General features: G+C 39.6%; 1 protein-coding gene across 2 annotated transcripts; it reads right to left on the bottom strand.

Annotated features, from left to right (window-relative positions):
- Positions 1-19,820: 19,820 nt before the first annotated feature.
- Positions 19,821-60,241, bottom strand: PPP4R3A (protein phosphatase 4 regulatory subunit 3A). Of its 2 annotated transcripts, none has more exons than XM_041758629.1 (15): positions 59,265-60,241; positions 46,494-46,549; positions 43,090-43,188; positions 38,648-39,265; positions 34,863-34,940; positions 34,663-34,779; positions 33,897-34,052; positions 31,993-32,124; positions 31,790-31,892; positions 29,986-30,144; positions 24,720-24,889; positions 23,760-23,902; positions 22,838-23,028; positions 22,188-22,414; positions 19,821-21,068 (listed from the first exon to the last, which is right to left on the bottom strand). In XM_041758629.1, the coding sequence occupies exons 1-15, from the start codon at positions 59,404-59,406 to the stop codon at positions 20,958-20,960; spliced, it is 2,502 nt and encodes an 833-aa protein (XP_041614563.1). In that variant the 5' UTR covers positions 59,407-60,241; the 3' UTR covers positions 19,821-20,957. The 2 variants fall into 2 exon arrangements, with proteins under 2 accessions (XP_041614563.1, XP_041614564.1); XM_041758630.1 differs by having other exon boundaries at positions 33,936-34,052; positions 59,265-60,240.
- Positions 60,242-72,089: the final 11,848 nt, after the last annotated feature.

The following is a 72,089-nucleotide window of genomic DNA, read 5'->3' as shown; positions in this document are numbered from 1 at the left end:
TGCGCGCACATGTGCATATATATTTCTTTCTTTTTCGTTCATCTGTCAATGGACATCTGAGACGTTGCTGCTATAAACATTGGATTGCAGATGCTCCTTTGGATCTTTGAGGTAAATTTATATCTTTTGTGTATTTATATCTTTGGGGTAAATATCCAGTAGTCCACTTGTTGAGTCATAGGGCAGCTCTATTTTCAATTTTTTGAGGAACCTCCATACTGTCTTCCAAAGTGGCTGTACCACCTTGCATTCTTACCAGCAATGTACGAGGGTTCCCCTTTCCCCACATCCTCACCAACATCTGTCACTTCTTGACTTGTTAATTTTAGCCATTCTGACTGGTGTGAGGCAGTATCTCATTGTGGTTCTGATTTGTATTTCCCTGATGCCGAGTGATGTTGAGCATTTTTTCATGTCTGTTGGCCATTTGCGTGTCATCTTTGGGGAATGTCTGTTCATGTCTTCTGCCCATTTCTTGACTGGATTATTTGTTCTTTAGGTGTTGAGTTTGAAAAGTTCTTTATAGGTTTTTTAATACTAGCCCTTTATCTGCTAAGACATTTGCAAATATCTTTTCCCATTTTGTCTCTATTGTCTTTAGGTTTTGTCAAATGTTTCCTTTGTGGTGCAAAAGCTTTTTATCTTGATGAAATCCCAATAGTTCTATTTTGCCTTTGTTTCATTTGCCTTTGGAGATGTGTCTGTTAAGAAGCTGCAGTGGCCAAGGCCACAAAGGCGCTGCCTGGGTTCTTCTCTAGGATTTTGAAGGATTCCTATCTTACATTTAGGTCTTTCATCCATTTTGAGTCTATTTTCGTGTATGGTGTGAGGAAATTGTCCAGTTTCATTCATCTGCATGTGGCTAAGTTTCCCAACACCATTTGTTGAAGAGTCGATCTTTTTTCCATTGGATAGTCTTTCCTGTTTTGTTAAAGATTAGTTGACCGTAGAGTTGAGGATCCATTTCTGGGTTCTCTGTTCTGTTCCATTGATCCTGTGTGTGTTTTTGTCCCAGGACCGTACCGTCTTGATAACTACAGCTTTGTAATACAGCTTGAAGTCAGACATTGTGATGCCACCAGCTTTGGTTTTCTTTTTCAACCTTCCTTTGACTATTTGGAGTCTTTTCTGGTTCTACTCACATAAATTTTAGTATTTGTTCTAGCTCTGTGAAATTTACTCTCGGTATTTTTGTAGAAATTGCATTAAATCTATAGATTATGCACATTTTGAAAGTATTCTTCAAATCCACAAGCATGGTAAATCTTTACATTTGTCCTCTTCAGTTTTTTTTTATCAATGTTTTATAGTTTTGAGAGTACAGGTCTTTTACTTCCTTATTAAGTTTATTCCTAGGTATTTATTTCTTTTTAGTATGATTATAAATAGAATTGTCATCTTAATTTTTTCCTCCTACATCATTAGTGTGTGAAAATGCAACTGATTTTGTATCCTGTAATTTTACTGAATTTATTAGTTTCAGTAGTTTTTTTGATGGAGTCTTTAGGGTTTTCTATATATAGTATAATTGCCAATAGTGACAGTTTTACATTCTCCTTACCTATTTAGTTGCCTTTTATTCCTTGTCTGACTTCTAGGACTTCAAGTACTATATTGAATAAAAGTGGTTAGAGTTGGCATCCTTAGGGTGCCTGGGTGGCTCAGTTGGTTAAGTATCCAATTCTTGATTTCGGCTCAAGTCATGATCTCAGGGTTCTGAGATTGAGCCCCAAGTCGGGCTTGGCACTCAGTGTGGAGTCTCCTTGTGCCTCTCTCTCTGCTCCTCCTGTGCTTACTTCCTCTCTCTTTCACTCCCTTGAATAAAGAAATAAAATCTTAAAAAAAAAAAATAGAGTTGGCATCCTTGTCTTGTTCCTGATCTTAGATTGAGTATGGTGTTAGCTGTGGGGTTGTCATATTTGGCCTTTATTATATTGAGGTATTCCCTCTAAATCCACTTTATTAAGAGTTTATATTATGAAGAGATGTTGAATTTTGTCAAGTGCTTTTTCTGCATTTATTGAGGTGATCATACTGTTTTTATCCTTCATTTTGTTAGTATGATGTATTGCATTAATTGATCCCAGGACCCCAGGGCCACAACCTGAGCTAAAGGCAGACATTTAACTGACTCAGCCACCCAGGTGCCCCCTTTCTCTTTTTTTTTCTTGATGAGTCTGGCTAAAAGTTTGTCAATGTTTATCTTTTTAAAGAACCACCTCTTGAGCAGCCTGAGTGGCTCAGCAGTTTAGCACTGCCTTCAGCCCAGGGCGTGATCCTGGAGTCCCGGAATCGAGTCCCATGTCAGGCACCCTGCATGGAGCCTGCTTCTCCCTCTGCCTGTGTCTCTGCCTCTCTCTCTGTTTCTCACGAATAAATAAATAAAATTTAAAAAATAAATAAATAACCATCTCGATTTCATTGATCTTCTCTTTTGTTTTTTAGTCTTTATTTCACTCATTTCCTTTCTGGTCTTATTTCCTTCCTTCCACTAACTGTGGGTTTTGCTTGTTCTTCTTTTTCTGGTTCTTTTAGGTGTAAGCTTAGATTATTTATTTGAAATTTTTCTTGCTTTTTGTGTTAGACCTGTAATGCTATAAACTTCTCCCTTAAAACTGCTTTTCTTACATCCTAGAAATTTTGGACCATTGTGTTTTCGTTTTTACTAGTCTTCGTGTGTTTTTTTCTCTTTTCATCTTTATTTTGTTGGCCCATTGTCCTCATTTGTATTCTTTTCAGGACTTTTTCCTTGTAATTGATTTCTAATTTAAAACCATTGTGGTCAGAAAACAGGATATTATTTCAGTCTCCTTAAATTTGAGACTTATTTTGTGGCCTAACGTGATTTATCCAGAGAATGTTCCATGTGCACTTGAAACAATGCATATTCTGTTTTTGAATGAAATGTTTTATGTGTATCTGCTAAGTCTGTCTGACCCTAGTGTGTGTTTCAGACACTCTTTCCTTACTGGTTTTCTATCTATATGATCTATCTCTTGATGTCAAAGAGTGTTAACTCCCCTGCTGTTCTTACATTACTATCAATTTCTTCCTGTATTAATACTTCATTTATATGTTCAAGTTCTCACTTATTAGGTGCATAAGTGTTTATAATTGTTATGTTCTCCTGTTGGATTGATCCTTTATCATTATTTAATAATCTTGACTCTAGTTATAGCTTTTGTTTTAAAGTTTATTTTATCTGATGTATTGCTACCCTGGCTTTTTTTCTTCTATTTCCATTAGCGTGGAATATCTTTCCATCCCTTCACTTTCAGTCTTCACTTTTCAGTCTGTATTTGTCTTTAGGTCTGAAGTGAGTCTCTTTGAGGCAGCATATAGATGTGTCTTGTTTTGTTTTTATTCATTCAGTTAGCCTATATCTTTTCATTGGAGCTTTTTAGACCATTACATTTAAGGTAATTACTGATGGGTTTGCATGGCCAGTTTATTTTAATGTTCTGTGGTTGTTTTTGTAGTACTTTTCTGTTTCTTTCTTCTCTTGCTCACTTTCTTGAGTGCTGTGCTTGGATTCTGTTTTCTTTTCTTTTTCTTTTTTTCTTTTGAATGCATGTATTACAGATTTTTGGTTTGTGATTACCATGATGTTTATATATAACATCCTACATATCTAGCAGTACATATTAAGTTGATGGTCACATAAGTTCCAGTGCATTTGAAAAGAACTTACCCCTCCCTACATTTTATGTATATATTGTCATATTTTACATCTTTTATTTTGTGAGTCCCTTTAACTAAGATTGAACTCTATTACCTTTATGTCTTTCACTCATGAATTTTTTTCCTTTCATAATTTTCTTTTAATCATGACCTTTTCTTTTTCACTTAAATCTCTTTAATATTTATTTTTTCTTTTGTTTTTCTTTTCTTTCTTTAGGGTAGACTCCACACCCAATATGGGGCTTGAACTCATGGCCCTGATATCCAGAGTCTCATGCTTTACCGACTGAGTCAGCCAGGCACCCCCCCTTTACTCATTTCTTATAAGGTTGGTTTAGTGATGATAAAAACCTCTTTAACTTTTCTTTGGGAAACTCTATTTCCCCTTCAATTCTGAATTATAACCTTGCCAGGAACCTTATTCTTGGTTATAGGTTTCTTGCTTTTAGCACTTTGAATATATCATGCTACTCCTTCTGGCCCAAAAGTTTCTTCTAAAAAATCAGCTCATAGCCTTATGGGGTTTTCCTGACATATAACTAGTTGCTTTTGTCCTGATGATTTTAATATTCTGTCTTTATCTTTAATCTTTCACATTTTAATTGTTATGTGCCTTGGTATGGACCTCTTGGGTTCATCTTAATTTGTGGCTCCCTGCATCTTGGACTTGATATCTCTTTTCTTCCTCAGGTTAGGGACATTTATAGCTATGATTTCTTCAAGTAATTTTTTTGGTCTTCATTCTTTCTGGGATCCCTTACAGTGCAAATGTCAATATATCTGATATCCCAGAGTTCCCTTAACACCCTAATTTTTTTAAAGTTCTTTTTTCTTATTACTGTTCAACTTGGGTGCTTTCCATTATCTTGTCCTCCAGATTGCTGATCAATTCTTCTGTAACTTCTAATGTGCTCTTGATTTCCTCTAGTATATTCTTCATTTCCATTACTACATTCTTTAATTCTAATTCCTTTTTATGTTTTCTGTCTTTTCGTTGAAGTTTTCACGGAATTCATCCATTCTTTTCTCCAGTCCAGTCAGCATCTTTATAGCCATTACTGTGAATCAGGTAGATTGCTCAATTGTTTCATTTAGCTCTTTTTCTCATATTTCATCTCATCCTTTCATTGGAGCATATTCTTCTGTATCCTCATTTTGACTTTCTGTGTTTATTTCTGTGACTCAGGCAGAAGAGCTACTTCACTTGAAGTAATGGCCTCGCATAGGGACATCCCCTGTGTAGACTGTGTGTGCCTTGTGGCGCTGGCTGGCTGGCACTGTAGCAGGTGTGGGGTAGGGGTCCCAGGACTCTGAGCTGGGGCAGCCTTGTTGGGATGGCTGTTGCTGAGGAGGGTGTGGGCCAGGGGTCTTGGGGGCACTCTGTGTAGCATGGGTCTTGGCAGGAAAGCTGGAACTTGAAGCAGGTATAGGCTGGAAGATTCTGGGCTGCTCCATGAGGCAGGTGCCCTGGTGAGTGATCTGGAGTGAAGTATGAGTCTGAGGTATCCCAAGCTGTTTTGTGCCTTGGTGAGATGACTGGAGCTGTAGAGAATACTGTTGTGAGGTGTGGTGTGGTGTGCACTGTGCTAGAGCCTCCCTGATGGAAAGACCAAGGCTGGTGTGGGCTAGGGACCTAGAGCTTGCTCAGGTGGCAAACTAGCTAGGGTGCCCAGACCTTGCTCCTGCTGCACCATCCAGGTAAAGGGGGATTGTAAACAGTGGTGCTCTCATTAACCCCTCTGACCTAGAGAAAATTCCAGCAGGTTCCCCACCATTTGGTAGAAGGCTAGTTCCTTTGTATTCTAGTTGTCCTTTTATACCATAACTTTTTTCTGTGCCCCAAGACAGATTATTCGGCTTCAAGTCCCTCATTATCCTTCCCCACTGTAGTTCAGAGCTTGGGATGGTGGGGTTCCATGTCATTACTGTGTCTGTCTCTCTATCTTTTGTTGTGCAGAAGCTGTTCAGTTAGTCCTCAGTTCTCCTTTAGGAGGAATTGCTCTGCATGTACATACAGATGTGGTGTGTCCATGGATGAGGTGAGCTTGGGGTCTCCCTATGTTGCCATCTTGGACCAGCCATCACTTCCTTATGCCCCCTGCCCCCTAAGCAGCCATTAATCTACTATCTGTCTAGATTTGCCTATTCTGGACATTTCATATCAACAGGACTATATAGTACATAGTTTTTTGTTACAGGCCTGTTTCACTTAGCATAATGTTTTCAAAGTACTTTATTCCTTATTCTGGTTGAATATTTTATTGTGTGGTCTTACCACTTTTTATTTGTGCACTCATCAGTTATTGGACATTGGGTTGTTTCCACCCATTGGCTTTTATGAATAATGTTCTTATAAACACTCATGTACAAGTTTTTGTACGGGCATATGTTTTCATTTCTCTAAGATATATGCCTAGGAATGGAATTGCCAGGTGATATGGTAACTATGCCTTTAATTTTAGGAGCTGCCAGACGGTTTTCCAAAGTGCATTATTTTATATTCCCGCCAGTTATATTTAAAGGTTATGATTTCTCTACATCCTTGCCAACACTTATTATCAGACATTTTGATTCCAGCCATCTTAATGGGTATGAAGTATCATCTTGTTCTGGTTTTGATTTGCATTTCCCTGATGGCAGTGATGTACATAGCGTGTTTTCATGTGCTTATTGACCATTTGTGTATATCTTTTGGGTAAATGTCTATTCAGATCTTTTGCCATTTTATAGTTGGCTTATTTGTCATTTGTCTTTTCACTTTTGAGTAGCAAATGTTCTTTATATTTTTTAGATATAAATCTCTTATCAGGTGTATAATTTGAAAATATTTCTTCCCATTCCGTGGGCTATCTTTTCACCCTCTCGACATTTTTGAAGTTCAAAACATGGGACACTTGTGGCTCAGGTGGTTAAGAGTCTGTCTTCAGCTCAGGTCATGATCTCCAGGTCCTGGGATTGAGCCCCCTTTGGGCTCCCTCCTCATCAGGGAGCCTGCCTCTCTCTCTACCCCTCCCTCTGCTTGTGTGCTCACATGCTCACTCGCTGTCTCTTTCAAATGAATTAAAAAATCTTTTTTTTAAAAAATGAAGTCCAAAATTTTAAAATTTTGGTCAAGTCCAATTTACCTAATTTTCTCTTTTGCTCATGTTCTTGGTTCATTGCCAAATCTAAGATCCAAAAAGACATACCCCTATATTTTCTTCTAAGAATTGAATAGTTTTAGCTCTTACACTTAAGGCTTTGCCAATATGAGCTGATTTTTGTATGAGGTAAGGATGCAATTTCATTCTTTTGCATGTGGCTGTCTGTTGTTTCAGCACCATTTGTTGAAGACTATTTTTCCACTGTTGAGTGATCTTAGCTTGGCATCTGTCTGTATTACTCAGTTCTCCCGTGCAACAGAACCAGTTAGATGTGTGAATCTATAATCATATGCATGTGTACATTTTATATATATATATATGTGTTCATATATACACACACATATATTGATGTATCAAGAAAGGGAGAGGATGTGGGAGGAGCACTTAGTTTAAAGAATTGGCTCACAAAATTGTGGGGGCTGGCAAGTCCAGGTCTGCAGGGTTAGGCCAGCAGGCTCCAGAGCCAGGGATGAGGTGATGTTGCAGCTCTTGTCCAGAGATGGCAGAATTTCCTATTCCTCCAGGGACCAGTTATTTTCTCTATGTCTTCAACTGATTGGATGAGGCTCACCCACCTTCTGGAAGGCAATCTGCCTTACTCCAAGTCCAGTGATTTAAATGTTCATCACATTTAAAACTGCTTTTACAGATATTGGGATGTTTGAAATCTCTGGGTCCCGTGGCCTAGCTAAGTTGGCACATAAAATTAACCTTCATAAGTCTACCACTTACCAACTCGATACCCAAACACATCTCCATAAAGTGTACCCTATCTCCGAAAAAAAGACAATAACAAGGTTACGGTTCCACCTAACAAGATAACAGTTATCCTGCATACAATTGAAAATGCACCGAACTCCCCCCAACCCCCCCACCCCCCGCGAAGACAATGTGAGGCCCTTGTGTTATGTGACCTGTTGTACTTGAAATCCTACAACTGAAATACTCTGATGTAGTTAATAGCGCTTAAGTATATAAAGTCAGGACATCTTACCTTATATAATAAGGGGTGACAGAGAGGAAACAAAGGTATTCGAGACACATTCATGACAAAATAAAGACGATACACTCATAATTACAGTCCTCACTTTTGTAACTGATGACCAGGTCGTAGCTGCTATTTCTAATGACCTCCCTCCACTGGCCTTCGGCATTCCCTTTGCTCTCAGCAAGCACCTCAGGTGGTCATGGCTCTTTACCTTCCTCAGTTGGGTGGTGTGGTTCAAACCTCCACTCCTGGAGGCTCTGGGCCATTGGAAGTCCTGCACGAGCTGGGTTATAGTTTTCCATCGACTTTCATCCTAGGGCATGGTGACACTGAGACGCCCCAAGGGACCTCCTGTATGCCCTCTCCTCCATACGCTCTGCTTCTGTCCCTTGTGGACAGTGGTGCAATGTCCAATTTCCCCTGGGTCGTCGGGCTCAGTCACCCCCGCCAGCACAGGACTCCTTTTATGTCCGTCTGTTCGGGGGTGTGAGGAGTCCGGGGCGAACTGGGCAGCAGCCTTAACTTCCAGGTTAGTAAAGTCATCTTTGTGTCTCCAGGTAGAAGCATCTCTCCCTTGGGAACTAGGATGGGCAGAGGCTGGCGGAGCACCAGGTCATGGGGACTACGGGGGTGGTCGTGAGGGGGCCCCGCTCCCGTTTCCAGCCCCGTGTGTGGAGCCGCGACGGTGGCTGTTGGAGAAGTCGGTGGCGGACACGCGGGCAGACACACCTCGTACCTCAGTATCCGGTGCCTGTAGGGACCCGAGTCTGGTTGTGCAGACGCAGAAGCTGAGGGGCGGAGGGGAGGCCCTGAGGCCCTGAGGTGAGGGCCGCGGCTAGGGAGACTGCTGCTGCCTCCAGGGAGGCCCCTGCGCTCCCTCCCGCAGAGCGGCCTGGGCCTGCGCCGGATGTGAGGCGGCTGCTTCCGCTCCGGCCTGAGGGGCTCGGGGGCGCCTGGGAGGCCCCGTCAGTGTCCGACTCTTGGGCCCAGCCCGGGTCTCGACCCGGAGCTCGACCCGCCAGCTCGCGCCCTGGGCCCCCCCGGGACCCTCACGGACGTCCCGAGCCGCTCTCCAGGATCCTCTTCCTTCCCGGTGGTCGGTGCCTGCCAGGCGCCAGCTCAGGCGTCCACAGGCCACGGCGTCCACACGCCAGAGATCGCAGGCCAAGACCTCGGCGGCGCAGGTGGGCGTCCTCCTGTGTCTTCACTTGTGCTTCTCTGTCCTGGTTGCTTGCTTTCTTTCTTTTTTTCTTTAATTTTCTTTTTTTTCTTTTTTTTTTTTTTCTCGGTTCAGGTTTTTATTTAACTTCCAGCTGATCTAATTTCCTCTTCTTATGAGAACACTAGTTGGGGGCGTCTGGGGGGCTCAGTGGGTTAAACATCAGCCTCCGGCTCAGGTCATGATTCTGGGGTTTTGGGGTCGAGCCCCGCATCCCTCTGCCTCTGCCCTCCCCGACCTTGTCCGTGTGCGCACGTGCACACACACACACACACACACTCTGTCTCTCTCTCTCAGATAAATAAATACAATCTTTTTTTTTTTTTTTTAAGATTTTATTTATTTATTCATGAGAGACAGAGAGAGAGAGAGGCAGAGGGAGAAGCAGGCTCCATGCAGGGAGTCCCATGTGGGACTCCATCCCGGGTCCCCAGGATCACACCCTGGGCCAAAGGCAGGCGCCAAACCACTGAGCCACCCAGGGATCCCTAAATAAATGCAATCTTAAAAAAAGAACACTAAGGGGTACGGTGTTTTAGATACTCAGAAATGAAAGTATTAGATCATATGATAGTTCTATTTGTAATTTTTTTTTAAGATTTTATTTATTTATTCATAGAGATGCAGAGAGAGAGGGAGAGAGGCAGAGACACAGGCAGAGGGAGAAGCAGGCTCCATGCAGGGAGCCTGACGTGGGACTCGATCCAGGGTCTCCAGGATCATGCCCTGGGTTGCAGGCAGCGCTAAACCGCTGCGCCACTGGGGCTGCCCTCTATTTGTAATTTTTTGAGGAAACTCCATACTTTTTTCGATGGTGACCTAAATTCACACCATCAGTGTACAAAGATTCCCTTTTCTCTACATCCTCATCAACACTAATTATCTCTTTTGATAATGTCTCTTCTAACAGGCAGGAGGTAAGAATCTCCTTTTGGTTTTTATTTGCATTTCCAGGTGGTTAGTGATGTTGAGCACTTTTTCAAGGGCTTGTGGCAATCAGTACGTCTTTTTTGAAAAAGTGTCTATTCAGATCCTTGGTCTGCTTTTTAATTGGATTGTTTGGGGCTTTGTTTGGTATCATGTTGTAGGAGTTCTTTGTATATTTTGCATATGAATCCTCGGTTGGATGGGATTTGCAAATATTTTCTCCCGCTTGGTGTAGGTTGCCTTTTCATCAATGGTTTCCTTTGCTGTGCAGAAGCATGTTAGTGTGATATAGTCCCACTTGTTTATTTTTGCTTTTGTTGTCTTTCCTTTTGGTGTCAGACCCAAAAAGTCATCAAACTCATCTCAAGGAGCATACTGCCTATGTTTTCTTCTAACATGGTTTCAGGTATTTTGTTCAAGTCTTTAAGCCATTTGAGTTAATTTTTGTATAATACTGTAAGTTAGTGGTCCAGTTTCATTCTTTTGCATATGACTGTCCCAAATTTTCCAGCACCATGTATTGAAGAGACTCTCCTTTCCCATTGCATATTCTTGACCTCTGTTGTAAATTAATTGAGCTTGTATGTGTGGGTTTATTTATGGGCTCTCTGTTCTGTTGATCTGTGTTTCTGTTGTTAGGTCAATATCCTTCTGTTCTGATTATCATAGCTCTGTAATACAGTTTGAAACAGGAAATGTGATACCTTCGACTCTGTATTTCTTTCCCAGGATAGCTTTGGGTATTCAGGGTCTTTTGTATTTCCATACAAATTTTAGCATTGTTTTTTTCTGTTTCTGCAAAAAAGTGCCATTGGCATTTTGATAGGGATTGCGTTGAATCTGTGGATTGGTAGTATGGACATTTTAATAATTATTTCTTCCAATTTATGAGTACAGAGGACTTTCCTTTTTCTGTGTGTCTTCAATTTCTTTTTCACCAATGTCTTACAGCTTTTAGTGTACAGGTTTTTCACCTTCTTGGTTAAATTTATTTCTAGGTATTTTGGTACAGGTGGGAATGAGATGGTTTTCTTCATTTCCTTTTTTTTATTCTAGTTGACACAGAATATTATGTTAGCTGTAGGTATACAAATATTAGCTGTAGGTATACAAATATTAGGTATACAAATAGAATATTATGTTAGCTGTAGGTGTGTGTGTGTGTGTGTGTGTGTGTGTGTGTGTGTGTATATATAACAAAGTGATCACCGTGATAAATCTTGCTACCATCTGTCACCATAGGAAGTTGTTATATACCGCTCACTTGATTTTCAGTGCCAGACATTGTATCTTAGTTATTTTATAACTGGAAGTTTGTACCTTGTAATCCCTGTTTCACAGGTTTGGACTTTGTTTATTCTTCTTTTGGTAGCTTTCATTTGTCTCAAGGTATTTTTTTTTTCCTCTTTGATTTCTTCATTGACTCATTAACGTGCTCTTTAGCCTCACAAGTTTGTGTTTTCCAGTTTTTTTCCTTGAATTGGTATCTGTTTTCATTCCATCATGTTCAGAAATTATGCTTAATATAACTTCAGTCTTCTCACATTTATTGAGAATTGTTGGCCTACCACGTGACCTCTCCTGGAGAGTTTCATGTGTGTTTGAAAAGGTATTCAAGTCTATTTGGTCTAAGGGCTCCTTCAAAGCCACTGTTTCCTTATTGATTTTTCTGTTGAATGTTCTATTCATTGATGTAAGTGGGATATAAAGTCCCTACTCTTCTTGCATTACTGTCCGGTTCCCTTATTCTGTTTGTTAACGTTTGCTATATCTATTTAGGCGTTCCTGTGTTGGGTGCATGAATCTTTACTATATTGTTGGATTGATTCCTTTATCATTACAGAATGACTCTGTTGTCTTTCGAGATGGTCTTTATTTTTTACAGTCTATTTTTTCCTTTTCTCTCTCTCTCTCTTTTTTTTTTTTTTTTCTAGTTAAAGATTTTATTTGACAGAGAGTGAGCACAAGCAGGAGGAGCAGCAGAGGAAGGGGGAGAAGCAGGCTCCCCACGGAGCAAGCTGCCCAATGCAGGACTCAGTCCCAGGACCCTGGGATCATGACCTGAGCTGAAGGCAGATGCTTAACCAGCTCAGCCCCCCAGGAGCCCCTGAGTCTATTTTTTCTGATGTAAGTACTGCTAACCTGGCTTTTTTTTTTTTTTTCACTTCCATTTGCGTGGATATTTTTCCATTCCTTCACTTTCATCTGCATTGGTCTTTAGGCCTGAAGTGAATCTCTAGTAGGCAGCACGTAGATGGGTACAGTTTTTGTGTTTGTTTTATCCATTCAGTCACCTTTAAAGTAACAATGACTAAAGTAACAATGTCTATTATTGGTTGACATTGTGTTGTTTTCTAGCTGTTTTTGTCATACTGCTTTGTTCCTTCTCTCATTCTCTTCTTTTATTATGATTTAATGACTTTCTTAGCATTATGCTTGGGTTCCTTTATCTGTTTTTTTTGTGTACATGAGGTTTTGGATGTGTGGTTACCAGAAGGTTCATACAGAACATCCTGCCTATGGAGCCGTCTGTTTTCAGCTGATGGTCACTTACATTTCAACACATTCTGAAAGCATTACACTTTTCCTCCTCTCCACGCCCTGTTTTATGTGTATGATGTCATATTGTCTGTTTTTTTATTGTGTAGATCCTTATCTGATTTTTATAGATTTAATTGATTTACTACTTTTGTCTTTTTAACCTTTATACTAGCCTTATAACTGATTGATCTACTACCTTTGCTTCATGTTTGCTTTTTATGAGATCTTTTTTTTTCTTTTATAAATTTCTTCCACTGTGGCCTTTTCTTTTCCATTTAAAGAAGTCCCTTTAACATTACTTGTAAGGCTGGCTTAGTCATGATGAATTTCTTTACCTTTTGTTTGTCTGAGGAAATCTTATTTCTCCAATTCTGTCTGATAACCTTGCCAGGTTGAATGTGCTTGGTTCTTGGTTTTCCCTTTGTCCTCTTGGAGTATATCATACTGCTCCCTTCTGGCATAGTTTCTGCTGAAAAATCAGTTGATAGCTTTATGGGGTTCCCTTTACATATAACTGGTTGCTTTTTCTCTTAACTATTCTTAAGCTTCTTTTATCTTCAATTTTTAACATTTTGATTATTTGTTTTATGTAGACCTCTGTGGGCTCGCCTTGTTTGGGTCTCTGTTTCCTGGGCCTGATGTCCTTTCTTCCCCCGGTTAGGGAAGTTTCCAGCCATTATTTCTTCAAATAAGTTTTCTGCCCCTTTCTCTCTCCTTTTTCTCGAACCCCTGTAATGTGAATGTTAGTATGCTTGATGTATTCTTAGAGATTCTTTAACCTATCCTCATTTTTTTAACATTCTTCTTTTTTCTTTTTGTTGTTCAACTGGGATGGTTTTCACTACCTTGTCTTCTAGATCACTGATCGGTTCTATATCCTCTTATCTGCTGTTGATTCTATTTTACATTTTCTGTCGAAGTTTTCACTGTGTTCACCTGTTGTTCACTGAAGTTCCTTGAGTATCCTTTTGATTTATTATCACTATTAACTTATGATTGTGTATCCTTATGATTATTACTTTTAATTCTTTATGAGGTGGATTGCTTATCTGTTTCATTTTTTTCCTGAGGTTTTGTCTTGTTTGTTCACTTTGTTTTTTTTTTTTTTTTTTCACTTTGAACATATTCCTTTGTCTCTTCATTATGTATGTTCTCTTACTATTATGTATTAGGTAGGTCATTTACTTCCCCGGGTATTGAAGGACTAACTTTATGCAAGTGTCCTGTGGGACCCAGTAGCACTCCCTGGTGGTCCAAGCCAGGTGCCCTCAAAGTGTCCACCGTGTGGGCTGTGAGTACCCTCCAGTTATGGGTGGGTCACAGTTGGTGCAGACTCACTGGTGTGTGGGGCTGTCCCCCAGAGCGATCACTGTGAGGTCCTGTGCAGCTGGTACAGCATGGGTGCACTGGGGGGCAAGCATGGCCTTGGCTTATCTGGCAGAGAGGCCCAGCCACCACTGTTGCAGGCGTGTTGCCCTGTGGGTAAGGGCACTTTGAAGGGCTCCAGGGCTGGCTGAGCCTGCCCACCACCTGGCAGGGAGCCCGAAGCCACATTGGGAGGGGCTCCAGGCCCGTAGGGTGGGTTGGCAGACGACATCCTCAGGGGAACACCAGGGAGGCGGGAGCAGTGCTAGCCCAGTAGATGGAGACATGGAGAAATGTGGGCTTCTAGGAGGAAGGTCAGTGCCCCCACCACCATCCCTAGAAAATGACGCCCACTGGTTCGTGCCTTAGCAGGGAACACTCCCACGGATGGATCCCCGCCCCTCTGCCAACGCCCCAAATTACTGAATGGATTTCCTTCACATGTAACCCGGGGCACTTTGCCAGCTGCTGCCTCTGTGCTGGGACCAGAGGGTGTGGCACGTGGGTTGGCCTTTGAGAGCAGAGTCTCCCTTCCCACTGCTCTTCCTGAACAGGCCACCCCCTCTGTTCTCAAGCTAGGTGCCTTGGGGGCTCACCATCCTGGTGCAGGTCCCCAAGCAGTGGGGCCCAGACCACCTCCTGGTTCTTCAGGAGGAACCTCTGTGTCTGTACCTCTGCATCCGTCATGTGACTTTCTTGAATCTCGTTAGTTGGGTGTGATCTGTTCTGTGACCCTGGTCCCCCCCCACCCCACGCCTGAGCTGCTGAAGGAGCTGAGCTCTTTATGCTCTGCCCTGCCTTGATCCTGAGCTCTAGTTCCTGATAGTTTGTCATTAGTGTGTAGAAATGCCAGTTTTTTTTCCCAGAGTTTTTGTATATTGATTATATATTGATTTTTGTGTCCTGCATCTTTACTGAATTTGTTTATTACTTCTAACAGATTTTGGATAGAGCCTTTAGTTTTCTCTATGTAATATCCTGTCATCTGCAAATACTGAATTTTACTTAAGTGGATGCTTTTTTTTTTTTAATTTTTTTTTTTTAATTTTTATTTATTTATGATAGTCACAGAGAGAGAGGCAGAGACACAGGCGGAGGGAGAAGCAGGCTCCATGCACCGGGAGCCCGATGTGGGACTCGATCCCGGGTCTCCAGGATCACGCCCTGGGCCAAAGGCAGGCACCAAACCACTGCGCCACCCAGGGATCCCAAGTGGATGCTTTTTAATTTCTTTTTGCCTAATTTTTTGGCCAGGACTCCCATACTACACTGAACAATAGTGGGAAGAGGCCATCCTTGTCCCTGATTTTATTTTATTTTTTTTATTTTTTAATTTTTTTAATTTTTATTTATTTATGATAGTCAGAGAGAAAGAGAGAGAGAGAGAGGCAGAGACATAGGCAGAGGGAGAAGCAGGCTCCATGCACCGGGAGCCCGACGTGGGATTCGATCCCGGGTCTCCAGGATCGCGCCCTGGGTCAAAGGCAGGCGCTAAACCGCTGCGCCACCCAGGGATCCCTGTCCCTGATTTTAGAGGAAAAACTTTGAGCATTTCACCATTGACCATGATGTTAGCTATGGGCTCAGGGAACTTGCCTAAGGCCTTAGTAGCAGAATGAGAATTCAGACCCTGGCCTTTCTGACCATGCTGTTGCTATAATACTGTGTCTATGTCCTCAACTTTTTACCAATTTCTACCAGGAAATCTACTCTCAGAATCCATTATCAATCAACACACATGGAGCAGATTGTGAAATTTCCTTTAGCCACTTTGGTTTATTTTACCCACCCCACCCCACATCTACCATCCTTCTAGAATAGGTTCTCAAGAGGCTTCACCTGGGGCAAGGTGGATTTGGGTGAAAGGTTTTCATAAATAGCAATCCTTGGGCAGCCCGGTGGCTCAGTGGTTTAGCGCCGCCTTCAGTCCAGGGTGTGATCCCGGAGACCAGGGATAGAGTCCCGCGTTGGGCTCCCTGCATGGAGCCTGCTTCTCCCTCTACCTGTCTCTGCCTCTCTCTCTCTGAATAAATAAATAAAATCTAGATAGATGATAGATAGATAGATAGATAGATAGAAAGCAAGCAATCCTTTACATTTTCTACCTAAACGTTTTGAAAGCCACCCTGGCATTCTAAGAGCTGCATTTTTCTGGGCTCTGACTTTTGACAGGACTCCCACCTCCTAGTGCAAACCCCAGAACCATCTCGGAGGTTGGTTAACGAACTGTGTTCTTATTTCTTTATCTTCCTCTTGACTAATGCTTTACTTTTTTTTTTTTTTTTTTTTAAGATTTGTTTATTTACTCACTAGAGACACACAGAGAGAGGCAGAGACACAGGAAGAGGGAGAAGCAGGCTCCACGCAGGGAGCCTGATGTGGGACTTGATCCTGGGACTTCAGGATCACGCCCTGGGCTGAAGGCGGCGCTAAACCGCTGAGCCATCGGGGCTGCCCGACTAATGCCTTACAATTTAGATGAGAAAACCTGATGTAGCAATTTATGAATTATGGTAAGATTAAAATAAATCTCTTTTCTATAAGGCAACAAACATATTCCTATAGAAAGATTTTTAATACTAAAATGAAGTGCTATAATTTCCAACTAATTACATTTTTCAGGCTCTTCTCCTTATCATTCCTGAGTAAAGTATCAATTGATTCTATATAGGAAATCTCTCTGCCCGACCTGTTTACTATCTACCTACGTTATCTACCTCTCGTCTGTGCTGTTATACTAAGAGCTACACAAGGAGAATCACGTAAATCTGGACCTGCCTCCTAAGACCTCACATTCCAGGAGATATACTGAGATGTAAAAGTCTAATAAGAGAATGAGATTTAATAAACGTCTGAGCCCAAAAGATGAGTGTTCTGTGGAATCTGTAGCTCATGGCTAGGTGCAATGATGAAAGGCAGGCATCTGTGTGAACTTACAGGTGAAGATCTAGGATCTAAAGACCCAGTAAGAGACATGGTTAATGAGTTAAAGGTAGTAGAGCCAGAGAAGAGACCAGGAAAGCATAAATAGAATTTTAGGAGTTGCTGAAATGACTCAATTATAGGATAATTCTGTGAACTTAGAATTGCCCCTTGTTGGTGCTAGTAACCTAAGGTACAAGACAGGACAGAGTCTCAGACCCTCCCTTCACATCCACAAAGAGGGAATCTTGTGGTCAAGAATGAGTCAAACTCTTGAGTCTGGCCAGGGCACCAGCAAGAAGCCATTCCCAGTCTGTGTATCTTGTGCACATTACTCAGTCTCTTCCTGTGTTCACCCAGCAGATACCTTGGAGCCGTCTGTGAGCTTGGTGTCATGCGAAATTCTGTGGAAACAAGTTTTTAAAGGACATAACCTTCCTTGAGGAAGGAAGAGCGTCAGGGGCACACATCTGAATGCTGGATGATGAATAGAGGTTATGAGCAGGCCAGGTGGGAGGGGACAGGACACCCAAAGGGCCACGTAACAGGTGAAGGCAGTCTTTTAGGGCACAGCACCATAGGTCCAGACGTCATAGGGTGCCTGGGGTGGAGCTGAGGACACCCGCACCCAAGTGAGGCAGTGAAGAATCCCAGTGTAAATGATAAAGAAGGGAGCCACTGAAGGCTACAGAGACACAATTTGTGGGTGGGTAACACTCACTATCCTCTCACACTTTGGCCTGAGACACTATGTGCTTGAAGATTTCTTATCCAAGTGTCAAGAAATAGGAGGATGGAAGAAGATTCACCAGTATGTAGAATGTGATAGACCAGAACAGTCTCTTTACAGCAGTGGGAGTGGAAGTTAAACCAAAACCCATTTAGCATCATGTTGAGAAATCTGTACTCCCTGGAGTCCACAGGAGACTTCACCCAGTACACTGAAAAGGTCAAGGAAATGTGTCTCTCCAACCAGAGCTATTTTAAGGACCAAGACATCTGACTCCAGTAGACAATTCTCTCTCAAGAGAGCCGTTCTATGTGTAGCTTCCTTTTGGAATTACCATTCTCAAGAACCAAGATGAAGAATTAAAACCAGAGGGAGGAATCAAACTGATTTACACTGGGTATCACAGGATACTATCACCCCACTTCCTCATGTTCTACCCATGTCCCTTCCCATAAAAGGTTTTTATAATTTTCTTATTCAAAATGTTAACAGGGCAGCCCTGGTGGCGCAGCAGTTTAGTGCTGCCTGCAGCCAGGTGTGATCCTGGAAACCTGGGATGGAATCCCACATCGGGCTTCCTGTATGGAGCCTGCTTCTCCCTCTGCCTGTGTCTCTGCCCCTCTCTCCCTCTGTCTCTATGAATAAATAAAATCTTAAAAAAAAAAAAAAAGGATGTTAACAGCCAAAAAACATAATCTTGGATATTGAGAATTTTGAAGGTCCTGAATTTTCCTCCCAAAGTGATTTTTAACAGTGCAGTTTCAACAGTTATTTATAGTAAATACTAGAACTCTGTTGAGAAACTGAAGTTTCCCACTTAAAAATATCTTCTAGTTTAAACTGCTTACTGTTCTAATCTTGTAAACTTTACAAAGACTACTGCTTTATATCAATTAAGAAAATAGGAATGTTCCATCCCATACCTCTCCTTCATTTCCAAATTCACAAAAATTAACTTCCAGAGAAAATTATATGCAGCATTTGAGTGCAGTCAGGGGGAAAAAAAAACCCGGCTTCAATTCTATCAAAAACACACCAGGGTAGCATTTCTGGACAAGACAGGACATCAAGGTGTTTCCTGCAGTTAACTGTAAGTCTGTCTTTTTCATAAGTTGTTGGGTAATCACATGAGAAATTTTTTTTTCATTTCCAACATTGCAAAATAAGCAAAAGAACCAATAGGTATCATTAATGGAAAATAACAATTGCTAACTATTCACATCATGGTATTCATATTCGCTATCAAGACAGGATCTGTTCAACAGCACAGACTGAGTCAGGAGGACCTGTCAATTCCAATGTTGTCATCTTCCTAGCAGTTTACTGCTAAGTTCTCTCTCTGAAATGACAAGCTGTTTTAGACCTAGTTTCTGTTATAGCAAACTTGTGTCAATTTTCTGCTTCAGTAACTGTAATCACTATGAAAATGCAACTGTCCATCAGTGAAGGGTCATCTCTTACATGTCGAGGGCCAATAATTTTTTTTTTTTTTTTAAATACTGGACCAGGATTTACAAAAGTACAGAATGCTTCTCCCCTGTACTTAAGAACCCTCAGGATACCAAGGCAAGTAGTCTAAGAACCTAGCCAGAAAAACCAAACTGTATGGTTTAAGGCACAAAGGAAGACGTAATATAATTAAACTTAAGATCTTTCTTCTCTTTATTTGCAAGATAACTTGATTAACCTCAATTATTAATAGCCAGAATTTGGGACTCACAAGTAGCTCTATACTGTAGTGAAATACACTTAAACTCTCATAGTTAATTATGCACCTTAAATTTCTGTTAAAAAAATAATTAGCCAACAATAAAACTTGTTTCATGACTATAGCAAGTTTTCACTTTCTGGTTTTCTATCCAGCTATTCAATATAACCTTGTTTTTGGTACCACACGTTAGAATTTATGGAGGACTAAGCAAGAGAGAAGCAGGCACATAGTGCTTGTTAGACACTCAGTTAAAGTAGATGATACTTAAAATAGTATCCTTTCCTGGGGATGGATTTTTAAATTCACATTTGCAAACACATTCTTCAGTTAAGTTCCAAAAGCTTATTTAAAAAAAAAAGTGAGGGTGTGTGACATTAAAGTATTTGTTTTCATTTCCCTAAAAGAATTTTAGCACACCTAAGACAATAAAAAGAACCTATTTAAAAGTACTGTTGTAACAAGGGAATAGCTGATGGTCCTTTGGCCAAGTATTTATTTAGGAACCACCACTTACAACTCCAGCTGGTATTCCAAAGGGAATAGTTAAAAAAAAAAAAAAAAAAAAAGGAAACATACAACTAATACAATTTCTCTTACTCTTCACTTTTCTTTTTATTATTCAAAAGTCAAATGTTATTTTTAAATCATCCAGCCTCAATTTTGATTTAATGTACCGTCATTTTCCCAAGATATGAAATTTCAGAATCTCTTTGGAATACTAATTTCACGTTTCTAGTTTTAACAAAACTGTTGAAATTTTAAATTCCACTCTATTTCCCTGAATTCTCGAGACAGTTGCTGATGTAAATTTTAATATAAAATATTTAGTCACAAAATAGTATTGCTTTTGTATGCACATAGTTGTAAGATTACTTTGTTTTTGTCAATAAAAACTATACCATCTTTCATAAAACTCTAAACAAATTAAGAACTGTGATGTAGAACAAAAATTACACATGGTAAAACAGGTACCAGCACAACGTTAGGTTATATTACATCAAAAAAAGTTTTAATGGTCCCAAATATATATACTCAACAACTAAGCATACACTCAGGGGAGAAAAAAAATCAAAAACAAAATGAAACAAAAAAAATTATGACACAAATGACCACATCTAGAATTCCACTCAATCTTTAATCAAGTAGGGACAGATCCCCACTTTAAAAAAAAAATCTGCAGTTTGAAGGGCAAAGGGAACAGATAAAAAAGAGGAAACTTTATATTCGCCCCTCCCCCAAAGAGGTTTTCCAAACCTGTTGTAGCTTGACTAAAATGTTCAGAATGTATGATTTTAAAGGCAGGTCTCTTTATACAAAGAAACTGCTGGCATTCTTAACTAGTGAAGAATTATGGCACAAAAGCCTATTCTTCTGAGTCTCAAACATGGTCCGAGAAAGCATATTCTGATTGTAGCAACTGACCAGTCAATCCAGAGTTCCACTTACAAAACCCCTGCCCTGTTGGCTTTTTGTTTCCATTTCCTTCCCTGAGAAAAGGGCAATGTGTGGTCCAGGCTGGAGAGCTCAAAGGCTTAAGTCTTTCCCCTAAATGTATAGTATCCCCTCCTCCTGCTCCTTTGAATTGGCACTTGATGAGCAGAAGTCAAGTGTGCGAGGCTGATCTGGATCAGTCCTTCACAAGAGACCACTGCTTTGTTGTGGATTTTGTAGGGGGGAGGGGTGGAGAACCAGTTTTCTCAACAGGTACTGATCACAGGCCGTTGCCACTATTAGGACTCAAACTTTGCTTTCTTTGACAATGGTAGCGTGTCTTCCTTGTCTTCATCCTCGTCATCATCTTCGTCATCATCGGGATAATCTACCAGACCCACGAGGCCTCCCTGTTCAGAAAGAAGGTTAATTTCTCAAAAACTGTATTTTTAACACATATTTAAAATCTAGATAAAGGATACAGATCCCCCAACCCTGATATACTAAGTGTGGTTATTTCCGGATGGTGAGATTATATGCAAGTGAGAGTCCCTGTATTTTTCTTGTATATTCCATAATAAAATTTAAAAAAATAAAATTTTAAGTTTATAAATTTAGCAAATGAGCCAGGAGATAAAACTTTATCAATTTAGTTAATTACTGTTTGTAAGACTTCATGCATTAGCAAAATCTTGAAAACTACAGCAGATAAGCAGGCCACTAGAAATGAGGACCGATTAGCTGTTAGAAGTTAGGAAGGTGATTCGGCCTTCCCTCCTGGCACCCTTGCAGACCTCTGCCTTCGCCAGAAACCACTGCAGCTCTTCTGTGCGTGTGGCTCTGCAAAAACTCACCACCCCTCTCTGCCCTCAGCCTGCCCCTTCATTGTAGCATTTCTTATATTCACTTATTGGCCTTCAGAGGTTTCGTGCTCATGTCAAAGTAAAAGGAACTGTGTGTGCAGCAGTATATTCCTGGTCTAGAGCAACCAATCCCAAATGCCAGCCTGTTAACTGCTAGTCCAAAGGCAGCAGGACATGGCCAAAATAATTGGTTTTTATTCCGAAATTGTCTTATCCACATTTTTGGTGTTAAAACTATCATCCTTTCTTATATGAAATGGTAATGATAGAGGATGGTTAATTCTGTTTTATAACTCTTCCTTGGCAAAACAGTGTTAGGAGTGTCCAGATATTGAGGTTTTCCCCTACACAAGTCTTTAGATGGGCTTTAATTAGGAAAGTTGGTAAGAAGTAACTTTAAAATTTCTGTAAATGTTCTGACACAAATCTGAACCTGAGTTCTAAAATGCAAATAACCAAAATCATTCATTCAGCTTTTTGTGTTGGTCATAAAAACCTTTCAAAAATTGCTTTGGTTTTCCAGACATTCAGGTAAGTAGGGGGAGAATTATTCTCTCTCATTCACAAAGGTTAGATCAGTTCCAAGAGACCGTACCAAAGGAAATCTCATTCACAATTACTGTTGAGACCTGGTTAAATATGATAGGCCCAGAAGTCAGACTGTACCTTGGTAGTAATAGCTGCCGTCTGAGATGTACTTTTAGGGACAGAGCCAGGAGAGCCTGGAGATCCTGGGGATCCCGGGGAGCCTGGCGAACCAGGCAGATTGGTTGAAGGTGACTGGCTGGTGAGAGAAGTCTTGGTTCCACTAGAGAGGGAAAGCTTGAAACTTGGGCTCTGCCGACCAGAAAGATTCGTTTTCAGAAGCACCTCTTTTTCCTCACTTTCTTTTACTAAAACGAAGAATAGTGTCAATAGTTATAACCCATCCTCCTCTTTTGTAAATCCCCCACCCCCAAACCCCCACCATGAAGTGGCACTAAAACACAACGGACTAGCTTACTCCTTTGCTGGGGAAAAGCACAAGCTCAGTACAGAACTGAGAAGGAACAAAAACCTTCAGTATTCAGTGTCCTTCCCCTTCCTGAAATAATGTATTTCTCCTGAGTCAAGTCAGGTTAAGAAAATTTGGTCCATATTTTCACCCACAGCTATTTTTTTTTTAACCCACAGCTATTAATTCACATTCTAGAAAGCAGCAAAGTCTCTAAAATCTATGTCATGCCAAAGTAGATACTCCTCATTTTGTCAAGAAACACAGAATAAGCCTAGAGTGAGAAAGCCGCCATTTTTTCCTTGCCCAGCTTTCAACATACATTTCTTCCTTTCCATGAATTTACTTATTGGATCCATAATATCATCATCATTTTTAGTTTTGTCAGATGGAGACACGACAGCTTCTCCATCTTCCATGTCATCTTCATCTGTGTTAAACCACATCTCCTCTTCATCTTCTAGTGTTCTGGCATCTCTTCGATATCTATGATTCCTCAAAATGGAACGCATACTAGGAATAAAGAGAAGAAAGTAAATAGACCTGGGGCACCCAGGTGGCTCAGTCAGTTAAGCATCTGCCTTCAGCTCAGGCCATGATCTCAGAGTCGTAGGCTTGAGCCCTGCATGGCTCTCTGCTCAGCAGGAAGTCTGCTTCTCTCTCTCAAAAAAAATCTTAAATAGATTTCGTCCAAAGATGGTCTTCAAGTGGTGCTCCAAATTAAATAGATCAAGGATATTACAGATTTATATACAGAGAGGAGAATGAAAAAACAGACTTTTCACAGAATTAAAAAAAAACACTCCATCATATTTAATGTTAACTAGTAGAATCAAACTATTATGGAAACAGTACTGTTATGGAGCAGTTATTCAACTTGTTAACATTAGAAACAAGTCCTAATTCGTGAACTTTAAAATATCCCCTAAGAAAAAAAAATACATATATCCCCTAAGTATATGAAGTCACATGATTCAAAGCAAATGCTATTTTTATTTTACTTTGAATATATGAAGCCCTGCTGCCACATACCTGTTGGGTTTTGCTTTTATCTAGCTTGATATATGCCTGAGGAGGAATCTAAAGATCCTACTAATACCACATGCACCTTCAGGAAAACATTCACATTGCCTCAGAGAGAAAGCTACAACCACCCCCTCCCCCGGCCAAGCCAAATAATAGGAAACAAGCAAAAAGAGGCACCACCATACAACTTGAATAGGTTAAAAAATGTGGTAATTTACCTGTCAAGTTTGGGATTATCTTGCCTTTCTCTTTGTTGTTCAAATCTCAGTTTCAATCCTTTAAATGTCTGCACATAATCTACATCTTCCAGTGCTTTCCAGTAATTTTCGATTACATGAGCAGTTAATGATTTTATATCTTCCTATAAAAAAGAATTATAATGAAAAATACAATATGAAAAATGTTATTTTAACAAGATGGGAGGCTTAATTGTAGGGAATTCATAAACCTGCCCAAAGTAGTTTAACTTTGTATTATTAACCTATCTTAGAGATAACAAAACAATGAAAACAGGCATAACTAGCTACTCAGCAGTCTCCAATTTTTGATGTATCCCAGAGTTAACCATGGGCCTTCCTAAAATAAATGCCCAGGTCCCACCCCAGATAATTCTTACTCAGGTGAGGGTGAATGTGGGGGTGGGACCAGCACACCACAGTAAGTGCTAGATGGACAGTGGTGAGAGTTGCACAACAGTGTGCATGTCCTTAATGCCAATGAATTGTACACTTAAAAAGGCAAATTTACAGGATAAATATTTTACCATAATTTAAGAAAAGCGTGCCACAAGTAATTCTGATACACACTTGTGGGAGAACCACAAGCCTACTACTATTAGTAAAGAATTGAGTCTGTTATGTGATTGTTCTTTAAAAATAAAGAGGGCAAAGTCCAAAGTCAGAAAACCTCAAAGTTAAAATAATACTCTGTCAGCTGTCATTCTACTTTCTTATAATGAATTAAAGTACCATGACAGGATTAGATCAGTTTTCTTTCAAGCCATCCTACGAGTGATTCACAGCTGCCAAGAGAAGACTGTTTTGGTTTTCATTACTTTGAACTTAATTTCCCACAAGCTGCTTTAAAAATTTTTTTCAAATGTAATCAAGCCAAAAAATACCAATAACACATTCAGTATTCTCAGTTAAAACCGACACTCTAACAAATACAGAACCTACCACTCTAATAAATTCAAACATCTCTATAATGGCAGAGTTCATCAGATTGTAGCGGGATCCATTGTTGAGAAATGCTTTGACTACCGGTTCAAACAAAAAACTTTTCATTATGTAGCGGTTGTAAAACTCATCTTTTAATCCAATAATCTTTCTCTTAAAACGAAGAGCACCTGAAACACAGAGGCATTTATTGTTCAAATTACACACCACACTTCCATATTTCAGACTTATTAAAAAAATAAACCTGCTTAATAAATACAATTCTTCGTGCAGTGATATGTTACTGCTTCCAGAAGTATGAACCTAAAGATAAGGATTGCAAAGCATTGTCAGAAAAATGTATCCAAGAAGTAGCGTATGTCATTATAGAACACAAGTCTTGGAGAGCCAGAAAAATTCTGGAATTTACTAATGACCAAAATGTACTTTACATCTAAAATAAGAGCTAAACTAGGGCTAACCAATGAATTTAACTTCATACTACTGAAGATGAGGAAAGTCTAAATAGATCCTTTTACACACACCTTAAAAACAATAGAAAAACCACTGTTTATTAGGGCAATCCACTGTATAATTTGATCGTTATTTTTGGACACTCTTAACTATTTTGCATTAGAGTTCTGGGTTTATGCCAGTTGGTTTGAGGATGTGTTGGGAGAACACTATAAAAACCCACAAAACTGCATGACCCAAAACTTGCCTTCCCATAGTTTAGAAATAAATTTAGAGGATGTTGCGTTTAAAATGTGGTCCTCTATGCTTATTGCAGCGAGTATGCTTTTTAATTTTTTTTCCTGGTTTTCCTTTTTACAATTAATTAGGCTTTAACTTACAGATTAAAAAGGTATATTTACATCTTGAGGTATGGGGAGTTACTTAAGTCACCATTCGTCAAGATCCAAATATACTCAAACAGCTAGACAAAGCCCTCTTTACCTACATGGAGTTTGTCAGTAAGTTAATGCCCCACTTATTGTAAACAGTTCAAAAAAGCATACTCACTTCATGCAGTCACATCGTCTTCGGTTGGCAAGATTAAATATTGTGTTTGTATTTTGGTTTCTTTGGAGATCATGGAAGTGGCTCGTTAAATTGCCAATTGGTTATTAATCAAGTCCTTCATGAGCAGGTAGCCAGGCAACCATGCTGACACGGTTTCTGGGTGGGAAGGCAGAGGAGTAAAGCAGCTCAATGTTTCTTTAGTTGGCAGAAAAGAGGTCCACAAGTGAATGCCCAATCAGGTACAGTTGGCTATAAACTGCCTTAACAATGCAACTTATTTAAGAGTGTCTCTTTCTAAAATGACACTCTGGGCAGGGAATTTCAAAATAATTTATAGAATAGTAATTGCATTTTTTTAGAAATTGAAACTACTGAATTATTTTCAAATACAGAAGCATGGTGAAATAAGACATTTTAAACAGTAAGAGGCACCTGTGTGTTAAGTCAAAGCCTAACAAGGGTTTATCGTCCCAAAACAATGATTTCAGTGTTTGTTTCTTTTGTGATGGCACTTGACAAAGGAACTAGGGAGGCAGTTCCATTTGTAAGAATAAAAATCAATAGTTTAGAGCTCAGGCCACCTGTTAAATTTTTAGTAATTGAGGCAAGAGCTATTATTTTAAGAGGTGGTATTCCTAACTATGCAGGCTTCGTAGAGACTTGTGTCCTACCATAACACACACTAGCTGAACCCTGTGGGCTGCATGCAGTTCCTGGATAGTGAAGAGACTCCCTTCCTAGAATTCACTAAGGTATGCAGTGGCACCACTATCTCCTTAACAGCAGTTCTGTCCAGAAACTTCTGGTGTCAGACAGAAGGTGGTTCTAATGGTCTTTGTTTCAATCCTCATTTCCATTTGCCCTCACTTATTTATACCCAGAACTGGGTTATTTCCACTCAAACCCTCCCCGCAAAAGAAACCTGCATCAGAAATAGCCAACCACTACTTGCTGTTGAATGAAAGTTGCTTTCAAAAATTTACCAGCGAGTTCTAGGAAGTCAAGTTGCTCAAAGGAAATTAGAGAAAGCTTTTGGAATAGGTCACATTAGCAGAACCTTAGGACTTCCAATGTAAAGTGCACTCTGCTTCCCTTCTTATCTCTAACCTTAACATGCCAGGAATCTTTGGTGCTTCATTTCAACCATCTCTAAAACAAAGTAATTCATCTTTACCTCACACAACATGAGATTTCATGTCACAAGTTGAGACTTTTTGCCTCATATGTAACTTACAATAGCTGAATAAAATTATCTACAATAAAAAAATTTTAATTTCATTCCTGTTGTAGATTTCTGTATTTTTAACAAAAGACCAGACAACATGAATCCTAAAAGGCCAAGGAAGTTAAGACTGTTAAAACTGGTATATGTATATATCTAACCTTAAATAGACCTAAATTTTGAAAGGATCGCTGGTCTCCCCTACAGATCTGATTGTCGTTAAATAGCATAAAAGCATTCTGAGATGCTAAGTCCCCAAACTGTTTACATTTAACCATTCATCATCTGTCGTTCTTATAATAGGGCATCTAAATTAACTTATAAAACTCTCTAATATTCTCAGTGTATAATCTTAGAAGACTGAAAATATCCTAAATCTCCCACTTAGCTCTTTTAGAAATCATTGATCAAAACCTCCTACTGTATGCTCTACAGCCAGTCCTAGAGTATTTGTTCCTAATGACTGGCATCTTCTTCCAGAAACTACTCATGTTCTCAATCTGGGAAGACAGCCACACTGTGAATCATTTGAGAAAGAGTCAGCATTTTCCAAACTAAGTTATCATTAAAACTAACAATAATAAAACATAACTAAAATTTTGCTAGCATGCATAGTTTCCTATAATATATCCTTCCTTCTAATAAATCTCTTCCTAGTTCTCATTAAATTTTAAGAAAATTTCTTTTCTGCAAGCCAAATAATGAGATGAACTGAACTGAAAGCCTTTTCCTTTCCGGACACTCTCCCACTGGACTAGTGTTCTATCTACACCAAACCATTATCATGCTACACTTTTCCCACATTTGTACATCAACTGTGCCTTTAACCAAGAAGGTCACATTCTCCCAGGACCAAGCCACAAACTAATTTACCTCTCTTGTGAAATTTTCCTGCTCTGATTCATTCATGTAGAATAAACTATTTCCACTATGCTTCCAAACACCGCAATATAGCACTTTTGACATTTTCATTTTTACATGACTATCTCCTCCTAACAAAACTCAGAATCCCTTGACAGCTGAGTTTAGATCTTATCGCTTTGTGTTTTCCTTGTACCAGGTATCCAGCATCCTTCATCAAATAGAAGATCTCCTGATTGCAAAAAACTTTTTCTACTAAGGAAACCAAACAGAACTTTCAATCACAATGACATGTCATCAACTATAAGACTCACCTTGATTTGAGAGAGGATAAATGCCTAAAATGCAGAGCTTAAAATTGATAGAATATGGTGTTTAATACATTTCTTGAAATAAAACTTTTTCATTTACTTAGTTTTTCATTCCGTCCTAACCTCCCTTTCCCACACTCGAACAAAACTTTCTGTATGTTAACACGAAAGAAATGTTTGAAATGCTTGGTACAAACACCCTCTAAACTTGGTCGAGGGGCTCTCATTTTTGCTGAAGTAGGTATATAAGGAAAACTGATGTTTAAAACCCCTTCTTTTGCAAGTGCTAAGTTCACAGATATATTAGTACGGCATATCAATAATCCATTTATTTTTGCTATCCTTAGCAGTGTAGGTTGATGCCACAAAGTGCTACCTGTTACCCTTTGGCTGAAAAAGATAACCAAGGTAACATCAACATTCTTGGACAATCAACAGAAAGTAACTGCACTAAATATCTGAAAGTTGGAAAGTGAAAATACACCATGACTACGTGTTTTCTCAGTCCATCCTGCAGTATGTACATTAGCCTGAAAAAACTAAGGCAATTAAAACTGTAACCTGATAGAAAGTTTAATGTTTTTAGAAGGAAAACTACTTCTAATACTATTTTAAAGTTAAAATATTATAGAGCAAATCAACATCAGAAACATCCTTGTAAACAGTGTTTTTAAAATTTTAGGATATTTTTAAAAATCCATTAAATTAAAAAATTGCAAATGAGTTTAAAAAATAGCAAAAATGGACACATATATATGTTCAGGCCTCTAATTAGTGAATGACTGTGATGCCTTCAAACCTACCACCAAAAAACAACCAAACTTACCTATAAAAACCAAAAGGCAGAAGTTACCAGCAGACATTATTTTAGTGAGCCTCTAAGGTACCCCCCAAATTTGGTCAACTTACCACAGAAGGCTGGCTGCTACGTGATCAAGAAAATTCTTAAATAACCTATTTCCAATTCTGAAACATGTTTTACTTCAACAAACTAGGGCCTTAAAAACAGTTTTTAAATTATATATGAATTATATATGAATATTATATATGAAATATATATGAAAATTACATAAATTTTTAAATTATATATAAATTATATATGAAAAACACATATAATCAAGAATGACCTATCTGTTGCTCTAAAAGAGTTGACAAACTTTTCCATTAAATATGGTTTACAAGTACACATTTTAGGCTTTATAGGCCACATATAGCCTCTGTAGTTTGTTTTTAAACAACCCTTTAAAAAAAAAAAAAAAAACCCTAAAAACCACTTTTCATCTTGCAGGTTGTACAAAAATAGAGCACAGGCTGGATCTGGACACTTACGTTTGGCACCTTTGCTCTAAAATATGTGAGATAAAATGTGTTATGGCAAATATATCTCAATAAAATGGAAAAAATATGTGTGCAATTAATGAATGGACCACCTATAGACATTTGTGCTGGGCATTCTGTAACTTCTCTGAATATGTTTTAGGAACTCAGTGCTATCTATCAGTTATAGATTTTCCAAATTACAAAAATGTTCTTCATGATTTAATGTCACAAGAATGCCTAATGTAATGAGGAAGGCAGTACTAAAAATATCACTGAGGTAAAATGATCTTAGGTGCCATTTTAATAATGGAATAGGATACTTATATTTTGTAGATACATATGCTAAGCCCTTTATTGTAGATGAAGAAAGATGCAAATGAGGAAAATTATCTCCAAATGTGGTGAAACTACATCATTGGTGGTGTCCTGTTAGAATCTAGGTCTACTGACTTGATGAAATCAGTGATCTTTTCTTCTGAGGCAATAAAACCCAAAGGTACCAACAACATGATAATAGATAATAAATAATTCTACCAGAAGCAACACTTACATAATGCCAAGAAAGCATGCTTTGAGGCCATGAGAACTAGCACTCTCCGGAGAATGTCCTTATTAATAATGTAGTTCTTTATATGGTAGGTATGGTGCTCCACACAAAATGTTAACAATTCCAGTACAAGTGCCAACAACTGCGCAGTCTGAAAATCATCTAAAAACAAAACACAATTGTATTTGATGACCAGTATTCTTCTCCTTTCTAAATCTAAGTATCCAGGTTCCAACAAAGTAAAATCCTATCAACCCCAAATTTTAAAGTTAAGGAAAAGGGAAAGAGCACCGAATTCCTTCCATGTGCCAAGATCTGCGCTTTACGTTTTCTTGACTCTATGAGAAATTAGTTTCAAAAAAACCCAAGTCTGAATAGGAAGGCAGAGCTGGAACACCGATCTATTAGATCTGCTCTATTCTAAAGTGCAAGAATGCTCTACCATGTCTTAACACATCCCTCGTAAGATATGCACATAGCAACAGGAGATCCGGAAAGATCCCATGTGGTCTGGTGCAATTCCTCCCCTGCCCCTATGATTCCAGTGTTTTGTGGCTCCTTTATTACACAGGATGAACCCACACTGGATTATAATTATTGGCTTACCTTTCTTCCTCCCCAGGCAGCAAGCCTCTGGAAATATTTTACTTACTTTTTTCATTTCCCCCATTTAGTCCCTAAAGATTATAGCACAGTGCCTCCCATATAATGGGTTTTTAATAAATGTTTGAAGAACTTAAATATGTGTGTTTGGAAAGAAGCCTCAAGCTTTACCTAATATGAATACAGTAGATAGGAAAAATGAGTATCATGTTTCCAAGACTTGATTCTAGAATTACAAAAAAGGATAAATTTAACATTTACTTTCTAAGTGGTGTTTTAAGTTATACCATACTGATAATTCATATGACAAACTAATATTCTTGAAATGTCAATAAGGGATTACCCACTGAAGACCCTAAAACTACTTTCTGAATTAAACACACATGTAAGCTAAAGCTAAAGGTATAAAATGCAGAACTAAGAAGAATTCCTATCCTCGACACAAATAAAAAGTTTAATAGTAAGCAGCTTTGTTCTACACATCTGAAGTGCAAATAATTTAAAATTATTTTTTTTCACAATTACTTCCTATTTAATGTATGTAAATACAAATATTACTTTTTAGCAGAATTGGGTTTTTTTGTTTTTTGTTTTTTTTTTTAAATTTTTATTTATGATAGTCACAGAGAGAGAGAGAGAGAGAGAGGCAGAGACACAGGCAGAGGGAGAAGCAGGCTCCATGCACCGGGAGCCCGATGTGGGATTCGATCCCGGATCTCCAGGATCGCGCCCTGGGCCAAAGGCAGGCGCCAAACCGCTGCGCCACCCAGGGATCCCCAGAATTGTTTTTAAATTCTGAAAACGATCTCCTCTTTTACATTTTATCATCTCCAATTATAGCACTTTAAAGAAATTCTACCTTGAACACCTCTTTTGAAAATATATTACACCTCTGTGTAAACCAAATGAATGGCTCAGAATTTTTTTTTAAGACTTATTTATTCATGAGACACACACAGAGAAAGAGAGAGGCAGAGACACAGGCAGAGGGAGAAGCAGGCTCCCTGCAGGGAGCCTGATGCAGGACTTGATCCCAGAACCCTGGGATCATGACCTGAGCCAAAGGCAGATCATGACTCAACCACTGGGCCACCCAGAAACCCCTGGCTTGAACTTTTAAATTTTAAAGACTATTACTTAACATCAATTTTGAGTTTCAGAATTCAAGAACAAAGAACCTCACTACTGACCAGCATTATCTTACCTTTGCTAGGTTTGTCTTCTGTTGTATTTGCCAGTAAGGGAGCAGTGAGGACATGCATACAGTGCTTGTAAAAGAAACCCAGAAATTCAGTCTTCTCTGTTTTCTAAGGATCAAAAATACTTCCATGAATTTTAACTGCATTGGTTCCTCCCAGCAATAAGCAACATAGTAGTATGAAAGAGAGAAAAAGGCCCGTGGCTTACATTGGCAGTAGCTAACATATTCTCTGGGTCAACTAAAGTTCGGAGCAGGCCCATAAGCTGGACTGCCCCTCCAAGTTCAGGATCTGTGTCACAAATCATATGTTCTATAATGAGGTTGATGAGTAAAATATCCTGGTGAGAAAAAGGACACACAGTAAGGATCACTTATTATGAAAATGGAAAAGTGCACACTATGACATGTTACAGCATTATGCCTAGCTCTAGCTGGTTTGTTAACTGCAATCAAAATGAAATGACTAACTTCTTTCATAGGATATATAGCAGAGTTTCCCTAAAGTGTGGTACAGATTCATTTACACTAATACAAAAAAAGAATTTTTTCTCTATTATCATTAAGTCCCTTTGATTACAGCAAAAACAAAGTTAGTTTGGTGCTTAAAGATCTTTATACTTCTTGATAACAAAATCTCCCTTCTGAAGAAAGCTAACGGGCCTTCAGTTTAAGAGAATATATAGCTAGAGTTTATAACATTGTTCTACTTGCGCTGCATTTCTACGAATTCCTTCTATTTATGGCAAATGAGATCTGTATCTGTTTTCCATTTATGGAAATGATAGCGTTTCCATTTAAAATAAATTTAGTTGGTACCCAAATGTGTGAAAATTGGGGGAAACAAGATTATGGTATTTAGATAGCACGGAGCACAGAGAACATATGTATTCTATAGATTCCAAATGTCACAGAAAATTGATTACTAGTTTTCCTGAGGCTCTATGACTGGTGTTCCCGGCCCAGGGAGTAACTACAAACAGAAAGGGATGCAGCAGGGAAATCTCTGCTCTTGTCTGTACATGCAGTGGTAGGATGAACATAAAGACAGACACTGGAAATCAAAAGGCCTACTGCATGTGAGTGAAGTACATCAATGTATGTGCAACTAGTGGGTTCCAGGCCAAGCAAGAATAGCCTTTATTTTTAATTAATACAGGTATTTTGGTTTTCTGGATATGACTACTTTATTAAAGAAAAAGGTGACACAATATTCAACAGTTCAAACTTTTACTTTTCTACATTTAACCTTACACTACAATTAAAAAAGAACCTTAAATACAGAAGTTGCTGGACATTCCACTTCACTTTGACACACATTAAGATTTTTTTTTGTACAAGATAGAAGATCTATCTTCTCATTTTGTAAAAATACAATAGGAATTCTGCATAATTTTTTTTTTCAAAGAGGACACCCCTGCCCCCTATTAATATGCATTTGAGGGCAAATATATCTGTTTATCCTTAAAAGTTACTTGTAAGATTTTGGGGGAAGGAGGGAAAAAAAATGGTATTATTAGTTTAATTCTCTACAACTGAAAGGGAAGAGCACACACATTTGGGGCTGCCATGGACACGTACCATGGTCCAAGAGCATCCTCCATGTTATCAGGACAGAGACCCCCCACGTACTTTAAAACTGGTGTGTGTGTGTGTGTGTGCGTGCAAGACAACAGCTTGTTCCTTATGGTTACAGGCAGTAAAGCAAGCACCCTAAATACTTTTCCAAGGGACTGTGCTTCATTTCTTCATTCTTCATGATTTTGAGAATCTATCCCTAGCAAAATTAATGTTTTCCTAAGGAAGTTACTTATAGTTCCACATATATAGAGGAATAATTTATTAAATGATTAAAACAAGACATTATCAAGTTAATGAGAGAATTAAGAAACGTGATCTCAAAAACTTAAGACATTTTAGTTGAGCATTAACAACTGCTGTAAGACACAATCTGTAAAGGGAGATAGAAGCCAGTTTAGGGAAAAATAAGCCATTCGACATTCTGGCTACACTTTCCCCAAATATCAGCTATTTAAATCTTTAAAAATAAATAATAAATACAGTTATAGCTCCCCATGTATTAATACTTACTGTTAGTGCAAATAATATTTACCTTGTTGGTTATTTTTTGCTCTGTTAACTTCTTACTTACATCATCATTCTGTTGTGCCTCCTGCATGACAAACTCTCGTACCATGGATGGATTATATTCAACCAAGTATGAGAATATATCAGTAGCAGCACTTCGCACCTGTGTATCATCCATGCCCTGCAGATAAAAAGCACTTATTTCTCCCATAGTTATAAAAATATGGACCTTATAGATATGTAAATCCAAAATCTACCAAATTATAACAAAAACACTGCAACAAGAAAGATCAAGGAAATGTGGCATGTAAAACTTGTTTTATGGATAAAGTTACTTTCTTTTATTCCTGTTTACTTTTCTTCTTTAACATTTTAACAGGCTGCAAAGTTAATTTATTTTTAAAACATGGAAAATTCATCTGAATATTCTTTCAGTAGTGTAAGGGCTCTCTAATACTAAATTTGTATAGCTTTTCTACTTTATGTAATACACAGCTAATATTAAATACTGGGTATAATCAAATACTTGGATGTTACATAAAAATAAATTTTTGTGGATTAAAAATACAATGGTAATTGGGAGCGCCTGGGCAGCTCATATGGTAAAGCATCTGCCTTTGGCTCAGGTTATGATCTGGAGTACCTGTGCAGCAGGACGTCTACTTTCTCTCCCTCTGCCCCTCCCCCTGCTCCTGCTCTCCTGCTGTCTCTTAAATAAAATCTTAAAAAAGAAATTAAAATAATAATAATAATATATAATGGTAATTAATTATCATGAGAAACAAACTTACAAGGATGACTTCTAAAGCTGGTAATATGCCCATATTTGACAAAGTCTTGAAAAAAGCATCTCTGTTTTGAGGTTGTAGCGTTTGGGAAAACGCACAAAATTCTTTTAAAAAGTTAACCTAAAATAAGGAAAAGAACAAATGAATATAAAAGACCTGTCGTTTTAGCTCTATGCACCTTTCAGAAGTATCAAATTTCTTACCAATTCCTGTCTTTTTTCCTCATCTGTTGCTTCATCTGTTAGTTGTGCAAACAAATCTGTCAGAAATTTTTCATCTTCCTGTTAAATCAAAGGATAATTTTATGCTAATGGTAAGAATATATTAAAACATAATTTCAGATACTTTAGAAGATATAAATTGCACTAAACTGGAAAAAGGAAAGATGATACTGGCAATGGTATTTTTTAAAAGACAGAAGGAAAAACCAAACTATTAAAGAATAAACTAGCGATTTATACAAGATTATTTGTATTTTGCCAAGACTTTTTCCTAAACCTATTTAAGGGCTACATTGTGGGTATTTTAGGCTTTGTGGACCATAGGGTCTCTACCACAACTATTCAACTCTGTTGTTACAGTAGGAAACAGCCAGACAATATGCAAATAAGTGTGGCTGTGTTCAAATAAAACTTTATAAAAATAGATAGGAGCCATAGTTTGCAAACCCCTCATTTATAGAGTTTTAAAATCTTACTTTTAGAGGTTAAGGTTCTACCCACCTCTCAAAAGACGGTAAAAATGAAGATAAAGCTTCTTTCACATTTTAAAGATACAGAAAATGATTAAATTATTTAAAAAGCTAAATGCAGAGCTTTAAAAGAAACACTTATTATCTGAAGATATGCCATACAGACACACACAATATGCATTATTTTGAAAAAGATTAAAGAGGTACTCTCCTAGGATACTAATCTGGTTAAGTCAATACAGAACTTAGAACTTCAAATGTTATAACTGAGACAGTTAAGAAATTTACCCAAAGACCAACTACAGGAGGTGGCAGAGACCTTCCTATCTGTTCAATTTTTTTCCATCACTATTTTTAAGATTGTGTTATACTTTAATACCATGCTATCTCAGCTAGTAATAGATTCAACACTAGTTCAGCCCTACAGATATGCCTAAGTCTAAATATATATATATGTATGTATATATAAATGTATGTCTATGTATGTAATCCCCCACTAGATTATAAACTCCATCTTCACTATTGCAGGTACTTAGCAAATATTTTCTGTGATACTAAATTGGTTATTCCTACTTTTACTTTTTCTAAAATGTACAAATAAGCCATACCTCAAATGGCATGTAATTTCAAGATGATCCCAGATATAATATATCCCACCAACTGGAAATCAAAAGACTGAAAAAGAGTCTCTGAACTGCTGCATTTGGGGCTACAGAAGTTGAGAGAATAAAATTTTTTTTTTTAAAAAAAGAATTTTTAATAGTATTAAATACAGAGCAGTTAAAACTAAAGGGAGGGTATGACTGTGTACACAAGGGGGCTAAGAGTCTGCTTAAAATTCTATCTCAATCACCCATCGTCACAAAATTTATAAAATTCTCTTTCCTGCATAGCAGCACTTTGGATATAAGTACCTGCATCAAGAGAAACAACTACAGTATTGACAGCCAGGATTCACAAAGCATAATATGGGGAAACAAAGACTTAACAACTTGAAATTATTCATATTTAATGAGTAAAGCTGGCATATAACAGGTATGAAGACCAAGAAACCACACAAGTAACAAATCTCTGCATAACAAAATGAGAACCACGTGGAGCTTAGGGACCAGATGCACTCAGGACTATCCAAGGAAACCAGGAATCAAACGTGGACCAGAAAAGAGGATCTACTAGGTAGCCAGTAAAAACTAGATGCTTCTCAAAGAATAGAAAGTACCAGAATCACCTCCCTCCTCCATTATCAATCACAATACACTGTATAGAGATCACTGTTGTCCTTACCAGACTGTATTGCCTATATTACTTGTTTACATGTCAGTCTTAAATGAATGGGAACCACATCAAATTAGTCAAAATGAACAGGAATTATTCCTAGCTCCAGGACAACAGTATTGGTAAAACTGCTTTTTCTATTTGAATTCATGGTTTTTCTAAGATGACAAAGGCAAGGACTCTGAAAATACAGCAATTTTCTAAAAAGGAACAGCCACACAAATTAAACTCACCGCTTTATTCATAACATGTCCTACCAAACAGCTCTGACATTTATTTGCCTCCTTTATTTAAATCGAGGTTTCAAATAATTACTTTATTTGTAGATCTGAGGTAAGGTCTTAAGTCTTTCCAAGTCATATCATCTGTCTGTTATTCTTCCAATATCATTAGCATCAAGAAATAAACAACATGAGGAGGTGAGGTGTGCAACTCACAAATCTTTGCACCATGCAAACTTCAAAGTTCCATTTCAGCTAGAACAGACTAATTCCTACACTATGGGATAATATACTGAGAGGTTTTCTGACTTTGGGAATGTTACAAATGCAGATCACTGGCCAGCTCTCACAGATTTTGATTGCTGTGTTTTGTGCAGAATCCAGGAAACTACACCCTAGGCAATTCTGATACAAGCACCCTTAAAACACCAGACCTGGGGATCCCTGGGTGGCTCGGCGGTTTGGCGCCTGCCTTTGGCCCAGGGCGCGATCCTGGAGTCCCGGGATCGAGTCCCGAGTCTCCCTCCTCCTGTGTCTCTGCCTCTCTATCATTCATAAATAAAATAAAATAAAAATAAATAAATAAGTAAATGAATGAATGAATGAATCTAAGAAAAACAAAAACAAAAACACCAGACCTGAGAGACTGGGCATATTGTAGAAAGAAAATTTGGAGTTTAATATAGCAATTATTAATTTTCTTTAATATTTATTTATTTATGAGACACAGAAAGGCAGAGACACAGGCAGAGGGAGAAATAGGCTCCCCACAAGGAGCCTGATGTGGGACTCAATGCTGGATCCCGGGATCACGCCCTGAGCTAAAGGAAGATGCTCAGTCGCTGAGCCACTCAGGCTCAGTAATATAGCAATTACTAACAGATACTTTAAAATAATCCTCGGGGTGCCTGGGTGGTTCAGCTGGGTTAAGCCTCTGACTCTTGATTTGGGATCAAGTCATGATCTCAGAGTTGTTGCATGCTGAGCGTGCAGCCCGCTTAAAAGTGTGCATGTGTGTGTCTCTCTCTCCCCCTCTACTCCTCCCCCCACCTCCACTTGCACACATGGGTGCTCCAAAATAATGCTCAAGAGTCTTGCACTGTGTTCATGCATGATCTTCTTTAATCTTCAGATGACTTACAGAGTTGATACTAATATCACTATCCTTCAGATCAGGAAGCTAAAGCTTCTTAAGAAAACTGCCCAAGTCACATAGCTATTAAATAGCAAGAGCCATAGCTCCTTACTCACATCCAACTTCCCCATACTCTCATCTGGTACAAAAGCATGCCTTTTGGTAAGGAGACCTGCAACTACAATTTTCCAGTATCTGCTGTATTTCCTTGACCCTAAAACTAAGCCTTTAATATTAATGATCTGACAGTGCTACCAATTCTACAGATTTATATTCTGTATTTAATGACATACTTCTTGTCTCATTATATCTTTCTCTTTGAATCTATTCTATGCATAACTGACATATCAATATACCTAAAATTCTACATTCATTTGTTAAGAACATTCATTCCCTCTAATTTCTCCAAGCTAGACTTCTTTATCACATTCATGTTCCCTGCTGGAAACCTAACAACCTTCTGGTCCCGCAGTTGTATATATTATAATCTCTTCTAATATCAACCAAAAACTTACCCTTAGACAGAAATCAAAACTCAATTTAGGTATTTAAAAGGAACAGGAAATTCCTTCTGCTAAATCAGTTAACAGATTAACTGATTACTGCTAACAGTTAATGGGATCAAGAAGGTATCTTTGTAAATAGGAAAAAGATGATCTAACTCACCTGTAACATACCAACAATTTCTACCTTATTGAAAAAGATAAAGGAGTGAAGTGTTGATAACATATTTTCTTCAAAGACCGAGGGAGTAGGTAGAACCATATCCTGGATATACTGAACTCGGTACGTCTGATGAATTTTTTGTTTCAGCTCAGGATCTGATATGGGAATCACTTCTTTAAACTTAGCTGTTTTTGTTAGAAATTCCCTGTGTTTTCGTGGTTGTGATAAAGCAGGATCGTATTCTAAGCATCCAATGACGTCCATTATACATTCCTCAGAGAACATAACTTCGAAAAGAGCAGTTCGATTCAAGAGGAAGATGCCTTTGATAATTTCATACAAGTGGTGAAGTCCTTCAATATTTTCCAAATCCTCACACACATGAAAAAGCTCTAAGAGCTTTTTTATATAACCCTCATTTTCCAGTGCTAGTGCAAGTTTTTCACGACGCAGGGGGGAAGGTAAAGATGATGCCACAAGTTCTGCAATTTCCTCAAGGCGACTTAATTCACAAGATGGCAATTCTAAACCTGGTGATGACATATCATCAAAACGTTCCTCTTCAGATTCATCTACAAGGTCCTGAGTGATGTCCACTGAAGGGTCCTTTCCTTGAACCTATAACAAAATTTATGATAGCTGATAGAATATATAATCAAGCAAATCCAAATTATATTCTTAGATGAATACAAGAGATGTTATAAGAATCTGAGTATCTGTATTCCAGGACAGCCACCACCAAACCCTTCAAAGTTGAAGTAAAATTCAAATAAACACCAAATATCATGTGATCACAGAAAATACATATAATTCTAAGCGACAAGAAAAACTTTAACATCAATTCCAGAAAGCAAGGGCCAAACAACATGTACAAACTGACTGAACCAAAGTCACTGATGTTCTATGAATGGTGGCTGGTGGCCCAAAAATATGAATAAGAAAAACTGTGGGAAACAAGTGTACTCACACAAAAATGAAACCATATAAAAAGTAACTGCAACATACATGTAGCAGAGTATACTACATTAGATCCCAAGACTATCTACTAAAAGTAACCAAACCATGGAAGTTTTCCTTTCTATTCACTCAAAACTCTTGATCCCTCCAGGAACCCTAAAAGTTTGTCATAAACCCCAACTTTATGTCAGTATAGAGGCTCTAATCATAAAAACAATTTAGAAGTTTTCGCGGATACATTTTGAGATAAAAGAATATTTTTACCTAAAGTAAAGGACTTATTTCGAAATAAAATGAGTTTTGCTATCTTGGCCCTATAATTTGAGACATCATCACTAAAATACGCTAAGTTCAATGGTTTATAAAGAAATGGAAAAATTAGACCTTATATGAAATGGCCAAGAAACTTAAATTGCTTAGCATGGTTAGAGACTGTTAATGGATACTGGAGGGAAGAAGTCCTGGAATAGGTCTTGAAATATGCTGCAAGTTGATATCGTCTTGACCTTAACCCAGTGGGCAGTAACACTGAAAGGCAGCTAGGCACATTCACACACTGTACCCAGCTTGGTCTCAAGTTGGCTCTGGATTTGTTAACTACATAAACTCTCAATATAGCTTTAGATCCCTGGAACTCAAACTATGGCTTTACCTACAGACATGTAGTAGCATTTGATTAAAAAGCCAAATGTAAAGGGACAAGAGCCCTTATTGTAATGAAAATGCTATCTTTTTGGGTTTATGTGCAAATATGAAGGCGAGGAAGGTAATCAAAAAGGCCTGTGGTTGGGCAGCCTGAGTGGCTCAGTGGTTTGGTGCCTGCCTTTGGCCCAGGGCATGATCCTGGAGACCTGGGATCGAGTCCCATGTAGGTAGGGCTCCCTGCATGGAGCCTGCTTCTCCCTCTGCCTGTGTCTCTGCCTCTCTCTCTCTCTCTGTATGTCTCTCATGAATAAATAAATAAAATCTTTAAAAAAAAAACAAAAAGGCCTGTGGTTAGGATTTTTCTTGCAATCTGATCTGTTCAGTGAATCACGGCGGAAATGCAATGATTTGACTGACAATGTTTCAGTCTTACTTTCAGAATAGGAACAATAGAAGAATGAAAACAAAAGAAAGGTACAACAAACTAGAAGAATCTTAAGACAAAGGATAAGTCTTAGCCGTCCGTCTGGACAAATATAAAGAAAATGAGAATGTGAAGGCCATGAAAGATCTAGAAGAAAAAATAGATACACACAGACCTAATAACTGTTATCAAGGAGGATACTAGAAAACAGAGAGACCTTTTGTTGTTTCTAGATCAAAAAATGAGTAGGGTTCAAGAAATAGGCATGTAAGATCTCAAAGAATAAAATTTAATGAATTCCCTAGAATAAGCCAGGATCCAGAGATTGGTATGTACAGACAGAATCATAAAAGACTAGTAAAACAACGTCTTACAAGTTGAAGGGTAAGATCAGAAAATAGGAGCCAGTGTTTCCTAGAGGAGTTACTCTAGAGAAAGTATACAAGTACTACTACCCATGCCCCAAGTGTAAATGAAGAACTACAGACTAAGTGAAAGTATAATAAAGATTCAACAACTCACTAAAAGAGAGCCAGGCACGATGGCAATGCACTGAGTCCAGGTCTGAGTTAAATATTGGCTTAACAGAAGATTCTGTCCAGGGTGGGAGTGTTAACTCAGAAAAGGGAAGGAGAACAATATCTATCTGAGCAATTGGTGCTTTTAGCATACCCAAGCTCTTCAATCTCATCTCTCTATGGGAGAACTCCACAGGACAAAATCTAGAAGTAGGCTATGAAAACAATCAAAGAACAAGTATGAAGAAAGAGGCATTCAGATATAAATTTCAGTCTTTCACATGCTTGCAGAAGGAAAGGGACAGTTCATAGACAGGTTACTATATGAGAAACACAGTTGAGTAGACTATCTAGCAGAAATAAATTCTACAGGGTAAGGAAACACTGTGCCCCAAGGACATGTAGCTTTTTAAGACAGTGGCTCTTAAACTTCAGGGTTCATGAAAACAGCTAAAGCAGAAATTGACAAACTACAGCCAAACGTGGCCTGCCATCAATTTTCATAAATAAAATTTTACTCTAAGAGAGCCATGGCTATTTATGTGTTACATACAGCTACTTTCATATTACAACAGCAGAAATGAACAGCTGTTAAACTGTATGGGCCACAAGGCCTAAAATATTTACTATTCTTGCCCTTTACAGAGAAAATCTGACCTAGAGGGCTTGTTCAAATATAATACAAATACAATTACTGAGACCTACTCAAAGAAATTCTGACTCAGTAAATCCGGGATACAGTCCCCAGAATCTGCATTTGTCAGTTCCCAGGTTACACTGCTGGTCTGAGGACCACACTTTGAAAACCAATGAATTAAAGAATCTGCTGAAGGGGGCACCTAGGCAGTTCAGTCATCTGAGGGTCTGACTCTTGGGTTTCAGCTTAGGGGGTGGGATTGGCCCTGAATCAGACTCCGAGCTCAGCAGGAAGTTGGTTTGAAATTCTCTCCCTCCGCCCCTCCCCCATCTCTCTAACATTCATGTTTACTCTCAAATAAATCTTAAAAAAAAAAAAAAAAAAAAGACAAAAAAACCTAAAGGAAGATTATTCTCTAATTAAAATAAATGTGGAGATAGAGAAATTGTCCTTAGGATGCCATGCTTTAAATGAGTCTGTAACAAGAGCCCATGGCTTCAGTATATGATAAATGCAAAATAGAATACATAATAAATGTATACGCCTAAGATACATGGAGATTATGTGGAGATTATGTCACTAGACTGAGGTACTAGTCACTAGGAAACTCCAGAATCAACTGAAAAAATGCAAGTGTGAAGAGATAGTCAAGAGTCACAAGAAATTACTGAACATAGTGGCATATATGATCAGGTTGGCATTCTTAAAAAGATCATTTTAGCTATGGTAGGAACTTGGAAAGACCTGTCAAGATGAAAGCGATAAATCATGCAAGAAATGATGGTGGTTTAGTCAACTAACAGTGATAGCAGTGAAAACAACAATATGTAAATGGATATAAGATTTATAACTAAAAAAAAAAAGATTTATAACTAAAGGAGTGAATGGATGTAAGTAATGAAGGAAGGATAAATATAACCCTCAAGTTTCTGATGACATTTACCGAGATGAGGGAGATGGGAGAATGAACAGATCTAGAGGAGATTATGTTTGGTTCTGGACTACTAAATTTGAAATACCAGTGAGCACTCGTGAAGGAGCTCTCATAGGCAGCTGGATATAAAGCATGGAGTCTAGCAAAGGTCTTGGCTGGACAGTTTGGTGTCAATAAATTGCACTTTCCTATAAATCAAACTTTTTACAGACAACAGTGAATTTAAGAGATCAGTATGAACCATTTATTTAAAATCTTGGGCATTAGCAAAAAGCTCAGCAAAAAACAAAATACTTAGCATGTTGATTTCTAGTTTTTTAAAATTACCTGACATATTTTCTCCCAAATTTCATCACATCCAGCTTTTTCTTGAAAGCTAAGGGCCAAGTCATAATTTTCTGCTTCAGACCACACAATCAAAGTGTCCTTGAGAGAAAAGAAAAAGTCTGATTAACATCCATTGATTACTTCAAAGTATAAGGCAAATGAATAAAGCAATAAGGAACTGAGGACAGTACTGAGCAACACTGATATTGTAATTGCCAGTGCCTTTTCACACCTAGCTCTGTTCAATCTATAAAAAGAAAACAATGTTTTCCTTAAGGAGAAGTTAACCAGTGTATGAAAAGCACCACAAAGTGACCAATCTAAATGTACTAAAAGATACAAACTAAACATTATATCAATCTTTTGCTTACACATTAGGTTATATTTTATGCTCTAATCAAATTGCCCAGAGAAAGTAGCATTTAATACCTAGGGGATGTCAAGAGAATATAATTAATAACCCTTTCTCTCATCTCTACTGTCAGCATTGGATGATCTTGACCAGAGACACACGAGGCCCATGAAATTATCGGCTAAATTTGTAATATGGGAAATTTTATCTGGATAGATTTTTGTTTTTAACTTTCACCAAAGTGCTGTGGTTCAAGAAGATGCTCCTACAACCCACAGCCCCTTCACTCCTATTCAGGCAGACTTTTGTTTAATGACAATAAGTTTAATGAACAATCAGGTTTTTGTTAAGATGTCATCTCTGCAAGACACTACACTTAAAATATTGACATCATTTTATATTCCCTATAGTATAGTCTGTATTCTACAATAGTATAATTGTATAATCTACATAGTATAATAAAAGTCTGTATTCTACAATATACATAATATAGTAAAAATATTTATAGTCGAAGATATCCTTTCAAACTTATAGTAAATAAACACTATTTACTGCACTACAGTAAATAAGCACTATTTACTGCACTACAGTAAATATACACTATTACAGAGCCATTAACCATTTCAAAGAAGAGCCCTCTCACTGTAAGAGCTTTGTGAATCTTCTTATATATGAAATATTGAATGGTACTAGGGAGAGTTACATTTAAAAAGAAGGCTGGGGCACCTGGGTGGCTCAGTCAGTTAGGTGTCTGACTCTTGGTTTTGGCTCAGGTCATGGTCTCAGGGTGGTGAGATTGAGCCCCTCCCTCATCAGGCTCTGGGCTCAGTGCAGAGTCTGCCAGAGATTCTTATTCCTCTTCCTTTGGCCCTCCTGGCTCATGAGCACCCACTCCCTGTCTAATAAATAATTTTTTTTTAAAAGGAGCCTAACTTAACAGCTATCATGTAGTAGTTTTTCAGGCTGGTCCAAAGAGAAGAATTAGGAGAAGTGAGAGAAGGACATGAGTACAATATACAGAAAAAATAATTCAATCTAGTAAATAACTGAATGGAGCCAAGCAAAAGCTAGGTGAGCATTTACAGGGATGATAAATGTTCCTAGATGAAGAAGGAAACAGGACTAGACCATCTTTAAGGTACCTTAAAAGATATGTTTACTTGGAGGCAGTTTCTAATACTTTTCACTATCAGAGATAAATCTTATTATACACAAACAGATCCCGGTTTTGTCTGCTAAACTGCATATTAATTCTTTTCAGTCAATTCTGTAATTGTCAATCACGAGGACCAGTAGTCTCTCTCTGAACTAAAGAGATGGCAGCCAGAAGTAAATAAATGATAATTTGATTTGGCTGCATAGCATTACTAATAAAATGAATCTACAACTTTCACTCGATTTTTAAAAAGACCTCAAAGACACTTTACTATTTTCTTGAATTTCTAGAGATCATAGAAACCAGGCAGACATCTGTTCCACAGTGAGTTAAGTAGCTGTTCAAACTCAAAATAATTTACATTAACATTGTAAGATCAACACACCACAAATTAGTCCACTGTGTGGACTCCCTAAGTCCCATCTTTAAAATGGGTATCCTATAGTTATGAGAAATGGTGATAAAGACCCACGGAAACAAGCCTGAAACCAGTATCACATTAGTAACAAGACAGATGTAATACAACTGTAAGCAATCACTTTAGTGCAATGTAAATTCAGAATCATCTGCAGGCTTAAAATGGGGCACAACTAGACCTATCTTCTTAATTGCCCATTTGACAAATTTAGAAGTTTGAAAATTTTTAGAAATTGCTGTTCTGTTTCCTTGGAAAAGTCTAATTTTCACCAAATCATCTTATTTATCATAAAACAACCTACAGCTTAAGACAGGGATTTTAAAACCGATGATCTTCTCTTTTTCTTCTGTCTTTACTCTTCCACTGACTTAAACCTCAAAATACAAATGTATATATTCACATATAGAATATCAAAGGCAAATACTCTAGTCTCCAGCCACTCCAATCAAACCTAACAGTTTTCTTAAGAACACTAAATGCAACAAAGTATTAGCAGACCATTAGACTATCAAAATATTTCATATTGTACCAAATGTTTTTTGGACAAATAAATCACCATTAAATAGATTTAGAAGTTCTTATCAGCTTTCCTATACACTGTGTGACCTCAAGTCACAATCTTTAGGGATCGTCTAATGTGCAAAATAAAGCGGACACCAACTTCTAGTAATAGTTTAATGGTCAATGATGAAGTTATAATTTTATTTATAGAGTAATATACTTATAAAGTAATATATACATATGAATGTGTTGGTAGCATTCTTGATTCTAAATTACTTTATATCTGTACCTTCAGGGCACTGAGGGATCTGATATTGTCTTCACTGACCTTGTACAGCACTCAGTAACTGTGTGTGTATGTGTTCTGAATAAATATACCTTCTGATGATACTGCTAGTAGGTCTAGCAGGTAGATAAAGATTTACTCTCAGGTATCGCTTATTCACCCGAAGGGTACAAGAAAGAGTGTACCAAACCTGAAAGTTGCCTTAACAAACTACATCGTTATTATCGTGTTATTATAAGGTCCTATTCAGGCCAGGTAAGAAATCAGATTTTCCTACACCAGGCTGCTGTATAGGGACAGAAATGCCCCTTCTACACAAGCATCTACAATAGCAAAAGAAGTAATTTCTACCATTCTCTTGTGTTAATAGCTGATTATTTTATCAGCTGGTCATTTTTTTTCCCTCTAGGTAGAAACAAAACTGTATTTAGTTTTAACTTTTGAGAATTAAGTCTTTGTTGTAAGAATATGTGGAACAAAACTTGGAGTGATTTTTTAAAATTTAAAATAAAATGATTGCTTTATACACTATAGAGATTGGCTGAAAGCATATTTTAGAATTAGGGTAGGAAAGTATGTTGTAACCTGTTTTGAACTTTTCACTGTAAGGGACTGATGGGTAAATTTTCATTTAATCACCAAATTGAGAGGAGAGTATACAAGGTAAAACACAACATTTTCAAAATTTTACCTGTTGTTTCTGATATGCAGTGTTAGGATTTATTTTGGACTCTAAAAGTAGAGAACCTAGGAAACAGAAAAACAAAACATTCCATTATGTCATTGCAAAGCAGCACAATTACGTTCCATCACATACACACACACTTCCTTTCCTGAACACTTGATACACATGTAACTTCAGTTAGGAAATATTTTAAAAACAAGTTTAAATATAATAAAACTTGTAACCCCAAAAATGTTTACTTTATGCATGTTTACTTTTAACAAGAAGGACACAATTATCTGAAGAGTAAAGGGCTAGATAGGAATAGAGTAAAGGGCTGGATAGGAATAGAAACCTAACAACTTATGAGCAGCACAGGGTATTGAAACAGCACAGCATGAAGCCCGATGATCTGGGTTTCAATCTCTGACATACATTATGACTTAGATCCAATCCACTGCCCCCCACAGTACATCCCCACATTACACTTCACCTCAGAAAGTCTTACTTCAGAATTATCATACTTCATCATCGAATGATCAATTTTTCTTATAGTAAACTAATTTTCATTTTTTCCCTGGCCATATAAGGCTCATCATACTACAAAATTAACTATTACTTTATAACAAAGAGCAAATTTTAAGACCACCTATATGCCTCTCCCCTCCGTAAGTTCCAGTTTATCCCCTATATACTATCTAAAGGCAAATTCTGGCCCAAAATGCTTAAGCAGCAGTCCATCTGAAATTTTCATTTCTTCTATTACGTTTAACCATTACTTCCAATTCCAAATAGTGGCTAGGCAGCTGAGAAAAGGGTCTTTTTTAACATTTCCAGGTTTAATTAGTTTGCTTCTATGTTAAAATTCATCTACTAATCTTATGATACTGCCCCATTTAGTGATTTACTGACTGTTCACTTGTCTGTGCTCAGAACAGTGCTAAGTGATACTGAATACAGTAAAATACCAGCATTTACCAAGATGTGATGAGTTAATTTGCAAACACCCTGTACACACAAACAGCCTCCTGCTTCACTCGAATCTTCCTACTATGTCCAGTACAAGTGAAGTTAACTCCAAATGTATTTCTTATTCTTTCTGTACTGAAGATAACTAAACAGTCTCCATATTTTTCCCACCTGTACCCAACACCCCATTTCTTTAGGTTCTCTTATTTCTATTTCTGGCTCACTGAGGTTCAGACAAGTATTCTCAGATTCTAGAGGAAATCTGTTTTAATCTTCCTCCTCTTCTCCCTACTTTTGTCATATTATTAATTAAAATAAATTTCTAGTACTTCAATTTTCTTTATGTGCAATTACTGGATTTTTTATTTTGGTAATTATTAAGAGTTGTTTAGTGATGCATTCATAACAAGAAAAAGCAGCAAGCAAATGAACTTGATGTTGAGAGTCTCTCAAAAGTACTAACTAACTCTCAAAAGTCTCCAACTATCTTTATAAATATTCTTCCAGGGGCAGCCCCGGTGGTGCAGCAATTTAGCACGGCCTGCAGCCCAGGGTGTGATCCTGGAGACCCGGGATCGAGTCCCACGTCAGGCTCCCTGCATGGAGCCTGCTTCTCCCTCTACCTGTGTCTCTGCCTCTCTCTCTCTGTGTGTCTCTAAGAACAAATAATAAATGAATGAATGAATGAATGAATAAATAAATAAATAATAAAATCTTAAAAAATATTCTTCCATTGTTTATTGTAAATATAAGAACAAAAATCACAAACTATCATTTCTCCATGAAATGAGAGTATGTCAGGAGCATTATGGATCAAATTTACTTTTTGTGGCATGTAATTATACTCAAAATGTAGTTTCTAGGAGAAAATACATTCCAAAAAAATCTACTTTGAAATATATATCCTAAAAAACCATCGATTTCTAGAAAACTACATAATAGGATGAAACTGAATTACTTTCTAACATTCAGAAGATGTAAGAGGTCTAATGTCCTATAACTAAACTAAGTCTCTTTAAAAGTTAACACAAAGGACAACCCACCCAAAAATACTAGACATTACTGGTAAATAATTGAATATGATCAAAATCTGTGCTACAGGGATCCCTGGGTGGCGCAGTGGTTTGGCGCCTGCCTTTGGCCCAGGGCGCGATCCTGGAGACCCGGGATCGAATCCCACATCAGGCTCCCGGTGCATGGAGCCTGCTTCTCCCTCTGCCTGTGTCTCTGCCTCTCTCTCTTTCTCTCTGTATGACTATCATAAATAAAAAAAAATAAAAAATAAAAAAAAAAAAATCTGTGCTACAAATAATACATTAAGAAAGTAAAAACTCAAAAAAAAAAAAAAAAAAAAAAAAGGGAAGTAAAAACTCTGGACGCCTGGGTGGCTCAGCAGTCGAGCGTTTGCTTTCAGCTCAGGATGTGATCCTGGAGTCCCAGGATCGAGTCCCACATCAGGCTCCCTACATGCAGCCTGCTTCTCCTTCGCCTGCATCTCTCCTCTCTCTCCTGAATAAATAAAATATTTTTTAAAAGAATAAATAAAATCTTAAAAAAAAAAAAAAGAGGGGGATCCTGGGTGGCTTAGCAGTTTAGCATCTACCTTCAGCCCGGGGCACGATCCTGGAGTCCTGGGATTGAGTCCTGCATCAAGCTCCCTGCGTGGGACCTGCTTCTGTGCTTGTGTCTATGCCTCTCTCTCTCTGTGCATGTCTCTCATGAATAAATAAATAAAATCTTTAAAAAGAAAAAAAAGAATGTAAAAAGACAATCCATGAAAATGGAAGAAAATATTTATAAATCATTTATCTGATAAGGAATTTATATACAGGACTCTGTATTTAAAAATGGGTTGGGGGGATCCCTGGGTGGTGCAGCGGTTTGGCGCCTGCCTTTGGCCCGGGGCACGATCCTGGAGACCCGGGATCGAATCCCACATCGAGCTCCCGGTGCATGGAGCCTGCTTCTCCCTCTGCCTGTGTCTCTGCCTCTCTCTCTCTCTCTCTGTATTACTATCGTAGATAAATTTAAAAAAATAAAAAATAAATAAAAATGGGTTGGGGATCCCTGGGTGGCTCAGCAGTTTAGTGCCTGCCTTTGGCCCAGGGCATGATCCTGGAGTCCCGGGATCGAGTCCCGCGTCGGGCTCCCGCATGGAGCCTGCTTCTCCCTCTGCCTGTGTCTCTGCACCCCCGCCCCCATCATGAATAAATAAATAAAAAACTTTAAAAAAATAAAATAAATAAAATTAAAATAAAATAAAATAAAATAAAAACGGGCAATAGATCTGAATAGGTATTTCTCCAAAGAAGATATACAAATGGACAAAAAACATATGAAAAGATGTTCAACATCATTAGCCCTTAAGGAAATGCAAATCAAAACCACAAATAAGGGGCACCCAGGTGGCTTAGTGGTTGAGCGTTTGCCTTCGGCTCAGGTTGTGACCCTGGAGTCCCAAGATCGAGTCCTACATCAGGCTCCCTGAGTGGAGCCTACTTCTCCCTCTGCCTGTGTCTCTGTCTCTCTCTCACGAATAAATAAAATCTTAAAAAAAAAAAAAAAACCACATAAGATACCATTTAATACACCTACTGAGATGCCTATAATCAAAGACAGTGTTGCCAATTACAGTGTTGGTAACCACATGGAGAAACTGGAATCCTCATACATTTTGCTTGTAGGTAAAAAGGCATTCACTTTGTAAAAGTTTGGCAGTTACTCAATTGCTAGTAATTCTGCAATTACTAGTAATTCTAGCAATTCCAAACCTAGGTTTATACCCAAGAGAAATGAAAACATGCTTATTCAAACATATGTATGTACAGAGTCTACGGCCATACCACCCTGAACGCGCCCGATCTCGTCTGATCTCGGAAGCTAAGCAGGGTCGGGCCTGGTTAGTACTTGGATGGGAGACATATGTACGTACATGTGCTTAGCAGCCTATTTCATAATAGCAAAAAAATACAAATAATCCAAATGTCCAAAACCTAATGAATAAAATACTATTCAACTACACACAGAAAAATATATGCTATAAAATGGGTGAACCTTGAAAACATTTCATGTGAAAGAAGCCAGTCACAAGAAGTCTATATATGACTGACTTTATATGAAATGTACAGTGTGCAAATTAGAGAAAGATGTGTAGACTAGTGGTGGTTTAGGGAGGAAGGGCAGTGAATGGGTAGTAATTGTTAACAGGTACATGATTCCTTTCAGAGAGAACAAAATATTCTAAAATTAGATTGTGGTGGGGTGCCTGGCTAGCTCAGGCAGTAGACCATGCAACTCTTGACCTTCGGGTTTTAAGTTCAAGCCCCACGTTGGATGTAGAGATTACTTTAAAAATTAAAAAAAAAAAAAATGTGGTGAGTTGCAAGATCCTGTGAATATGCTAAAAAAAAAAAAAAAAAAGAACTATATGCTTTGAATGGGTGAATTATACTGCATGTAAACCCTGTTTAAAAGGTGTAAATAGGGGATCCCTGGGTGGCTCAGCGGTTAAGCGCCCGCCTTCGGCCCAGGGCATGATCCTGGAGTCCCTGGATCAAGACACATCGGGCTCCCTGCATGGAACCTGCTTCTCCCTCTGCCTGTATCTCTGCGCCTCTCTCTCTCTCTCCCCCCCTACCCCCGTGTCTCTCATGAATAAATAAATAAAATCTTTAAAAAATAAAAAAAAATTAAAAGGTGTAAGTATTCATTGAGGCAAATACCACATAGAAATGTTAATGAACCAAATATGTGAACGCAACATATACGAATCTTACAAACATGAATGAAAGAAACCTCAGAGAAAAATATATACCATATAATTCTACTTACATAAAGTCAAAAAGTAGTTAAAACTAATCTATGGTGCTAGTAGGCAGGGAGAGATAGTGACTGTGAAGGAACATAAAGCAGGGTTCTAGAGTGTTGGTTATTTTGTGAAAATTCACCAAGATGAATAACTACCATTTGTGTAACTTTTTGACCTATTACACTTCAAAAGTTTTTTTAAAAAAGTTTAAGAGTAGGGGTTAAACATATGGCACAGAAGGGTGGAGTTATCATTTCAAATTGTGCTTCCAAGAAACACAGCTGTAACACTATCAATTATAATTAAAAAAAGAAAAAAGGACAAGGCATCTAGGTGGCTCAGTCCGTTAAGCATCTGACTTGATCTCAGCTCAGGTCTTAATTTCAGGGTCATGAGTTCTAGCCCCAGGTTGGGCTCCACACTGGGTGTCAGGCACTTAAAAAAGAAAAAGAAAAAAAGGAAAGAAAAAACACACCTGATTTGGCTGCTACTAAAACAAAATGAAAATTTGCATTTGCTTCAAAACTGTCCATAAAGTTACAGTCAGGATAATTAGAAAGGAAAAAGTCATAAACTGAAAGCTTGAAGTGATCCCTCCCAAAGCCCTAGCTAAAAGAGAAGAAGTATAGAACTGAATGCTTCTGGTATTGGCAAGTTTTTCTTTACTGGACCATTCAAGATGTTAAAGTGAAGTATCTCTGCTGAAAAACATCACAGCCATATCCCATGGCTTTGGTTTAAGACATTACCCAGTCGAGTTTTATCATGCATTAACACAATCCTTTCTCCCAACAAGTTTATTTCTATCAGTTGCTATAGCTACAGTACTAGGAACAACCATTCCATTCTAGTAATATATGGGTATCTGGGGATGTAGAGTTCAACTGTAGGTGAGAGGCATTTATCATGGTAACAGAGACAACAGGGCAGAAATGAGGAAGATGATCCTTAGTAGCAGACCTTACCCAACATCATGGGAGGTAGAGATGGTTCTCATTAAGGAGAACACATGCTTTTGATATGGGACAGGTTCAGTTTATCTTAATACCTGAAGTACACGTGCACAACAGCCAAACTTATTTGAGAAACATACCCATCCTCTCCAATAAAAAACATCCTCCAGGAACAATTCACTCTCACCCTCTCCATGACACCTCCTCTTCACCAACTGACAAAGACACTCTATCACACAGACCAAATAGACAAGCCTACACAGTAAACCCCAATATCAACACTTGAGAAAGGCCTTCCCACTTTCAACCTAAACACTTGGAAAGGAAATAAGACACACAAAGAAATATCAAGACACTGATCAAACTAAAGGGAATGATCAATATATGTAATTCACTTGGTCACTGCAGAATCCATTCATTCAGACCACTAGCAAAATCAACCATCTTCAGATGAACTAAAAAGTATTCCTGCACAAGTGCATGTAAGTCTGTTCCACAGAAGTTCTGATTGATAGGCCTACAAGTCCATATTTGCACAGGTGTTTTTCAAAAAATAAAGAGGCTTCTTTTGTTTACCATTAACAAGACTACAATCACCACAACTTTTGGGGAGGGTCATTTTACCTTGATCTATCAAGCTTTTAAAACAGGCCTCCGGGACGCCTGGGTGGCTCAGTGGTTGAGCATCTGCCTTTGGCCCAGGGCGTGATCCTGAGTCACGGGATCGAGTCCCACATCAGGTTCCCTGCATGGAGCCTGCTCCTCCCCTCTGCCTAGGTCTCTGCCTCTCTCTCTCTCTCTCTCTCTCTAGGTCTCTGCCTCTCTCTCTCTCTCTAATAAATAAATAAAATCTTTAAAAAAATAAAAATAAAAAAAAAAACAAAACATAGCCCTCTGGGCAGCCCGGGTGGCTCAGTGGTTTAGCACCGCCTTCAGCCCAGGGTGTGATCCTGGAGTCCCAGGATCAAGTCCCGTGTCAGGCTCCCTGCATGGAGCCTGCTTCTCCTCCTGCCTGTGTCTCAGCTTCTCTCTCTCTCTGGGTCTCTCATGAATAAGTAAAATCTTATAAAAAATAAAATAAAACATAGCCCTCTTTGATCCAACAGTTCTAGGAAATTAGACTACATCTTCACACAGTGCCAAGGATATGAACAAGTAAGTCACTAGCACTGTTTGTAATGGTAAAAATCTAGAAACAATCTCTATGGCAGCTGTTCTCAATGTATGGGACCTCAGGGAGTCTGGAAAATCAAAACTGTTTTCATAGTATTACTACTAAGAAGCTGTTTGCCTTTTTCACCCTTATTTTTTTCAGTGTCTACACACTGTTACTCCAAAATTTTGAATGCATAAGAATCCTTTTTAAAAAATTAAACCCAACATTAAAGAGATTTGTAAAATTGTAAAACAGTGACACCCTTCTCACTAAATTCTGACTTATCAAAAGCTTTTTGAAGGCTTAGTTTAAAATTGTAATGTGGCAAATATCAGTAGATACAACTCATATGAACAAAAGCTTTTGGGAATCCCCAATTGTAAGAGTATAAAGATATCCTGAGGAAAGTTTCAGAAATGCTACTCTAATGCCACCAGTGTACTATGTGAATATATACAGTAAAACACTGTGCTACTCTTAGATGACACATCTGTGTATCCTGACATAAATAGATGCCCCAAGTATACAGACAAAAAGGAAGTCTGTACAGTCAGGAAATGGGGGAGCAATAGTATTGGAGGGAAAATGCCACTCAGAACATCACCAAAACATCACCAAGACAACTGCAAGTAGAAGCTGTCAAACATAGATAAGCAAGAAAGATGGACAATAAAAGATTTAGTACAAGTATACATGATTTTAGGTCATTAAAAATATTCCCTCTCTGCTTCACAACATCTTTGTTCTTCCATGTAAAATGAAATGTGAGAGCTTTTCTTGTATTCTGTTGCCAATCTCCAACACCTCTATCAAAACAAACACCTCCAGGGAGCGGGGTGATAAGTAGCTGGTAGCGTAGAGAGTGAAGTATCATTCCAGTAGTGTTTAAATCAGACAACTACAACTAGGGCCTGCAGCCTGGATCTAGCCAGCAGACAGCTTGAGTCGTAGTCTAACACACACACTCATACGATGAATTCATGCAAATATTTTTAAATGGCAAGATTGTACATTTTTAAAAATCTAGATTTCTGGCTGAGTGCTGGAAAAAAGGATCACAAAACTAAACTGTCCAAATAATCAATCAGAAAGACTTAGGTTTAGAAAAAAAAATAATACCCCATAGGGACACTGTATTAACTAAAAATTCATATTAAAGTGGCTATCCAGACATCTACTACAAAATCAGCACTCATTATTTTTTCTTAGAGCGTAGACAAAATACCATTTCACGGGCATCATTGTGCTGTTGAAAAATACAAAAATTAGTAATGACAACAATGATCCAGAAACATTATATAACAAAAGCTTAAACAGGTTTATTACACTGCTTAAGAAAAACATTTTAGAAATAAAAAAGAAAAAGAAAAGAAAAACATTTTGGCATACAATATTTAGGAAACATTCCAAGAAAACTGCTAAGATTTTGATACAGTGTTACCTAGAGAGAAATTTCACTTGTTTAGAAGATATCATTTCCTTTTACTGGAGAAATGAGATATAGTTTCTGTAGCTTTTATGGTTTTATTTTCAGTATCAACTAACCAATCAGATTCAGGTAGGTAAAGAAACATAGGTCCTGGTCTTAGTTTAGATTTGGATAAAAACTTACGGATTTCAGAACTACTAAGTCCAGTTCTGTCACTCCACAGTAAGCAATTTAACATCTAAAGCATTGCTGGCATATACTCCTTATCAATGCTCAAAACTAAGGGCAGGAGCTTAGGTACTATGCTTCCTTAGTAGGAAGAAAACATCATCAAAAATGAAATTAATGGAAGTTCAAAATATCATCTGGACAAGACACCAGTGTAGGCTTTAAACCTAGCGTGTGTTCCCAGTCCCTTTCTCCTGATTGTGGCTCAAGATCACACACAGCATTTAAAAACTGAAATGGGGCAGCCCGGGGGACTCAGCGGTTTAGCGCTGCCTTTGCCCTAGGGTGTGATTCTGGAAACCCGGGATCGAGTCCCATGTCGGGCTCCCTGCATGAAGCCTGCTTTCTCCCTCTGCCTCTCTGCCTGTGTGTGTGTGTGTGTGTGTGTGTGTGTCATGAATAAATAAATAAAATCTTTAAAAAAAATAAAAAATAAATAAAAACAAATGAAGGTTCAGTGGAGGGGGAGGAAAGGGTAGCCTTTACTAAGGCTACCCTTAAAAGGTCCAACACCTGCATCAGGCCTTTACTACACTCGGGCCCTACTACACCCAGGGTGGCTGATGGACTTCAAACTGTGAGAAGTTACCACACACAAAGTGACAAACAGGGTTTGCTTACCTAGTAAGGCCTAGTAATTTTTTACAAAATAGGTCTACATGAGAAGAAAAAAAAAGGGGGGGTTAAATGAATTGTTCAAAGTGAAGGATTTCTTGCAGTACTGACACTGAGCTCTTCTCAGTAGCTAAATTTGGAATGCTTACTGTATGCAATATTCTACAACGCTTACTAATTTATGAGAAAAAAAATTGCTGATACTTATCTCTGTTCATTTCTTTCACCACAACAGCCCAAACAAAACAAAAAAAGGCTTTCCACCTAAAGTGTTCTGACCTCCTTTTCTAATTATAGTGGAGGTGAGGCACTACTTACAACCAAGTTCTACAACAGGCAGAGAGGTACAAGATTCTGGTTTTTACCATTAGCTACTAGTGCTAACTTGAACAAAAACATTTCCCCGTGTCTCATTTTCTTCGTGCCTCAAATGACACTGAAAATTTAACCTTTTAAACTCCGAAAAAGGTAACTCGGATAATAGATAAAACTATTTTGAAATATAAAAATTACTTTATTCAACTTAAGGTAAAAATCAAAATATAAGAACCCTATTCTTGATGCTTGGCAAGTAATCCAGAATAAAGAGCATGGATATGATTTTTCATGTTAAATAGACATCCTTCAGTGTGTGGAGAAATTCCAAAGTCTTTATCAATTCTAAAATTAGAAGGTGGAAGTGATAAAAACCATAATGCAGTAGACTGATTTGAATATAAAGTGAGAGGGCAAGTTAGGGATTACATTATTACCCTTAATGCAACTTAAAAGGTATAGCATAAACTGAAAGAAGAAAAAAAGTAAATTTTTGTTTGTTTGTTAGATGGAACTTTGTTGGTACCCGGCTATGACAAAAACCTTAGAAATGCGGTAATCTATCTTCATTGGAGAAAAGGCTGTGTTCCCACAATACCCTTTGCCAGTAGGAACCTACTGAACAGGGATAGAAAGAACCTAGAGAACAGGCTCAGTAGCTTGGCAGGACCTCTCTCTCCTCCAGAGTAAAGTGGGCTACAGATTTGCCAAATCACTCAGTTCAGAGGGGAAAGGCATACTTACTCAGAAAGTTGTGCCCTGTTAACAGGGAGGCCACAAGTACTTCCATTCAGAAATTGCCTTCCTGATTTTCAGTTTAGTGTATAAGCACCTCTAACAAGATAAATGACTCATTTTATGGAAAATCAGAAATACTTTCCACTTTGCTCACCACAATAAAAAGAAAATTCTCAATTATACCATAATGGAGAATGGGAGAAGCATACAATAATGGATGACTGAAACTAGCAATCTGTACAAAAACTCCCATGTAGCTTGGAGATAAACTATAGTTTTAAATATCTTTAGGCTAAAAATTCTTTTCATGTTCTTTGAAATAAACTTTGAGCTTTTAAGTATAAAGTAGCAAACACAAGTAGACAGCAGTAAGGGAGTTTAAAACACGCTATAAACAGTTAATGATAATAATAGTCTCAAGTCAAAGGCTGTCTGAGCCTCAGTTTCCCCATCTGCAAAATATGGCTAATAATAGTACCTATACCAGCAGATACAAGTAGAGTCTCTGGCACATAGTAGGGACTGGATAAATTTTTATTATTCCTATTTAGAGTTTTCCTGTCAGAAAACAGTATTAATCATCAAACTAGAGATTATTTCCGACAATATTTCATAAGTATGCTGCAATCTTCTAAGCCCACTCCAATTCTTTTCCTTACATCTTAAATTAACAAGGACACATCAGTTACATTTATTTCAGCTTTCTTTATCAATAAAAAATAAATAAAATATAAATAAATAAAATAGATAAAAATTAAGGCCTTTTTGTTTTTGCCATTCAACCTGTTTCACTGCAGGGTCCCAAAAATTCCCAAGGGAGGAAACGAGTTTACGGGCTATTTTCCAAAGTGGTAACAATAAAAATGGGGGAAAAAACAGATCCCAACACAAGTAGGTGAACAGACAAGGATTCCCCAGAATAGTATGACATTAAAACATAATGCTTAAAAATACTTTTTAAACAAAGGACCCATTTATAGAATGAGTCCAATTAAATATGTGATGTGACAGTTATACATGTTCTTTGAAGTTAGGAAATTTCAAAGAATTGGTCTCACATCTACACACACTTTCATCTGGAAGTTAACTGAACCTACAAAGCCCACACTTTTCAACTCATTATGTAAAAAGTTTTCCAAACAGGCAAAGGAAAAGAGGAGATGTGAGAGTAATTGGTGACTATGTGAGAGACCCAGAAGCACACTAACACATTCAAACTTGTATTTTTAAGCGGCAAATAAATAGGCCTCAGAAAAATAAAGTCAAGGTATTCAAAATCCTTTAAACGCCTGTAAAGGAAATAATTTCTAAGTTATTTTCAGCAGCCTTATGAAGTTAACCTGTGGGCAATATAGCTCTAAAGTACAATTTTTCAATTCAAATAGAAAATCAATGTCCCTAGAGTCTTTAATCACAGAGGGGTGAGTCTTGTTTGTTTTTCATGGAACGCAGAGTTCTGGGTTGAAAGTCCAATTAAAATTCCTTGAGACCCGTTGCAATAATTCAGATACAGAACAACTACAATCCTAATAAACTGAAGCGCCTAAAGTGAAATTACAGACTAATGTAACAAGACAGGTTTTCCACTTCAAAAGTAACAATTTGGAAATAGTTTCACCTGATGTGGACATTTTACGTGAAACTCCGAAATACGTCACAGAGGGAGGCGGCAAACACTGAACCTTGAAAAATGTGCAACACTCATTTTCAAACTAGGTCTTTGAAACTCGAGGGCCGTTTCAAAATAATGGGAACCACAAGCACTATGGCAGATACCAAAGGTTCTAAACTTATCTGCCAACTTCTCCCCACCTGTTAACTGAACCAAATTGTGATCACACATTTAAGCGGTCCAAAAAAACAAAACAAAACAAAACAAAAAACCCGCGAATAAAATGGTTCCACCCTTGCAAGACGCCTACACAAACTATACACAGAATTCTGCATTACTGGGGGGAAAAAAAAAAAAAGACAACACCAGGTAACACAAATCTATCTTCTTCCTCGAGGCAAAGAAGCATTTCTTTGCCATCCATGAACCGGAGTCGCCAACCTGCTGCAACAGGATCCAAGAGATGTAGCAGAAAAATAGTTTAAAGGGGGGAGTGCGGGGGGTGGGGGGGTGGCGGCACAGCAAGCACAACGTTCTCCAAAGAGTGACACCTAAGAACTTTCTTCGCTCCCAGAAAGTTTCACGCCTGCTTCACAGATGAGTGAACTAAGGCAGAAGATCGGATTAATCAGTGCCTTTCTCAAGGTCACTCTGGTGCAACAGAACGGCACCGTCCAGGCCGCCGATCTAGGCCCCCGCCCTCGGCACACGCCCGGGGGGGCTCCGCTCCAACGAGCCGGGCTCCCCTCGTCGCCCAAACGCTACCGGGCGCGGGGAAGAAAACGAGACCCTCCGAGCGCTGGCGGTGGCGGTGGCGGTGGCGCTCGCGCTGCAGCGAGCTCCGGGAGGGCCCGGGCGCCGGCGGTCCGCCCTCCCCCGGGGCGGCGGCCGCCCCCTCCGACCTCGCAGGGAAGCCTCTGGCCCCCAACACCCAGCGATGTGGCCCGGGGCCGCCGGGGCCGGGGCCTCCCTTACCGTCGCTCTCGGCCCTGACAAGCAGGGACATGCCCTTCAGCCGCTCCACGTAGCCGGACGACACATGCCCGGTGCCCCGGTCGTCCCACTGCCGGTCCTCGTTGAGCGTGTAGACCTTCACCCGCCGCCGGGTGTCGGTCATCGTGCCGCCCGCGGGCCGGGGCACAGGCCCCGCTGCAGTCGCCCAGGAAGGGGGGCCGGCGCCGGCGGGAGGACCTGCAGGCGGGGCGCTCCCGGGCTCACTGCCGCCGCTGGCCGCCGCGGGGCCGCGGGGCCGCCCGCATGGCCCGCTCCCCGGCCCGAGCTCTGGGCCCCGGTCCTTCCTCGCCTCCGACTCCCACTTCTGGGCGCTATTGTCCGCGCGCGGGGAGCCCGGCCGCCCCGAGGGGCGCGCAGCGCTTCGCAGCCTCCCGGGCCGATGCGGTAGGACCTCGGGGCGCCGCTCACTGCCCCGCCGCCGCCTCCGCCATGATCTCCGCGAAGCCGCTTCCCGCGCCGCCGCCGCCTCCTCAGGCCGCCGCCGCCATGTTTTCCTTCCTTCTACCTGGCCCTGCCGCCGCAGCCAGCGGCTCCGCTCCGCTCCCCGGCTTCAAACGTCCCGAGCCGAGGGGCACCTCCTCCTGCTGCAACTGCTACCGCTGCGCCGGAGACTGCGAGAGCCCCCCCCGGCGCGCGAGCGCTCCTGCCTCCTGGAAGTCTCTTTCCCCTCGCCGCTGCCGCCGCCTCTTCCGTCTTCCTCACGGAGCCAAAGCCGCCGCCATCTTGGTTCGCCCCTCAATAGCGGCGCGCGGGGCCACCCAGGCAGCAGCTGCAGGGGCGGCCCGTTGGCCCCACCATTTAAAGAGACAGGAGCGAGGCCGGGAGCCTCGCTGCGGCGGAGGCCTCGGACGGAGGCGGGAGGCGGGCGCCGAGCTGCCGAGGTGGCGGGAGCGCAGGGAGCGGAGGAGGCGGAACGCTGGTCGCGCCGCTGACGGCCCGGGGCTCCCTCGCGCTCCCTGCACGCACTGTCGTGCGAGCGCGGGGCGGCGTGTGCGCCGTCGCGCCCTGTGTTCGTCATCAGCCCCGCTCGGGGACTCGGAAGGGGCGTGGAGCCCGCGTCCGGCCTCGGCGCGCCTGCCGGCCGCGCGCCCGGCGTCTCGGGGTGCGGGGGCCGCCGCGGCCTCTGCCTGCCGGGCTGCGAGCTGCGGGCGCCGGGCTCCCCCGCCTCCCCCTCCACCGGCGTCCTGTCCCGCGCGCCGCGAGCGCACCGTCGGGGAGGCGCCGGAGCCCAGGCGATGTCTGGCGTCTTCCTCAGGGAGAAACGGAAAGGCTTCCGGGGACGGCCCCAGGTTCGCGCGGCGAGGGCAGCCGCCCGCCCCGGGAGCCGCCGTGGGGCGCGTCTGCAGAGCGGACGGACGGCCGCAGGCCCGGTGGCGCGGCTACACCCTCCCCGCGGCGCCGCCGACCGCCTGCGCCCTCTCCAGCTCCTCCGCGTTGCCAGGAAAGCACGACCCGGAGGGGCGCACGAAGCCCGGTCGCCGTGCGATACTGTGCAGCCGCGCTGAGCAGTTCTCAACGGGAGCTGTGAGGGCCTGAAGATCCTCACAAAGGAATCGACCCCCCCCTCCAGATTCTCACCCTCGTGCAAGCAAGAGCCGCCGTTTGGGGGCTTTCCCTGTGTCCACTAGACATGACACGAGCCACGTGTAATTCAGAATTTTACAGTAGCCGCTCTCCGAAAAAGTACAGAGAAGCCGCTGCAATGTATCTTAATAATGTGTTTTATTGGATGCAGTATCTTCAAAGTTTTAATCCTCAGTATGACGTCAGTGATTTTTTTTCCATTCCTTTTTTTTTTTTTCCCCCGTATCTGAGTTCAAGATGCGATGTGTGTTTTCCCCCTCAGCGTAAATTTCTCCTTGGAAGCTAAATCTCCTTTGCAAATAACCTAATCTGTATTTAGAGTGTATTAAGCTTACAGTGGGAAAAGGATATTCGCATATTCAAGTTATTTTCTTCTAAAAGTATCCATTTTTAAAATGTAAAATTAAAGTTTAAAATAAAGTTCCTTATTCGCACTAGCCCCATTTCAAGGGCTCAGTAAGCCCCTGTCTAATGGCCACCATTATGGCAGGTCCAGGTGCTTGACATCACCAGGAATCTCACATCAAACCTGCAAATGCATCTATCAGGAAGAGGCCCTGACAGCATCACCAGTACTGAGAAACGGGTTGCCCAGGATATGGGATTTTTCTGTTTTAAATCAGAAGTTGGGGGATCCCTGGGTGGCGGAGCGGTTTAGCGCTTGCCTTTGGCCCAGGGCGCGATCCTGGAGACCCGGGATCGAATCCCACGTCGGGCTCCCGGTGCATGGAGCCTGCTTCTCCCTCTGCCTATGTCTCTGCCTCTCTCTCTCTCTCTGTGACTATCATAAATAAATAAAAAAATAAATAAATAAAAAATAAATCAGAAGTTGGGACCGTCCTCCCCCACTGACAAATACAAAGAGGTGCTTACAAAGAACAGTCGGAGACTTTCCTCTTTTGCCAACAAAAGGGAAAAATTATTAAAAAATAAAGCTGTTGTCTCTAAAAAATAAAACAGTAATGTCAAGCATCAGGGCATGACAGCAATTTTGTCCACTTTTGATCCAGTAAGACATCATTAAACTTATTGTTCCTACTTACTTGAACCCCAAACCAAACATGAAATAATATGTGGAAAAAAATCAACTGGACTCACTGCTATCACTCTTATCTCCCTTCTAAAACTCTCTATAAAGCTGGTGGTGCTTTTTTTCCCTACTCAAAGTAAGAGAAAGAACTTGAGCCACTGAAAGAAAAAAAGCCACTCTCCCTTCTGAGGCCACCAGTGAAAATCAGATCTTGCCGTGATGGCAGGTAGGAGGGGACCTGGGGAGTGGAGCACTATGAAACTTGGTGTCTACTCAGGAGGCAGGTGCTGCTCTGATGTATAGTGTGCTCCTTGAGTGGATTCTTTCAGAGCCAAACCAACTTCCCAGGTAAGAACAACCACACACTTGAAAAAAGAGATCTAGAATGAACTAAATCACAGTTCCTGGAAAAAGGCCTGTCACTCACCTTTGCACTTCTGTCTTGAAAAAGAAGATCCACGGGATGCCTGCGTGGCTCAGTTGTTGTGTGTTGTCTGCCTTTGGCTCAGGATGTGATCCCGGGCACCGGAATCAAGTCCCACATTGGACTCTGCTGGAAACCTGCTTCTCCCTCTGCCTGTGTCTCTGTGTCTCTCATGAATAAGTAAATAAAATCTTGGAAGGAAGGGAGGGAGGGAGGGAGGGAGGGAAGGAAGGAGGAAGGAAGGAAGGAAGGAAGGAAGGAAGGAAGGAAGGAAGGAAGGAAGGAAGGAAGGAAGGAAGGAAGGAAGGAAAAAAAAAAAGAAGACTCAGCTCATGAGACTACTTTCCATCCAGGGGAGGGAAATCAGGTTGGGCCAGTATATGGTTTCCTTGTTCTCTGCCACAGCTGACAAATAAGTCTTCTCTCACCCTTTTTTGAGATGGGTGTCAAAGAGTGCTTAGTTGGTTGACATGCACACGTGATTAATGAAGATTTGAAATGAGGTATCTGCAAGACAAGCTAGTCCACATTTTCTAAGACTTCAGATAAAAATTTGAGTCATTTTCACTTTTGCCCCCACCTTTGTACTTGGCCCCTCCCCAAGGCCTACTAACTTTCTTCTCTTTCCTATCCCCTGATTTGATTCTGCTATTTTATTTCTTTGGTCATCATCTTAGGATTTGTTGTACCTGAAGTTCTCCGACTCAGTTACAGAAGGTGACTCCAGAAACTGTTGGTACTCTGAAATGGGAGGGCTCAGAGCCCTGCAAAGAACACTCCCAGGCACTGGCAGAAAATAGCATTAACATCAGCATTTATGTTAGTTTGCAGGGCCGTGAGGAACCCAGAGAGTCCCCTGCCTGTCTCCCAAGACCCCCCATGCAGGAATTCCCATGCACCCAGAAGTAAAACCAAGTGTTCCTATAGGCCAGCCAAAGGAAGTCATTATAGCAATAAAGAGAAAGGGGAGATGGGTATTGGAATTATCCATGGGGAATTTCAACCTACACATGCTTTCTCAATTTCGTACACTTCCCTCAGGGATGGGTACTTAAAATACACAGCCCCCATCAGCTTCTCCTTAGGTGTCCAAGTAGCTCTAGTTCTGCATATTATTCAAGGGATGGCAAATGTGGCAGTCATGAGAACATGCCTCACTGACTCTTTTTTTTAAAGATGTTATTTGTTTATTAGAGAGGGCATGGGTGGGGGGAGCAGAAGGAGAAGCAGACTCCCCACTGATGTAGGGCTCCATATAGGGCTCCATCCCAAGACCCTGAGATCATGGTCTGAGCTGAAGTCAGACCCTTAACTGACTGAGCCACCAAGGCACCCCCCTTTACAGACCTCATTTTCCAAGGAGCATCATTCACCCGAGCCCCAAGCTGCTACACTCTGAAATGCATCACTGCTTTTGTAAAGGAAACCTGTCTGTCATAGGCTGCCCCCCTCCAAGGACAATGCAGCAGAATCCTAAGGCAGATAGTCCTGGGAAGCATCTCTTCTGTAGGCTGACTTTGGCTCAACGACCCCTTTACCAGCTTTGTCAAACCTTCCTTAGAGTGCACTACATTCTAGGATGCTTTCACCCAACCCTCTTTTCCTCTTTCTTCACTCAGAGTTGGACTCATGCCTCTCCCAATCATTCTGGCTATTTCCTTTTATATAAGGGTTTCCTCCAGTAAATTCCTTATATGCTTAATCTCATCTCGGTGTGTGCTCTTTGGAGAGCTCAGACTAGTGCTAAATTCAGCTCTAAGGTCCAGTAAATCTTCAAATGTAAAAAGAGCTAAATCTTGATTTATCCATAATATAAGATTTTAACTAAAAATGAGGAAACTAAAATTTACTTACAGCTACACCTATGTTGAGGCCTGCTGAATTATATACTGAGAGCTAATATGTATGTTCTTAATGAATTTGATTTTTATGTTTCCTAAAGTTCTACAGAATAAGAACAATTTTTCTCATGCAACTATCACTTTGTTCTTTCTCAGATTTTTCCTAATAATTCTGATTTCTTTCAAATATGAAAGGTTTGCAATACAAAAAGATATTCTTTTTTCAAATTTATATCTTTCTGAGTTTTGAGAAGGACTTCAGAATGAAAAGAACATGTATATCCTCCCTGCTCTCATCTGAGTAGACCAGATTCCTTTTTTTTTTTTTTTTCAGATTCCTTTTAAATGATGTCAAATCTGGATTTTTTTTTTAATGTCTGACACTTTACTCATCCCCAAAGAGACTGAGTAATATCTTTGGTGACCAGATCACAAGGGTTTCCTATTTGTAGGGAGTGCTTTGTGGTAGATAATTTTTTCAGATAATTTTTGGCAGAGAATAAATAAGTATAATCTGAATGTAAAAATGCATCCACACATTCATTATTCCAAAACAAAACAAAATTTGTTTTTCCACAATTTGATAACCAGAAAGCATATGTGGCCAAGGATGATGATATCAACATGAAAGCATGAAATTTATTTAGCTATACCTAAATCAGAAATGAAATGTTTGTGACTTTGTTTTTGTCATTCCAAATATTCTAACTTTGTATTTGAGAATTAGATGGTTATACTTAAGTGATGCAAAAATTCTGTCCCTTACCCCTCAGCCACAGCAATTAGGTCAGTTAGTACTTGACATAAGCCAGGACAATCAAAATGTTGCCTGGATTTTTCAGGCTATCACTGGGTGAAAACGTTCTTACCTCCTGACCATGACAGCTGGAAGGGTGTGGTATAGGACTGCCCACCCTTGGTGCTCCCTGCTGCCCTACCCCACCCCCAATGTGGGCAACTATGTCTGCATCAGGGAAAATAGCAGAACATTCTCTTGGGAGTCCAGTTATCTCCCAAACCAGACCAGTGCAGTTGGGGTTCTGAGGTCTGGTAAGAAGGGAAAGGAACATGGGGCACCTAGATGGCTCAGTCAGTTAAACCTCCAATTCTTTTAGCTCAGGTCATGATCTCAGGCTGGTGAGTTGGGCTGTCTGCTTAGCAGGGAGCCTGCTGGAGATTCTCTCTCTCCCTCTCCCTCTGACCACTGCCCATTCTCTCTCTCTCTCTAAAAAAAAAAATTAAAGCGAGATGAAGTTGTCCCTTCATCTATACCCTACCTTGGCCTCTGAAACTTAATCTTGTATTACTCGTCATGAATGCAAGCTCTTTCCTTAGAGTTCCATGAGTAAACATCTTCTAACATGGTTTAAAAACTTACTCTCAAGGTCTTTGACATTTTTCCCCACCAAAAATAGAATCTCTGCCTCTTTCTTTTAAATCTGAGCTGGTCTTGATAACATGTTTGTAATCAGTAAAATGAAGAAAAAGTGACACTGGAAGCTAGACAACATCTGCCTGTGTTGTTTGGTTTTGGTTAAGATTTATTTACTCATTGGAGAGAGAGAGAGAGATTGAGCAAGAGCATGAGCAGGAGAGGCAGAGGCAGAGGGAATCTCAGCCGACTCTGCTTTAAGCGCAGATTCTGACGTGGGGTTGGATCATTACCAGAGCTGAAGCCAAGAATCAGATGCGTGACCAACTGTTCCACTCAGGCACCCCAGCCTGGTTTTCTTAGAAGGCTTCCTGAGCCGCCAGGTAAGAAACTCAACACCTCTAACACCCTTATTAGGCCACATGTAGCTGTTCCTATAGACAGTTGATATTGAAAAGGCTCCCAGCCTGTGAATGTTTCATTGTAGACAAGGGGAGCTTTTGGAGGACAGCAGCACAACCCTCCAACTGCAACTGTGTGACAACGTTCAAATGGGAACTGCCCAGCCAAGCCATTCCCCAATTCCTGATCTTATAAAACTGAGAGCAAAGTAAAATGGCTACTTTAAAACCGCTCAACAGGGGATCCCTGGGTGGCGCAGCGGTTTGGCGCCTGCCTTTGGCCCAGGGCTTGATCCTGGAGTCCCAGAATCAAGTCCCATGTCAGGCTCCCTCCATGGAGCCTGCTTCTCCCTCTGCCTGTGTCTCTGCCTTGTCTCTGCCACTCTCTCTCTGTATAACTATCATAAATAAATAATAAAAAAAAAAATAAAACCACTCAACTTTGAGGTCATTTGTCACATAGTAACAGTAACTAGAACATAGGTTTGCTTGGGTCATTTGTTCTAACCTCAAAGAGATGTAGTCATTTTCCCAGGGTGGAATAGATGGTGATGTAAATAGTTTTGTATTTTTAAACAAGTCTCCTCTGATAGGTTCCTTATCTCTCATAGAAAGAACTCTTAGGATTCCTGGGTGGCTCAGTGGCTTAGTGCCTGCCTTTGGCCCAGGGCGTGATCCTGGAGTCCCAGAATCAAGTCCCATGTCAGGCTCCCTCCATGGAGCCTGCTTCTCCCTCTGCCTGTGTCTCTGCCTCTCTCTCTGTGTGTCTCTCATGAATAAATAAAATCTTTAAAAAAAGAAAGAAGGAAGAAAGACAGAAGAAGAAAGAAAGAAAGAAAAAGAAAAAAAGAAAGAAAAAAGAAAGAGAAAGAAAAAAAGAAAGAAAGAGAAAGAAAGAAAAAGAAAGAAAGAAAGAAAGAGAAAGAAAGAAAGAAAGAAAGAAAGAAAGAAAGAAAGAAAGAAAGAAAGAAAGAAAGAACGAACTCTTAATTAGATACAATGACTAGATAAAGTGGAATGTTGGGCACACTTGTGATCTCTAATAGCTGACTCTGGTTCTAAAATTTAATTTGGGAAATAGAGAACAGATCTTCTTAAATCAACCTTACAGGAACTGTATGGATATTTTGTAATACTGAAATTCTGTAACTTTGGGTTTTGTTGTTGTTCCTTTCTTTTTTTTTTTTTTTCTTTTTTTACGTGTAGGTGGCCTTGCAATTTTTATTTCATTAAACTTAATGTTTACTTACATTATTATTTCTATCTGAAGTTGGATCAAAGTAGAAAACAATGAAAGGGGGAGAGGATGATAAAAAGTGGAGGTAGGACCTTCTCTCTATGGGTGATGCTGGAAACACTGTATTTTCTCCAAGAGGCAGTGAAAGGTCAGCATTAACTTTCTCAGATTCTGTGCAGGACTTTTTGAAACCAGGATGGTGGGCTTGCAAGATGGGTGTGGGAAAGGAGAGAGAATGGAAGCATGGTTGAAGCTCAGGCGTATCCCAGAAAGCAGAGCCTGAGACGAAGACCTGGTAAGGAGTATCTTGGCTGGGGAGTGGGAGCTCCTGGAGAAAAGCAAGGAAGAGGGGGTAGGAGGCAGAGAAGGAGGAGCAACCAATACAAAGAGAGAAGTGTTCCTCACCCCCAATGCCACTGCTGGATGTAAACTAGTCTCTGTTCCACAAGACCATTAACCTGGGAGGGGAAAGAGAAAGCATTTATCCCTAGCTCCCATGTCCCGCAGTCAAAAGTTTGCCCCTTACAGCATTACTTCCCCTGCACGTCTGGGCTGGGTGTGATGGGATGTGGGGCAGTTTCTCAGGACCCCCCAGCTGCTGCACCAGAGAAGCCCTGGGGAGGGAAGGGAGAAGCACCTGATACATAGCTGTGGTGAGGCCATTGGGTTGCACCCATGGGAATCCAGTCCAAAAATCTTGCTTTCACCTTTATTGACCGTGTAAGTACTTAATATTCACTTTTTAAATATCAAAAGTTATTTTTAAAATACATTTTTATATATACACAGCTATGGGGAAACCTATAACTAACTATACATAATGGTAAGGATATCTATTTGTCTAAAACCCATTGGGTAGATTGAAGCTTTTCTGCTGAAAAATAACTCCCCCACCACCACCTCCGAAAATCAGAAAAAAACTTTTTATATTCTAAGAAATGGCTATTGTAAATGGGTTGGAAAGATGTTTTGGTCAGTGAGAATACTTACTTAGGCATATATTTAACCATCTGTATTATACCAACCAGATTCTGATTACGGGTGTAATTATCTAATTCCTTTTTGAGCTATGAAGAATTTTAAATCCACAGAGAGCAAAGCTCTCTATCCACAGCTTTATTCACAAAATAAATAATGGAATTTTGTATAACACATTTAATATTATTTAAATTGAGATCTGGGGTGCTGGTATTCACACAGATGAACTCTTGCCAGAAAATTTCATGATAAGAATGGGGATTTGGCAAGATAAGACTTTTGGTTTATAGCCACTCTAGGCCTTAGCTTGGCTTGCAATGTGCTAGGTATTCTTCATCTGACTGCTTCCTCTGGATCTGTGGCCTGGGAACTGATCCCCAGAGAGTATTTCACCCAGGCTCTCTTGCCCCATGGCTTCTTTTATCTAGTTGGGCTCAGTCAATAGGAAGAATACGAAGAACCGCATGAGATTGTTGGGGGTTGCGGAGAGATACGAGGAAAAAGTGATTGTGATATTTTTTCTTTTGTCCTCTTTTTTTCTCCTCGGTTCTGTCAGGAACAAGTAGTTTGATATGGCTGGAGTGCAGGGGTCTTTAGTGGAGCGAGATGGTGCTGGAATTTGGTGAGGATCAAATCCTGAAGGCTTCTCTTTGTTTTGGACTTTATTTTAGAGGGCACAGGGATTCGAAGATCACATCGAAGTTGTGATGACTGGATTTGTGTTTTTTCAAGATCACTCTGGAAGCAATGTGGAGGAACGATTAGAGAGAGGTGATATCAAAGTAGGAGGGTCCCTTTATAACTTAACAGTCCCAAATTAGGCAAGAAATGACAAATTACTGAATTAAAGCAGTTCCAGTGAGTAGAGAGGGGAAGGAATGGATTTCAAGTAATCTTACCCTTCCCATAGGGAAAGTATCAGTGGGATGCTGGAAGTCTCATTCTTACCCAGCAGTAATGAAGACCATCCCAGCTTGGAACTTAGAGGAGGTCAAGTAGGATCCTGTATTTTCATTCCCACCTGGCAGTAATGAGACAGCACTCCCTTCCCCTGGTAAAGTGGGGTCTGAAAAACCAGATAAAAAGAGGGTTTGGGCCCTTGGGTGGTTCAGTGGTTGAGCATCTACCTTCAGCTCAGGGCATGATCCTGGGTCCTGGGATTGAGTCCTGCATTGGGCTCCCCAGAGGAAGCCTGCTTCTACCTCTGCCTGTGTCTCTGCCTCTTTATCTGTGTCTCTCATGAATAAATAAATAAATCTTAAATTAAAAAAAAGAGAGTCCAAGTAAGAGCCAGAGTTTCATGACATATTATGTAAAGTATCCTGATTTAGTTACAAAATATTGTCATATCAAGAACCAGGCAGAGCTCAAATTGAAGGAAAAAAATACATCTAATAGATGCCAACATTGAGATGACGGAGGTATTAGAATTATCTGACAGGGCACCTGGGTGGCTCAGTCAGTTAAGTGTCTGCCTCTAGCTCAAGTGATACCAGCTGTCCTGAGATTTAGTCCCACATCAGGGCTCCTTGCTTAGGGGGAAGTCTGCTCCTCCCTTTCCCTCTACTCCCTCCCACCCCCATGCGCTCACTGGAGCTCTCTCGCTTTCTCTTTCAAATAAAATCTTTTAAAAAGAGTTATCTGACAAAGATTATAAAGCAGTCATCATAAAAATGTTTCAACTAACAATGATGAATACACTTGAAACAAGTGAAAAAATAGAAAGTCTCAACAAAGAAGTAAAATACATAATGGAGATGAACCAATTAGAAATTTTTAGAAATAAAAAATATAGTGAAAAACTAAACTCAATGGATGAGCTCAGTATAAGCATCTAGGAAACAGTGACCTTGGAGACAGAACAATAGAAATGACTCAATCTGAACAACAAAGAAAAATAGGCTGGGGGCAGGGAATGAGCAGAGTCTCAGAGACCTGTGACCATCACAGTGATCTAACATTCATGTTATTGGAGACCTAAAAGGAGAGTCAAAAGAGAGGGAGTATTCAAGGAAACAGTGACCAAAAATTCCCCCCAGTATGGTAAAATACGTAAACCTGCAGATTCAGGAAGCTGAGGCTACTCCACACAGGGTAAACCTAAAGAAATCACACCATTTACATGAGAGCCAAGCTTCTGAAAACTACAAAGTTTTGAAAGCAGGGAGAGAGAAAGAACACCTAAAACGACAGGGGGAAAACAATTTGAAGGTCAGCAAATACATACAGAACAGCCACTAAAAAGCTTTACAAAGAGGCACACTCAAAACACTATGGATCAATCAGAATAGAATTCTAAAAACTACTCAAGAAACCCCACAGAATAGCAGAAAAAGAAAGAAAACAGAACGGAGCACCAAAAAATGATATAGCAGACTCAAGCCCCAGCACATCAATAATTATAAAATATAAACGGTCTAAATACACCAATTAAAAGACAGAGATTGGCAGAGTGGGTTAAAAATAGCCATACCATATGCATTTACAAGAATCTCCCTTTAAATATATCAGTGTAGGCAGCTCAAGAGACTGGGAGAGAAAAAAACATTTGTTGTGCAAATGAACAAAAGAAAGCCACCATGGCCACCAGATCGGGGAAAGGGAGACTCAGAACAAAGACAATTTCCTGAGACAGTGACTTGATATAATAAGGTCAATCCATCAAGAAGACAGAAATCCTAAATGTGTATGCTCCAAACAACAAAGCTTCGAATGTGTGGCTAGAACCTGAAAGAAATAAACACCACTGCGATTACAGCTGGAAACTTCAACACCCCTCTCAAAATTGATAGAACAACTGGACAGGAAATCAGCAAGGCTGTAGAAGAGCTCAACGACACCATCAACCCACAGGATCTAATTGACATGTATAGAATTTCATCCAACAAAGTGAAGTGCCCACCAAATGTATCTACGTAGACCATATCCTGGGCCCTGAAACAAACGTCAGTAAATGTAAAAGAATAGAAATCATACAGTGTGTATTCTGCAATCATAATGGACTCAAGCTAGAAATCGATAGTGAAAATAGAACAGGTATGTCTTCAGCAAATGGAGACAAACACATTTATAAATAACCCAGGTATTAAAGAATAAGTCTCAAGGGAAATTTAAGAAATTGAACAGAGAGACAATAAAATACCTTATTTAATAACAATAAAAATGAGCTGAATGAAATTTTTTTATTTTTTTAATAATAAATTTATTTTTTATTGGTGTTCAATTTGCCAACATACAAAATAACACCCAGTGCTCATCCCGTCAAGTGCCCCCCTCAGTGCCCGTCACCCATTCACCCCCACCCTCCACCCTCTTCCCCTTCCACCACCCCTAGTTCGTTTCCCAGAGTTAGGAGCCTTTATGTTCTGTCTCCCTGATATTTCTTACCCATTTCTTCTCCCTTCCCTTCTATTCCCTTTCACTATTATTTACATTCCCCAAGAGCTGAATGAAAATTAAAATACAAATTTTCATAGCATGTTACAATGTATAGGACATGGCTAAGGCAGAGTGGAGGAGAAATTTATAGTTATGCATATCTTAGAAAAGAAGAAGTTTCTCAGATCAATCATCTAACCTCTCACCTCAATACCTAGCAAAAGAAGAACAAAATAAATCCACAGTTTGTGGGAAAGAGGAAGGAATAGAGATTAGAGCCGAAATCAATAAAATCGAAAACAAAAATAATAGAGAAAAATCAATGAAAAAGGGGGCTGAATCTTTGAAAAGATCAGTTTAGTTGACAAACCTCTGAAAAGACTGACAAAGGAGGAAAAAAAAGACACAAATGATCAATATCAGAAATGAAATGGGATATCATTATAGACCCTGTGGGCATCCAAAGGGTAGTAGGGAATACTGTGAACAGCTCTATATATATATAAATATGACAATTTAGATGAAGTAGACCAATTCCTTG

Source organism: Vulpes lagopus, chromosome 6, assembly GCF_018345385.1.
Source record: "Vulpes lagopus strain Blue_001 chromosome 6, ASM1834538v1, whole genome shotgun sequence".
NCBI lineage: Eukaryota > Metazoa > Chordata > Mammalia > Carnivora > Canidae > Vulpes > Vulpes lagopus.
The sequence above is the reverse complement of the archived record's forward strand: the minus strand, read 5'-3'. Positions and strand labels throughout refer to the sequence as shown.

Bases quoted from the DNA above. Each gene is read 5' to 3' on its own strand.
- PPP4R3A (XM_041758629.1), bottom strand. From the start codon at position 59,406: ATGACCGACACCCGGCGGCGGGTGAAGGTCTACACGCTCAACGAGGAC. The intron at 46,550-59,264 runs GTAAGGGAGGCC...TCTGTTTCCTAG, and splicing joins TGTCAGGGCCGAGAGCGACG to GTTCTCTACTTTTAGAGTCC. The intron at 39,266-43,089 runs GTAATTTTAAAA...ATTTTGTTATAG, and splicing joins TTTGGGAGAAAATATGTCAG to GTTCAAGGAAAGGACCCTTC.